General features: G+C 43.2%; 3 protein-coding genes and 1 long non-coding RNA gene across 8 annotated transcripts; 1 reads left to right on the top strand and 3 right to left on the bottom strand.

Annotated features, from left to right (window-relative positions):
* Positions 1 to 17,144: 17,144 nt before the first annotated feature.
* Positions 17,145 to 18,340, bottom strand: LOC140851948 (uncharacterized). Its single transcript, XR_012134777.1, has 2 exons — positions 17,570 to 18,340; positions 17,145 to 17,455 (listed from the first exon to the last, which is right to left on the bottom strand). It is a non-coding gene; the product is annotated as an uncharacterized lncRNA (long non-coding RNA).
* Positions 18,341 to 18,520: 180 nt separating this feature from the next.
* On the top strand, positions 18,521 to 20,199 carry LOC105039092 (1-aminocyclopropane-1-carboxylate oxidase 3). Its single transcript, XM_010915092.3, has 4 exons — positions 18,521 to 18,726; positions 18,891 to 19,117; positions 19,231 to 19,564; positions 19,653 to 20,199. Exons 1-4 carry the CDS (start codon positions 18,622 to 18,624, stop codon positions 19,941 to 19,943), a joined length of 957 nt encoding a protein of 318 aa, XP_010913394.1. The 5' UTR covers positions 18,521 to 18,621; the 3' UTR covers positions 19,944 to 20,199.
* Positions 20,200 to 30,375: 10,176 nt separating this feature from the next.
* Positions 30,376 to 33,160, bottom strand: LOC105039091 (glucan endo-1,3-beta-glucosidase 12). The gene is made up of 3 exons (XM_010915091.4): positions 32,958 to 33,160; positions 31,488 to 32,840; positions 30,376 to 30,851 (listed from the first exon to the last, which is right to left on the bottom strand). The coding sequence occupies exons 1-3, from the start codon at positions 33,043 to 33,045 to the stop codon at positions 30,817 to 30,819; spliced, it is 1,476 nt and encodes a 491-aa protein (XP_010913393.2). The 5' UTR covers positions 33,046 to 33,160; the 3' UTR covers positions 30,376 to 30,816.
* Positions 33,161 to 37,745: 4,585 nt separating this feature from the next.
* On the bottom strand, positions 37,746 to 44,795 carry LOC105039090 (uncharacterized). 5 transcript variants are annotated; one of them, XR_003799878.2, is made up of 12 exons: positions 44,242 to 44,794; positions 44,064 to 44,126; positions 42,754 to 42,895; positions 42,375 to 42,668; positions 42,109 to 42,262; positions 41,062 to 42,036; positions 40,714 to 40,952; positions 40,559 to 40,632; positions 39,588 to 39,696; positions 39,364 to 39,423; positions 38,084 to 38,112; positions 37,746 to 37,988 (listed from the first exon to the last, which is right to left on the bottom strand). XR_003799878.2 is itself a non-coding variant. In XM_019848476.3 (11 exons), exons 2-11 carry the CDS (start codon positions 44,114 to 44,116, stop codon positions 37,940 to 37,942), a joined length of 2,118 nt encoding a protein of 705 aa, XP_019704035.1. In that variant the 5' UTR covers positions 44,117 to 44,138; positions 44,242 to 44,794; the 3' UTR covers positions 37,746 to 37,939. The 5 variants fall into 5 exon arrangements, 4 of the variants coding, with proteins under 4 accessions (XP_019704035.1, XP_010913390.1, XP_073100432.1 ...); XM_019848476.3 differs by lacking the exon at positions 39,364 to 39,423 and having other exon boundaries at positions 44,064 to 44,138; XM_010915088.4 differs by lacking the exon at positions 39,364 to 39,423.
* Between the last annotated feature and the right edge of the window lie 26,886 nt (positions 44,796 to 71,681).

The following is a 71,681-nucleotide window of genomic DNA, read 5'->3' as shown; positions in this document are numbered from 1 at the left end:
TTTTTCAAAATATTTTAAATAATTAAAATGAAAATGATTATCTTAAGTTGGATCAAGTGGGTGAATATTGAAATTTATTCGATTAAGCCTCATCCGGATATAGCCCACACTAACATGCATTGGGATTTATTTTAGTTGATTTAGTTTGATATAGACTATGAAACGATAAGCCTTCAATAAAGTGATAAGGATATACTTAATGGTTATTATGATAAAGTTAAACTTCACATAATGTTTATAGATAATGTCTATTTCAATTTTTATAACTGATTCAGATATTATCTCTAATAGATGCCTAAATCTAGATAAATAAAATAAAAATATATCATATACTATAAATCTATAACATTGCATTGATCATCTTGTCAACTTAAGAACTCTATGGCATGCTACAAGCATGAACCTTACCAGAATGACTAGCATATAAAATTGTATTTTTGGAAAAAAAAGATACCTTGAAGTATATTAGAAAAAGATATTCCTACGGGCTTCGTCCCCAACTCACCCGAGAGATTATGAGCTTCTACTATTGGGAATACCTAGAATTGAGATTAGAAAACCAAGATGCTGCTTGATAACAATGAGGAGCACATCTAGTTCGGTTTATTGTAGTTACACATAGGATGATTCGAAAGATGACGAATGGCATCAATGGCTTCTTCTTCAAATTCTATTATTCTATAATGTTCTAACAATATTTTCTCCAAAGAGAGAAAAGAACTTTCTTGAGAGTTACACAATCATTCCACCATAAGCATTAACATTGGAAACTTCTTGGTGAATAGTTTGCTCTGTACTCACCACGAAACTGTGTATCCTGTCCTATCCTTTGTAACTGTTGCGGCCAATCCCCTCGTCGCCTGGTCGTCGGGAGCGAGCGCCTGCAAAAGAAGTCCGCACTGACCGGAGGTGGCTCCGGCGGGGACCCTCCGACGGTCAAGTCAGAGAGAAGATTAGGCAACAGTAGAAAAGAATCAAGAAGCTCAGTGAGAGAGAGAGAGCGAGAGCTAGAGAGGAAGAGTTCAGGGGTTTCGAAAAGAACCTTCTCCAGCACTGTTGCCTTCTCCATTTTATAGTAGGGCGCGGCATGGCGCTGTCATTAATGACGCAGACAATGAGAGAATTATCAAATCGTCGAAGACTGTCAGAGCCATCGTGAGGCTGTCAAATCACCGTGGGGCTGTCAAATCACTAGGGTTGACCCATGCCTTAGGTGGGGTAATGCCCCAGGGCGGCGATGCCACACGTCGCTGTCAGGACGGACAGTCTCCAGCAGTCGTACGGTATTTGAAGGAGTCGACCGACTGTATGTCGGTGCCTGGTTGAGGAATGTCGGGTGAAAACCCAGGGACCCTCCGATGGTCAGTCGGGCACGTTGCGGGAGTCGGATATCGGGCTCCACAGTTCGGCCAGTCGGGAGCGGAGAGGGTCTGCCCGACCGACGTATACTCGATCGGTCAGTGTCGGCAGTCATCGGTCGGCAGAGTCGGGTGCTGGTCAGACGGGACCGACGGTGAGTCGGCATTAGGGGGATCAGTCGGTATATCCCAACAGTTGCCCCCCCACTCCTGAGTCGGATGGTGTGCTGGCCAGCGTCTTTGCGTGGGCGGCAGCATCGGGCGAAAGGAGTGGATATCCATCATATTGTGTCCCGACTCTGGCGACCGTACCGTTGGTTGGTCCGGTGTCAGGCATCTTATGAGTGTCAGGCGACTCATCGGTATCAGACGTCCCATCGGTGTCAGGCGACTCGTCGGTGTCAAACGTTCCGTCGGTGTCAGGCATCCCGTTGGTGTCAGACGTCCTATCGATGTCAGGCATCCCACCGGGAATAGAAACCGCCATTTTCGCCATCTATTCGGGAACGCGAACTGCCACGACTCTTCCGCCACATGGCGGGGAACCGTTGGGCCAAACTCGTTCAAGCGGATAGAGTCGACGTGGCCTGATCTGAGGCAGGTGTATTGAACCGTCGAGCCGAAGGAAGGCCCAGATGTCGCCACGCATCACGATCTGGGAGATCCTCGCTAGTCGTGCCTTCATCTCGGCCGTCGGGGGACACTATATATACAGGGTCACTTGCATCCGGATTTTTACTTTCCAAACTTACTGTCGAGACTCTGGTTGAGCGGTCCCTTGCCTCAGGTAACCGTCCCCATTGTCCTTTGTTCTCTTCCTCGCTTCCTCGTAGTCCTCCTCTTTCTTTCTCTTTTATTCTTTGACCTCTGTTCCGGCGTAATGGCTAGAACATCTCCTCGAGGAAGTCGGTCGGGGAACCCGACTGACGATTCTCGATCGACCTTGAAGGTGGAGGTCTCTTCACTTTCGGGGTCGAACGTTGATCGGCTCCGGGAGCAGTACTACATCCCGGAGCAATTTTAGCTGTTCGCCCCTAGAGCCAATGGTTGGGTTAACAGCTCGCCTGAGGGCCAGGTGGCCTTCTACGTCGAGGACCTCCGGACCAGTCTTCGCTTCCCGATTTCGGAGTTCGTCCGGAACGTGCTGGACTACTATGGGCTATGTCCGACGCAACTTGCACCGAACTCAGTCCGACTGGTAGTCAGCTTTGCCCTGTTGTGTCGGCTTTTGCCGACCAACCTTCGGATTTCACTCTTTCGAGTTTTTTTTGTTCTCTGACCCCATTCTAAAGCCCAAGGGTGGTGGTACTTCAATCCTCGGAAGGGTCTCTCCTTCATTATCGGTCTTTCATCATCGATTCATGGATGGAAGAACCAGTTCTTCTTTGTCTCTTCTTCCATTCCTTGGGGGTTTCCTACCCATTGGGGGGACCCCCGAACCCAACCAAACGAGAACAGTCGGGTGGAGGCCGGAGATCGGGAAGACTTCCACCGTCTGAAGGACATCTTGATGCCGAAGCAGAAGGAGCTCGTCACCGAGCAGGCCCTGTACGATGCCAGTCTCAGCTCGATGCCCCACCTAGGTCTGTGTCTTTGCTGTTGTTGTATTTTTTTTTTGATATTGATCGTCTATTGTCGTTGCAGATATGCCGCCAAGGATAAGGTTGACGACAGCCGACATCCGACAGCATACGACACGCAAGAGGCCGGCGCAAGGGGTCGAACCATCGCGGCCTCCCAAGAGGACTCAGGTAGCTCCGTCGAGCGAGCCGGCTGGGGCAGAGGCGGGGCCTGGCTCCGAACGGGCGTCGGATCGGGAGCCCGTCATTGCACTGTCGGTGCCGACGGTGCCTGTTGAAGTCCCATTCGAGGGACCATCGGCCGAGGGAGCAGCCTCGCCCGAGGGATGGGCGGCCGAGGAATCGGTCGAGGGTGTGCCGGCTGCTCAGCCGGTAGAAGAGATTCGGGAAGAGGCGTGCGAGCCTGAACAACCTGCGTCGGCGACTACCGCACCTTCGGGAGGGACCCAGTCGGGCTCGAGCATGCCCTCCTTTTCCGACGTCAGGGCCTGGGTGTTCGCGCGGGGGAAGGCCCCGATGGCATCCGACGATGATAGGAGGTCGGCCGGGGGCGGAGCGTCGACCGACTCCCTGTTTCCCGAAGGGACATCGGCCCTGGCCAACCATGACTTGGCCAGGAGGCTATGCCCGGTGCTCATCCTTCCGACCGACGTCGAGGCCATGAAGAATCAGTGGGTATCCGACATGCTATCCTCCTTCTACCCGACTATGATCCGGGTAAGTCTTCCTCCTTTCCGTTTTCGTTATCATTTTTCGTAAGTTCGGTCTTCTGACGGTCGGCTTCATTTTTTGCAGCTGATTTATAATATATTCGAGCTGGAGGCCAGATATTGAAGATTCGACGATCTGCGCGCGGCCTGGAAGGATAAGGCCATGGCTGTCGAGGCCGATAAGGTCATACTAGTCGACCAGCTGCAGCAGTCGGTCGATCGGGAGGCTCGGCTTGAGAGGGAGATCTCCCACCTCACCGAGGAGGTCTCCCGACTCACAGGCGCTCTGGCCGCTTCGGGGATCGAGCTACAGTCGGCCCGGGATGACGCCAAGCGGAAGTCCCGCACCGTTTGTCGGCTGCGTCATGAGCGGGATGACTTCGCCAAGGAGCTCAAGGCCGAACGCGAGCAGCTCCGAATATGCCTAGGAAACCTCGCTAAGGCTGAAGAGAACCTGTCCACCGCTCAGGCCGACGCGGACATCGCAAGGGCGGAGGCGGAGTCGGTGAAGGAAGCCATGGGTCAGGCTGTGGAGGACTTCCGCGACTCCGAGGAGTACCGGGAGGAACTTCTGGAGAGCGGCTTCCTCTCGTACCCAATGGGGTACGAGGATGCTCGGGAAGCCGTCCAGAGCTTGTATCCGGAGCTCGACCTCAGTAGCATTGTGCCGCCAGAGTTGGAGGCCCAAGTTGTGGAGGAGATGGCTGACCCATCGTCGGAAGATTGCACTGCCGTGGTAGAGGCCGACGTAGATCAGTCTACCGAAGGCCAGGCGGCTCCGACTCCCGAAGCGGCCCCGACTCCTGAAGCCCGAGTGGATGCACCGACCGCCCCCAATCTTCGCTCGATGGAGGAAGTCGACTCTGGGGATTAGTCGGTCTTTTGTTTTTACTTTTGTTCGGTATACTTGTAATTGGGTTTCGGCCTAATTTTGTAAACTTAGCTCGAGCATCAATAAAATCAAAATCTTTTTAACTTTGACTCTTCTTCTTCTTTCTTTTTTTTTTTGTCTCTATGTATCCTAGGACGTGTCTGGTGTGATTCGTCGAAATGTTTTTGAACGCATAAGTCATGAGCCTGACGTATTAGTTAGGACGTTCGGTAGGATCCTAGGTAACGATCCGGAATAGTCGGTAGTGCACGCCGTGGCAAAGGCAGAGCAAACTCCGACTTTAGATCAGCCTCCCGACTGTTGTATGACCCGACAGTCGAGAGCTTGAGTCGAACGCTCGTCGCTCGGACGTGAGTCGGGCGTGTTCGTCGAGTCGACGGTCGACCGATCTCTGGACATAGCTTGATGGCCAGATCATTCTGTAGGATCCGATTGTCGAATGTTGTCTGATGCGTTCAGTCGGATGGCGTGTGACGCATTCAGTCGGATGGCGCGTGACGCATTCAGTCGAAAAAATGATGACAAGTCGAGTTTCCATTATCCAGACCTAGGTCGGGTACATACATCGCATCGTGTGATAAACGATGGTAAGTCGAATATCCTTCGATCGGTCGTGACCTGATCGGTAAGTTGTGAACACGACATTGGTCGCGTTGGTGCTTTGCCTTTCTTGGCCGGGGCCAAGTCGGCAAGTTAGTTGGTCGTTCCACCCGAGAGTTTGACTGTAGAAGAAGTGTGACTCCCATCGTTATGGATACATCGGTCCTCGTAAGTATCCGATGCATCGTTGGCGATCGGGCCGTTGATTTCTGATGGAACGTCGGGCCCAAGTCGGGGCGTCGGGGCTCATACTTCTGGCGAGCGCCGACCCTCAGTCGAAGAGTCGAGATTTCAGACTCCAAAATTTTGAAACTGAATTCGTATTCCGAATGAGGGGATACAAAGTTCACTGGTAGTACAACCTCAGATTGTCGGCATTCCAAGTCTGGGGGATGGCCGTTCCTTCTAGGGTCTCCAGTCAGTAAACTCTCGGCCCGTAGGTGTCCGCTACCTTGTAAGGTCCTTCCCAGTTCGGAGCTAACTTTTCCTGGTCTAGAGGCTTCGAGACTTCTGCCTTTCTTAGGACTAGGTCCTCAGGCCTGAAAAATTTCGGTTTGACTTTGGCGTTGTAGTATCGGGCTACTCTCTGTCGATAAAAAGCCATACGAAGTTGAGCCTCGCATCAGAGTTCGGGTAGGAGGTCCAGGTCGGCCCTCTGACACTCGGAGTTATCCGGCTCTTGATACTGCTCGACTTTAGTCGATGGTAGCTCGATCTCGAGCGGTATTATTGCCTCTGTCCCATAGGCTAAGTTGAAAGGAGATTCTCCGATTGGAACACGGGGTGTCGTTCGGTACGCCTATAGGACGGAATTCAACTCCTCGACCCAGAGGCTTTTGGCTTCATTCAGTCAGGTTTTAAGTCCATGCAGAATGGTCCGGTTGGTCACCTCAACTTCACCATTGGACTGTGGGTGCCCGACCGAGGTCAGTCGTGTGTGATATGGAATCTCGCATAGAAGTCTCTAAAGTCCTGGTTGTCGAATTATCGTCCATTGTCGGTGATAATGGTGTGCGGCAATCCGAACCTGAAGATGATGGACCTCTGGACGAAGTCTTCCATCTTCTGCTCGGTGATTTGTGTCAGAGGTTCAGCTTTCACCTACTTAGTGAAGTAGTCGATTGCGATGACTATGAACTTCCTCTAGCCAGATGCCGGAGGGAAAGGACCGAGTATGTCGATCCCCCATTGGGCGAAGGGCCACGGGGCGATAATAGGGGTGATTTGGTTGGCTGGTCGGTGTTGTATGTTGGCATACCTCTGGCACGGCTCACACCTCCGAACCAGTTCAGCTGCATCCTTCCTCATAGTAGGCCAGTAGTAACCCTGCCGTAGGACTTTGTAGGCCAAGGATTTGCCCTCCAAATGATTTTTGCAGATCTCTTCGTGTACTTCTCTGAGCACATAGTCCGCGTTGGTTGATCCCAAGCATCTGAGCAAGGAGAGGGAGAACGACCTTTTATAGAGTCGGCCATCCATTATCACGTATTGGGAGGCCGACCATTAGAGCCGTTTGGCCTCTGCGGGGTCTTCAAGGCTAATTTCGTCGGTCAGGTACCGAACAATCGGATCCATCCAGCTTGGTTCGGCAGCTAATTGTAGCACCTCCTCGACCCTGTCGATGCTCGGTTGCTCGAGATTCTCCACAAATGTCCGACCCAAGGCGTCGTAAGCTGAAGTCGCAAGTCTGGAGAGTGTATCGGCCCGAGCGTTCTCCGACCTAGGGATGTGGGAGATCTTGAAATATTTGAGGCATGCCACGAGATCTTTCACCTTCTGGAGATACTTTGCCATAGTCGGGTCTCGCACCTCGAATTCGCCCTTGACCTGCCCCACGATCAGCTGGGAGTCGGAGAAGACTAGGAGGCTGTCGATCCCAAGCTCTTTCGCCATCCTCAAGCCAACGAGGAGCGCCTCATACTCGACTTGATTGTTGGAGGCTTTAAAGTCGAATCGGAGGGCGTACTCAGTGACTACCCCCTCCGAGTTGGTGAGCAGGAACTCGGCCCCGCTCCCTCCAGCATTGGAAGCTCCATCGATGTGCAGTGCCCAGGTAGATCCGGGATCAGGCTCCGAGATTGCAACTTCTCCGAGGTTCCCGCCTTCCGACCCTTGGTCGGTTGTCGGGCACTCCGCAATAAAGTCGGCCTGGACCTGGGCCTTCAAGGCAGATCACGGTCGGTACTAAATGTCGAACTCGCTAAGCCTCATTGCCTATTTCGCCAGTCATCCCGATGTATCGGGGCAGTGCAATATCGCCCTCAGGGGCTGGTCGGTGAGGACCACGATGGCGTGCGCTTGAAAATACGGACGGAGTCATTGTGCAGACACGATCAGGGCGAATATCATCTTCTCCGTCTTTGAGTATCGAGCTTCAGCACCATGGAGCACTTTGCTGGTGTAGTATATAGGTTGATGGATTTGGCTCTCGTTCTCTCGGACGAGCACCGAGCTAACCGCTTCAGGAGAAGTGGCCAAATAGAGGTACAGCATCTCTCTGACTTCCGACTTCGCACGCAGTGGAGAGGAGGCTAGGTACCTTTTCAGGTCCTCAAAGGCCTGCCAGCACTCATCTGACCAAGAGAAGTCCTTCACCTGTCTCAGGGTTTTGAAGAACGGGAGGCATCTTTCAGCCGACCGAGAGATGAATCGGCTGAGTGCGATGATTCTTCTGTTCCGCTGCTGGACCTCCTTCTTGGTGTCCGGGTGCTGTATGTCGATGATTGCCTTTATTTTCTCAAGGTTAGCCTCAATTCCTCATTGAGAAATGAGGAACCCGAGAAACTTTCTCGAAGTCACCCCGAAGGCGCACTTAGTCGGATTCAACTTCATCTAGTGTTGTCGCAGAGTGCGAAAAGTTTTCTCGAGATCTCGAACGTGATCTGTAGTCTGCGCACTCTTTACCAGCATATCGTCCACATACACCTCCATATTGCACCCGATTTGGTCTTTGAAGATCTTATTGACGAGTCGCTGGTAAGTGCTCCAGCGTTCTTCAGCCCAAAGGGCATTACTCTGTAGCAGTAGAGGCCCTTGACGGTCACGAAGGCTGTGTGCTCCTCGTCTTCGGGCACCATCCGGATCTGATTGTATCCGGCAAAAGCATCCATAAAGCTGAGCAGTCGATGGCCGGATGTCGCATCTACCAGCTGGTCGATTTTCGAGAGTGGAAAGCTGTCCTTCGAGCAGGCACGGTTTAGGTCGGTATAGTCGATGCAAATCCTCCAGCTCCCGTTGGCTTTTTTCACCATGACGACGTTGGCGAGCCAATCGGGGTATGTAGTTTCTCTAACGAAACCCGCCTCGAGTAGCTTGTCCACTTCTTTGTTGATGGTCTTCTGTCTTTCAGGAGTAAAAGACCGCTTCTTCTGCCTCACCGGCCTCATTGCTGGGTCGATGTTGAGTCGGTATGTCATCGTCTCCGGGGGGATGCCCGACATATCCGCTGCTGACCAAGCGAATACGTTGGCATTGGCCTTCAGCAACTCCACTAGCTGTCGTCGCTCGGGGTCGGGTAATTGAGACCCGACCCAGATCACTCGTTCGGGATTCTCCGTTATCGGGATGGGAACAAGCTGTTCGGCCGGATCACCCCGTTCTTCCCCTTCCCGTTGGTCCAACTTGTCGACCGTCAGGGAGCCCTTTAATTCGTTGCTTTGAGCAGAGATCTGGAAGCATCGGCGAGCGAGCTGTTGATTTCCGCACATCTCCCCGACTCCATTTTTGGTCGGGAACCGAACTAGCAGATGATACGTCGAGACTATCGCCCTGAGGGCGTTTAGTCCAGGCCTTCCAAGTATGGCGTTGTAGGCCGAAAGTACTTGGACGACCGCAAAGGTCAAGTGGACTATGCTTTGTCGTGGTTTGGTTCTAGCCGTCACGGGCAAAGTAACTTCCCCCTCCACTGTGACAGCATCTCCAGCAAAGCCTATCAGGGGTGTAGAGACTCTCTTGAGCCGGTCGGCCGACAGTCGCATTCGGGAGAAGGTTGAGTAAAATAAAATATTCGTCGAACTTCCATTATCTACAAAGATCCTTCTTACATCATAATTTGCTATTATTTTCGAGACAACAACAGCGTCGTCATGGGGAGTTTGGATACCCCGATCATCTTCATCTGTAAAAGTAATTACATCGTCTTCGCGCAGCTTCTTCATCGGCTCCCCTCCAGCAGTCGTCCCCGGGCCCAGTCGTTTGGAGATCATGTTGATGACCTCGGCCGTAGGCTGGTTATTCGTTGCTTCTTCAGTCGGCTGGGGTCATCGGTCGATGACGGGTCGAGTCAGCGGGTTTCTTCGAAATTTGCCGAGATATCCTCGACGTATGAGGGCCTCGATCTCATCCTTGAGTTGGATGCAGTGTTCGGTGTTGTGACCATGACCCTGATGGAATCGACAGTACTTTCGTCGGTCGAGGCCCTTTGCCTTCAAAGGCGGAGGCCGTCGCAGATATTTTTCTCCTTTGATCTCCATCAAAATCTGTGCACGAGGAGCAAAGAGCGGAGTATAGGAGTCATACCTGGGACGCGTCAGCCTCGGACTCCGCCGTCGAGGCGACCTCTGGCTCCGTCGCTGGGGTGAGACCTGTTTGTCGGTCGGGGGCCTGCTAGGCTCGACAGGGGCCCGACCCTTCCTTCGCTTCTCCTTCGGGCCTTTGACCTCAGTCAGGCACCGAACGGAAGCTCCTTCGTCCGCGCGCATGTACTTGTATGCGCGCTCCAATAGTTCGGCGTATGTCCGGGGAAGGGTCTTGTCCAAAGAGTAGGTAAATCGGGACCCCTTTAGTCCCCTCTTCATAGATGAGATGGCCATTTCTTCGCTGAGGTCCCGGACCTCGAGCGTGGCCGCGTTGAATCGCGTCACGAAGTGTCGGAACGTCTCATTTTCTTCCTGTTTGAGGAAAAAAGGCTGTCCGAGGTTCGTGACAGCTTCTGGCTGGTGCTGAAGTGGGCCACAAAAGAATGCTCAAGCTGTCCAAAGGAGTGGATACTTCCTGGGCGAAGATCGGAGTACCAGGTCCTGGTAGCTTTGCGAAGTGTGGCGGGGAAGCCGATGCAAAGAAGGGCATCGGTCGCCTCTTGGATCGTCATGAGGGCCTTGTAGCTCTCCAGGTGGTCAATTGGGTCAGTGGAGCCGTCATACGGCTCCACATTGGGCATCTTGAACCGACTAGGAATCGGCTCGTCGAGGATGAGTCGGGAGAGAGGTTGGGCGGTCTGGAAGTCGACGTCGTTCGAGGACTTCTGTCCGTCTACCTGCAGCTGGGCAAGCCGAAGGTCGATTTCTTCGAACCTGCATTCGTAGTCGTCGGCCCGTCGGTGCTGAGAGACCCCAGAGGTGGAGTCTCTAGATGAATCTGAGAGGGAGGCAGACGGTGTTCACGGCCGTTTCTCCTTCCTTGCTCGTTCCAACTGGGAAGGAGTCGGCTGTCGAGACCGATGGGTATCAAGCCGCGGCCGCCTCTCCTCCTCTCGGTGGGAGTGCTGTAACAGCTGCTCCCGAGGAGGAGATGGAGACCGACGCGGGCGCCGGCGACTGCTCCTGGAGGGCATCGGGTGTGCCGCCGGTTGCTCCGCCGGCGAGTGCGGCAACCGGGTTGGTTGTTGTTGAAGGCTCTTGATCGCGTCCATCAATACGGTCATCTGCCGCACGATCGCCGCGATCTGCACCTCCGTGATCACCACAGGATGCGGAGAGCTAGGTTCCGCCATGGAGGGTGGAGGAGAGACCTCTTTCCGACGGAAAGAGTGCCTCGCCGATTTGGTGGCCCTCGACCGCTGAGCTCTAGTTCTTATCATCTCGAAAGGATGTTTCGAGTTCTGTGGGGGTCGTAATCCCTGTCGATGCCCCTATCTGGCGCGCCACTGTTGTGCGCACGTGTCAAGCAGGTCGTCGGAGACTGCACGCTCCGCCTCACGAAGTATTGTCCGCTTCGGCTAGGTCCGGACGGAGAGCGTGCCCCGTGGTCCCCACCGGGGGTTGTCCCTGGAGCCCCTGATCGGGCCCCACTGAGGGTTGTACCTCTCCGGCCCAGCATCACGCAGACGGCCTCACGGTTTTGTCCTTCGTCATATGGACAAAAAGTGCCTCGTGAGGGAAGGTGTGCTCGTATCCCTCTTAAGCACATGCACACATCAGAGTTGCCCGATGTGGGACTATTAAGGGAGGTCCCCCCACAGCCTGCCCACAACATGCCCCCCACTCTGGAGTGTGCATGTGCGGACAGGGGGCGGGTGCCCCCTACCTGGCACGCCACTGTTGTGCGCACGTGTCAAGCAGGTCGTCGGAGACCGCACGCTCCGCCCCACGAAGTATTGTCCGCTTCGGCTAGGTCCGGACGGGGAGCGTGCCCCGTGGTCTCCATCGGGGGTTGTCCCTAGAGCCCCTGATCGGGCTCCACCGGGGATTATACCTCCCCAGCCCAGCGTCACGCAGACGGCCTCACGGTTTTGTCCTTTTCCCTATGGGCAAAAGGCACCTCGTGAGGGAAGGTGTGCTCGTATCCCTCTTAAGCACATGCACATGCCAGAATTGTCCGATGTGGGACTATTAAGAAAGGTCCCCCCACAACCTGCCCACAACAGTAACTATCCCCATCTTTTCATCTCAATATAGTTCACGTACGGATGGCAAGTTTCTTTTGCCTCCCTTAGTCATTTGAGAAAAAAAAAAAAACTTCTTGATGATGATTAATTTTCACCGAACAAAAATGCTGACTCAGGTTGCCAGACGTTTGTGCAATTTAATTTTAACTAAATTTTAGTGTAAAAAAGTTACAAAGAGAAGCTGCAAAAAACAATAGTAAAGGAAAATGAATAAAGCGAAGGAAATTAAGCAGGGTCGACTCGAAGATGAAATCGTCGGAGAAGGGAAGAGATCCTTGAAGAGAGTGAACTTGTAGTGTGTAACTAATAAGAAAGCTCAGCCCACTCCAGTCTCTGACAAATAAAAAAGCTCAGTCCACTCTACGAAAGCTGTCAAGGCCTTCTTCAGTACTTGGTTGATGCTACTCCGTTTTCTCAAAAAAAAATTCTGTTAGTTCTCTCTTGCCATTTTCTTCCAAAACAAAAATGATTCTCTCTTGCCATACGTTCCAATAGATTGCCATTATCAGTCGATCCCAACCATCTCGAAGGCCTTGCCTAACCCTTTTTTTTCACCAAGTTCTCCTCGCAACATTGGAGAAGGTGGGTGACCCTTGATACCTTGACACGTCGATCTTGATAGCAAACCACGGACTCTTACTAAATGAGCAGACACTGAGCAAGTTGCTGCAACCGTCCATCCATTATTCCGTAGAACATCTGTGGTATCAAGTCTGTTTCTCAATCGCTGACCAAAGTAGTGATCTTCTCCGGTGCCTGTTGTTTTCTACAAAGCTCTTTAAAATGGGCATCACCCTCCACCGTTATTAATGATGAGGTGGTACATGTGTATTACTTAAAATTTCTGACGATCGATCTGCTGTTAGCTTCCATAGTAGTGTACCTTCACATCCGCAACAATTACAATCAGTTAGCAGCTAACTTCAGCTTGTTGGATGTACTTTGGTATACGTATACGTCAACCTAGCTACTAAAACTGTCATAACTTGTTTTGCGACTAGACACTCTTAAGACATGTTGTGAGAACCAAGATTTCGATCATGCTGTAAGAACTCAGTTATTTTTTAGTTATGCAAACAAACTAGTTGTAACTGCAATTATTATTGTATTAATATAACATGTAATTTCAATTAAATGAAAATGACAAGTAGAATAGGCCTAGACTCTGTGTAGTTATACACAGCCAAGCGCACCCGCCACCTATCAGACCCAAGGCTATTTGCATGCAAAATATGATACATTTGGAGAATATTTAGCAGGAGACTCATGATCGAAAGTTGGACAAATTTTCTAATCTCTCTCGCACTTCAACTGACAACGATCCTAAAAACTTGCTGATCTCTTCTGTCACTTCTCTCCGATTCCTGGGTTAGCGGGCCATAAACATTGTCCTTCCGTCTCACTAATTCTAACGCAAATAACACTTTGCAGAAAAGATACCAACACATGACCCCACCTTCAGTTTCTCCTGAGTGCACGTTACAGAGATGCACCTTGAACAACGATTTGTCCCATACTTATTAGGTATCATTTATCATTCACCTTTAATTTTCCTTGCGTTATGTTCCTCAACAAAAGAAAATTAAGAAATAAAAACTAAATGAACAATTATCCTGGCAATATTTCTTCACCTACCTTCATGTGTTCTTCGTCAACCTCTTTGACCGCATCACCATGCATGAGAACTTGATAGCTCGTCACGGGTGGTACCATACTGACACAACTCTCAAGGAAAAGTCACAAACTTCATGTAGGTGTTGTAAAGGACAACGCGGAAAGGCTTTCACCAGATGCATGATGGCTGGTACCCTGATGCAGCCGGTGAAGTATGGCGGGTGGGGTTGTTGGCACACAGAGGCGCGGTGGGAAGCAAACCCACGTGGACAGCAAGCCACTAAATAATCGAGGGATGGCCTCGGGTACGTGGTGGGGGACCGGCTCCGACTGTTCCCTTGTCCTCCAATCCCTCGAAGCATCCCGCGAATAATTGGCCCTAGCAACATGACGTCATGGCTTACACTCGTTTGACTGTCCGTAAATTCCTCTCCCCTTCCTTCCTGGAACTTTATTGCACGGACCAGGTCCAAGCGCACCCGGGCAAATCGCGGAGCATTTTCACGGTGGGTAGCGCGCAATCGGAACTGGTCCAAGGGGTATAATATGGCGTGCTATCCACCGTGGCATTTGGCGTGGTCCATTGGACGTCGTCCAACTACTGATAGCTTCCCCTGGAGGAGGGATTTTATCTTTGGCGCGAAAGAAGGATTCACCGTCCTTCGCACGACTCCACCATTAGATCTCTCACCGCACAGATCTCAAAAAACTTCAAGTTCTATCATTTATTTGTATATAAAAATCTTAGAGTGGTCGACGGATGATCCAACAGTGGATTCATGTGTACAACCCAAGCTAGCCGCTCCCCCGAGCCAAAAAGAGCCCACAAAATTAATGTTTTTTTTGAAAGGAAGCCAGAGTGGTAGAATCTGAAGTGTGGACGTCATTTTAAATAAGATCGGTTAAAAATTCTAATTTTGAAGAATGTGGGTTGTATCTATCATACAAAAGAATGATTGATTTTATTCGGTATCTTGAATTTTGTTTTGTACAATTTTCAATGCATAATATTTGTTTCATTACCGATGCTAATGGATGAAAAGGAGAGGTTGGAGGCTTTAGAAGCTGTAGAAAATATGATCAATAGCTGATGTTTCAAAAAAAAATCAACCATTTTTTCACACAAAAGATACAACCTAAACCTATTCTAGAATGCCTTAAATCTATACTCTTTTTTTTTTTTCTTTAAAGCTGACGCAGGGGTTGGCAAGTTTCAAAGTGAAATCCTTTCAGGAGGTTTACCTGGGAGGATTCCTATGGTCATATGTCGACCTTTTGGAACGTGGAACGCCCCAGATTTCCATTAGTAGGCTCCACTTTGAGCATTCCTGACAGGTGCAACTAATGTAGCCCTGAAGTCCAGATGACGATATACGTAGTCAATCATATTATATTTATTTTATAAATATTTTTTTTAATTTATTATTTATTTTATTATTTAATTTCTACATACGAATATATATATTTATAGATTGATTTGATAAATTTAATTTATCCAAAAAAGAGTAGTTGAAATGCTTCTCCAATGTTCGCATTAGTGGCAAGTTATTGCAGTTGTTTTTCTCCTTTTCTCTTGTTATTTTAGTCTATAAAAATTACAGAATCAAAAAAAAAATAAATTTATTATGATATTTAAAAAATACTGTAAGATATTATGTATACTTTGCACGTGCATAAAATACTAAAAAAATAAAAATAGATAAATTCTAGAGATATTTGAATAATTTATATAAACATCGTATAACCATCTATTTTTTGATGGACGTCCAAAAATATATATAGTATCTAAAAATATATATAATATCTTACGATATTTTTTTTAAATACCGTAGAAGATTGTATTTCAAAAAAAAAAAAAACTCCTGCATGCATTCTAAATACGTGAACTCTCTATCCTCGGCGGGATGTGAACTGGAGAGTTCCTAGAATTTGCGCAGCCCAAGCCATCATCTGCCTCCCAATGTCTACATTAATTATCACACCACAACACATACTTTGCAAATGCGTAGTCAGCCGCAAGATGCTGGTAAGCACGGACTAAGTTGGTCCCTGCCAAAAAGTTGGATTGGATTGCTGCACCGAGATATTCTACTTTTTAAGCACCCAGCCATCTCTCCCCGGCATCTAGATCTATCAGAATATATCTCAAACTTTGCTTACTCCAAGCTTCCAGTTGGAGCAATTAACTTTGGCTGCTCGACATCATATATATATTCGTGAAGGTGACATCAACCCCACGGGAATAAGACAGCCACCTGCATTGCACCCTATACTAATAATTTTCTACCCAACATGAAGATCCTGGCAAACAAAGAGATGAGATTCGCCAACTTGAAGAAAATGACCGTGTGAATTACAAAATGTTAATGAGGACGAGAGACGTAGATATATTATAAGTGGATGAGACTTGCCGACTTCGATGGATCAAATATTGTATGCAGCGCCGACATTCCATCAAGATTAACATAATTGTACCTAATTTCTAGCAATTTGTTGTTCCCTAAATGCAGCATGCCATCATTGCCGTAGCAGTAATTTTCCTTGCTTTTTATTATATCGTCAACGGCTAAAGGGAGTGGTGGGATTGGATGGATAATGGAGACGAGTTAAAGATGGCGATCAACATGAGTGGTGTCTACCACTAAGCCGACTGGGGGTGCGGACGCTTCAAGGAAGCGACGCCCACGGCACTACATGTGAGGGGACATGATCTAAAGTAAGGTCAAAGAGGAGGAATTCGACAACTAGATCTGCACCTGAACCGGCCGGCTTGTTCCCACAGGTTTCATGGAGAAAGCAAGTGCTCTTTTTTCGTGAGGTTCGTCGAAGTGACTCCGTCCAACCGTCCAAGGCCCTTTGGGTGGTATGTCAAGACTTAAAGTTTGTAGCACCAATCTCATTGTAGCTCAAATGCCATCATGTTGCTTTTATTTATTCCCCTTTGTTCTTTCTTTAATTAATTAGAAGCACTAACTGCTAGTGATCTAATATTAACATTTTCTTTGGACAAATTGGGCGTGCATCCCTCTCTTTGGTTCCCGATCTCGATGTGAAAGAAAGTAAATATGACTAAGGAGAAAAAGGAGAGAAAGGATCTCTCTTGTACGGTAGCCAATTCGAAGGGGGCGAGTTCGTGGGTAGCTTTGGGAAGCGACTCATGAACCACATCTGTGCAACTAGGATCCATCTCTCTTCTCCTGTACTGTTTTGACTACTAGGTTTCATCGTCTCATCTCGGATCCATGGTCGATTAGATAAAAATCATGGAGAATGTAGAGATCGAGCGATCCTCACTGGAGACTCCGGGCTCTTCAATCAAATCCAAATTAGGCCAATCATTTTTAGATCAGAATCAGATTGACCATCTCCAGATCAGCCAGATATCAAACAAAACAAGATATATGACTCTAATCATTTATTATTTTCTTTACTGTTCTTTCAAAGTTTGATCTGACTTAAATATCGAAGGACCTAATCAGACTGACAAGCTTTTTCATTTTTTTTGTACGCAGGTCTGCAACTTTAAGACCCATCATTACAGATCGAACAGTGCCCTCCACATCTTCAGATCCCTGATGAGATCCATTAAGCAAGATCGAATTTTGACAGCAACAACTACCATACCATATTAATCAGAAAATAAAGTAAGTCAGCATCGGACTAGAATGATTGGTTCTTCCTTTACAGTCTTCCGTGATCAGGATAATGTTCGTGATTAGATGAGCCTCACTGACATATATGATGAGAGGCAAATCTAGTCAGAGTCATTGTGCAAATCATGGAGAATGGTTAGCCCTCTTTGAATTAGAGAGGATCTGAACTTATATAAATTAATAATGTATCGGATATAACAACTTGAACTTTGAAAATAGAGTGGGTGTTTATGAATCTTTGAAAAAGATTTGCATGAATAGCCAACTCACTAAATGAGCTATATGACTATTAATTTCTTAATTTTTGACCGCAAACCTGTTCGCTCCGAAGACTGAACATTTTGACAGAATTCCCAGCCGCATCATCAGCCTTGAATTGCGCTGGTTCCTGCTCCAATTCAGTCCATATGTAACAATATTGTCTTCCCTCCTCTTTTTTCTGGTCTTCATGCATTACTCGGCAAAATAAAAAGAAAAAAACTGGAGTTAGAAATGTGATGCATAAAGGTATTATCATGAGTAGGAACACCGCATAATTCAAGGATGAAGTTTACCTACCGCTATACCAGCGTCAGGCTTGGTAGGTCCCTACCAAACACATCCAACCAATTACGGAACTCGATTCCCTTCGTCCAGCATGAGCATGGCTTTTGCCTTCAGGTTTCATTTCATCCCTGGGCAGTTGACAGTGACGTTCACCGGGACCATCTACAGCTGTAAGCACCACACTTACGCTCTGTTTTTCCTCTTTAGCCAATGGCTTCACCAATGGATGTCTTTCCTTTATGAAAATTTTGACACTTGAAAAAAAAAAAAAGGAAACATCTTAAATGTTACTGAAGCTATGGCACCAAGGCCGCATGTGATGTCCTGGTGTGTGGCCCATTTTCGAAGTAGTGGTGGTGGTGTTCCAAATAAAAACTGGGAAGATATTATTTGGTTCCATGGAGGTGTTCTGTTTGCTTTTTCCCTCTATGTATGAATAAGAAATAGTTAGACTGAGCTTCCAGCCAAACTTTCATCTCCTCTTGGATGTTTTTCTATTGAAGATCCAGGGATTCTAATAATAAGAAACATCTTTAGTGGGGAAAGCGAGGCTATTCCCAGTATGTCAAGTGGCATATAATTATATGCACAATGTCCATGCATGTGAGGTTATTTCAGAAGATGGGGCCATTTTGGACTTTCACATATAAAAGGAATGGGCATTCGTAGCGCTACCACAGAACAGTATTCGTTCGCCCGCCAGTTCCCGTCAAAAGAAGCTAGGACTGGAGGAAGCAGCCAATCCGGTCACCACCCGTGACTTAGAACGAAGAGAGAGTGGGAGAAACGAAAGGAGAAACCAGTGAGTGAAGAAAGGCTTGATGCGCTAGCAACGGCCAGTTAAAGGTGGTGGGGTACGTGCTGGTTTCTACCGTGGAGATTGGATTCAATACGTCTTCCTGATGGGCATCCGATCCGATCCGAACCGATCCGGAGTCATTGGCGCCTATAAATACCTCCCCCCTCAGCAACCGCACACTGCACTGCAGATGGAAAGATAAAAAGATTGGTGTGTGTGTGTGTGTGTGTGTGTGCGCGTGTTTCTGTGTGAGAAAGAGAGAGAGATGGAGGTTTTCCCAGTTATCGACATGGAGAAGTTAGAGGGGAATGACAGGGGAGCAGCAATGGAGATCCTACGTGATGCTTGCGAGAACTGGGGCTTCTTTGAGGTGCTTAATAAAATAGCGCTACAAGCTTAACTTTTTCCAATGAATGTTCATCATGAGGACCACAACAACTAATTTTGGCATCTCGATATCATCATTAATATTAACCATATTTTTTTAGCATTCAACCTGACCCCGCAGTGGAATTTACCGTTATTTGGGTGCAGATATTGAACCATGGTATCTCCCACGAGCTCATGGATGAGGTAGAAAGGCTGAATAAAGGGCACTACAGGAAACGCAGGGAGCAGAGGTTCAAAGAGTTTGCCAGCAAAGCACTGGAAGATGCGAGTAGTTCCGATGCCAACGACATGGACTGGGAGAGCACGTTCTTCGTCAGCCACCTCCCTGAGACCAACCTCTACGAAATCCCTGATCTTGATGATCAGTACAGGTATATACGTGACCATTTGAAACATTGTGAACATGCCACCTATTACATTAATTAGCTTCAGCTATAGCTGTTGTTTGCATTGGCTAAGTATCATGTGGTGATGCAAATTGTAGGAAAAAAATGAGGGAGTTTGCCTTGGACTTGGAGAAATTGGCGGAAAGGCTGCTGGATCTGCTGTGTGAGAACCTGGGGCTGGAGAAAGGTTACCTCAAGAAGGCCTTCTGTGGGTCCAAAGGACCAACCTTTGGCACCAAAGTAAGCAGCTATCCGCCCTGCCCTCGCCCGGACCTGATCAACGGCCTTCGGGCCCACACCGATGCTGGTGGCATCATCCTCTTGTTCCAAGATGATCAGGTGAGCGGCCTCCAGCTGCTCAAGGATGGCCAATGGGTGGACGTGCCTCCCATGCGTCACTCCATCGTTGTCAACATAGGGGACCAGCTCGAGGTGTGCAACATCTACTAATAAAAATATATATAGGCATATACAGCTTTGATGGAGATAATGATCAAAAAAAAGGTTTTGGTTGGTACAGGTGATCACCAATGGAAAATACAAGAGTGTGATGCACAGGGTGGTGGCCCAGACCGATGGGAACAGGATGTCCATCGCTTCGTTCTATAACCCAGGAAGCGACGCGGTCATCTTCCCGGCCCCTGCTTTAGTAGAGAAGGAAGCTGCAGAGAAGAAGAACGAGGTCTATCCCAGGTTTGTGTTCGAGGATTACATGAAGCTCTACGTTGGGCAGAAGTTCCAGGCCAAGGAGCCCAGGTTTGAAGCCTTCAAGGCTGTGGAGACAGTAAGCGCACAGCCGATTGCTACATGATATCATAGGAGCTAGGATGCTGTTGAGGATGTCATTTAAGAATTTACGTACTGGTGTGCATGTATGGCATACATAATTTGTTGTTCTAGGAGAGTATATATGTTGGTCAAATCACAGGATGGAAGCTAGCTTGTGTAACGTTCCAGGGGGACAATTGTTGTGGGTCTGGGGTAAGAATAGAATAGAGTTGGTTGCGTCTTGAATATTTTATTTCTGATTTTCATGAATGTATTTATATATATTTAGTTTAATTTAATGCATCCGATCTCTATCAAAAAAAAAATTTCTTGTGTCTGGTTTGTCAAGGACGAGTCAAAAGTCAACAATATCTGTGTACAATCTCTCAGAATTTAGTGTTAACGGTTGACTGTTTGAGTCAAGCATGGCGTTTTATTTTTTAGTGCTGAATAATAATATATTAGCAGCATTGGCAACTTTCGGAGAGGAGTCGTGGTAAAGTCAAGCCCGTGAAAATTATGCCTTCGATAGACATCTGCTTGTTACTTAATTGTGTTTGTTTAGCGGACTCTTGACAAACCATGTGTTGTTAAAAAGATCAAAATGGAATGCCACATCATATTGAAAGTAGAGTTAGTTGATTCTAGTACATATTCTACAATCTACGGATGTATGCAACTTCTCTGGTGATATTTTATTCCCTTCTGATCAGTAGATACAGGGTATCCTGATGTAAGAATATGCATGGTTGATGTAAAGACTAATCAATGAGAGCTAAATTTGATACGGTCTGATGCCTGGCCATCTAGAACTTGAATAATCACTTGTAGGATTGTATAGCCGCCGTGCTTCTACGAGCAGATTGAACGTTTGATACAAGAATAATCCAGGCTTGGTTCAAATTTTGAAGCCTTTGGACCTCACCTAAACTTTCGGTTAAAAATGATTGGAACCAGATTTGATCCCGGCCGTGGGATCCACAAGGTACCCGATGGATGTCAGGATAGGTTTTGGGTATATGATGTTTGTGGTGCAGGAAGAAATCAGTCCTGGGTTGGCCGATTGACACCTCATTTCACCTGTCCTTCTTTTGTATCTTTGTTTAGCCAATGCAAGTCCAACATCATGCAAGCAATTACTTGATAGTATATTGCCACCCAAAAATTCATCCTCTATCCCTTGTTCTTTAAGGAAGAACCAAGGTTTTACCAAAAAAAAAAAAACAGAGAAAAAGGAAGAACCAAGGTGACGTAAACAAGTTCAGCAAAGTAACCAGAAACGTGACTGCTTTTCATAAAAAGATTTTTGGGGGCGAGACAAAATCTGAATATCACGTGAAATCAATGGAAAGTATTTTGACTAACCAACAGGTAAGCCTATCATTCTTCCTTCTTTTCCTTTTTAATATTTTGATTTCAATGTCCAGAAGATTGTGAGAGAAAAAAAAGGGATTCACGAATCTATGGACCATGGAGCGTATCTCAGTGCCCCAGTAAAGTAGGAAAGAAAAATGTATGATAATGCTAGTAAATATTTATGTCACCACGAAAAAGATACTCTTTTTAATCCAGGTTCTCTCTAAATAATTTTGCTTGCCCCTGACTCTTTTTGACTGGAGGCCACCACTCTCTCTCTGTCTGAGGCCATATGGCTCGGTTTTTGGGCGGTGGCATCACGCTGGGTACTCAAACCGACACGGCACCAGTTTTTGAAGGGGTCTTGGCCTTGCACAGGTGCTGGGTTATGGGTGGGTTGGGTCCTACACAGGACCGGTCCTGGGACAGGTCAAATTGGGTGACCGTCTCAAGCTCCAGATCTAGATCTTGTATTGATGTTCCAATAGAATGCAAGGATGATTTTTTACAATATTATAATAAGAAAAATAATTAAATATATTAATGATGAGTTTTATATACTGTTTAACGAATATATCTATAGAAAATTATTGCACGTAGATTAATTTTTCAATGATAATTAATATTTAAAATATATTAATTTTTAATAGAAAAAATCTTATTTTTTTATTTAGCCCTAGCTCTAACAAATGTCAGGACCGGTCCTGGTCCTACATGTCTGACTATTCCATGGTTACATAACCAAAATATAGAAACTGTGTTTTGTGCACAAATTAACACAAATCCAAGAGCACGATTTCTTAATTCATGTTGACATGAGCATAGAACACAGTTTATGATAATCTTCTGAATATGTAAATTATGCATGATCCGTATATGAAACGCTTCTTCTCCAAGAAGATCTAAGAGCTCATAATCAGATCACTTAGTCCGATGCGTGTTAAATTCCCTTTTCCTTAAATCCATGCCTTTGTGTCCAGATGTTAGCAAACGTTTCATTCCTTCTCTCTTTTCAACTTGGCATGATGTGGACTTTGGCTTGTTGTTGCCCTTAGCCTTGTCGTGGGTAGAGCCATCCGTGGTGCGACTTTGGGTTCAACTTTTCAAATGATGTATTCTATTTTTAAAACATAATCATATCGAGTTTGAGCACAATTCAAAAATTATTTTTAGCAACCCAGACAACTTTCTCGATAGAAGGATGCAGAAATTGACTCGACACACGGTGTTTCACGCTAGCCTCGTGATGGGATGTGTTTCTTTGCGTTCTTCGTACCTGATATTCGGATGGGACACTTCGAAAGACACGCATCTACCAATTAAAAAAGAGAGCACGTAACAACTCTATTAGGGTATCTCGCTAACTAGGCACGTACGTGACGCACTGGATAAATTATCATGAAACTTCCAAAAGCATGAAATGTTGGACAAGAGTGGTTAGCATAAGACGTGAGCTATTTGGCCAACAAGATTCGAGTTCATGGATTGGCAAGCACCTCCTTGGTTCATGCCTTGGTCTAAGACGTCAGCTATTTGGCCAACAAGATTCGAGTTAATGGATTGGCAAGCATATCTCGTTGGCTTATGTCCTCATCATAAAAGTTTGTTTATATCTGAAATGCCAAAAAGATGCCTTTCCCGCTATTATTCTAAATATTTAACTCACAATCTTACATCATGGTTGCTAATTAGTAAAAATTTCTTCGATCCAAACTTGTGTAGGTAGAGAAATCGGCATCAAACTCCCCCGAGCGCTTTTTAACTAATCCTAAAGAGCATCTTACTGCCAAGTAGATGATATCAAACTATATAAAAAAAAAAATTTCTGCTTAAGAGTCTGTTTGGATCAAGGGGCAAAAAACATTCTATGGTTACTGATTCAATTTATGAATCTAATAGAATTTTCAATTTATTCATCTAAACAAACTCTTGAAAATTAGTAAATGACTATTCTTCTATGCTTCGACTTCCATTCACAATCAATCTAATGACAAAAGCTAATCCAGACCTCCGCAATGTTGATATTTCTGACTTTCCTGCTTGCTCGGAAGAACATTTTGTCGCCTCCACTTTGAGTCCTGCGCTACCAATGCGTGATTGCTTGATTTATTTGTTGACTCAAGTTTACGTTCGTAGAGCCAGACAGTTCTGTTGTCTCTTGCCTTGTACAGTACTTTACAGGACAGCTGATGCCCACGAGTCCGAAGAAGCACTCGCCTCTTACTTAAAAAAAAAAAAAAAAAAAAACATTCGCCTTGATTTTTTTTTTTTTTTTGATACAAACAGGTACTACTATTCTAGTGTGAATACATCTTAAAAAATTAAAAAATAAAATATCCTGCAAGATATGCCTGCATGTCTTTCAGTCATCGATGTGCTCAACTATGTAGGAAGCGAACCCATCGGCGGCGCTGTTTCCTTTCCAAAAGTCATACTGAACAGGCATGATAGTAAAGTCTCATAGAAAAATCCATATGTCTCAAAGAAGTGGATGGGCCTCCAACTACTTCGTATCACATCGAATTCAGTAGATGGCAGTGGAAGAATCACCTTCAATGAAAATCCTCTCCATCCGAAGTTCCTACTTAGCACAGATAATGTCTACCCAAACAACATAAAACTCAACTTTCGAGATAGAAGGCTCGAAGATATGTAAGCCCCTCGCCTCTAGAAGCCTGATTTTCGAATCCTAGATGATAAAACCAGCACCACCTCTGGCCCTTGCTCTCGCTAATGCTGCTGTCAAAGTTAACCTTGACAAACTCTGAAAAAAAAATAATAAAACTCGTCAGATCACTGCAGGAGCAGTATGGGAGCCTCAAGATTCAGAGGCAACAAGGATTAGACTAGTAGTGTCAAATCGGCTATACGCAGTAGCCAAGCAAAAGGCTCTCTCTACCATCCAGTGAGTAAAGACCACCTCTGCTTTGAAGACCAAGCTATTCCTGACAAACCAAATCTAATAGATGACATATGTCATCCAACCACCCTAGGTACAAGTTGACCCCTCAGCAATGCTCCAACGGATCACATCCAAAAAGAGGTCCAACCAAGGGCCACTGTTCTCCTCCCATGGCTGACTACTCGTCCTTTTCCAAATCAACCTCGCCCACAAAGACATTGCAGGAAAGCACGCTCAGTAGTCTCATCCTCCAACCTACAGACTGGGCAGAAAATCAGAATCTCCATACCCCTATCCTTGAGAAGCATACATGTTGGAAGCTGATCCTAAGCAACCTTCCAGACAAAAAACCTCATCCTGAGATAAGCAGCCACTCTTCAGATCCAAGCTGCCTCGATTCTCTTGCACACCACAGGCCTGCACATCTCAGACATGTATCTCGTGAGGATCTTAGGGCCACATGACCGATCCCACACTCTTAAATCTTGACTGCGGTGGATAGGAATCAGGATAAAGAGGATCCGATCAACAAGCGCACCATCGAAGAGACGATACATGTTCTGTATTCTCCAGGCCTTACCATCGGCATTGATTAGGTCACAGACTCGAGCCTGGACGTTCAACTCCATGCTGACGTAAGTCGGCCAACGGGTGAGAGATAAGCTAAAAATTCAAGCATCCTGGGTCATAAACACTGACTCTCCTTCATCAATCAACCATCTTACCTGGGCAAGAGCTACAGGCACCCTGGCACAGATCTCCTTCCAGATGAAGGAGTATCTACATCGAGCCATGTTAACGGATCCCTGATCCCATGCCCCATACTGGGCCCTCATCATCCTGCTCCATAAGCAGTCCGATTGTATTAGGAATCTAGTAGCATGTCTAGCAATCATAACCTCTCTCCTAATGAAAAAAACTAAATCTTCAGACCCCTATCCCTCACAAGTCGGTAGACCACCTCTCAGGATAACAAATAGAGCCCCCGACTATCAAGTCTCGAGCCTAATAGGAAGTTTCAGAATAGCTACTCCATTATCTGAAGATAAGAACTTGGCACAACCATATTCGCTAAGAGATAGATCGGAATGGTGCTCAAAACCGATTTCACAAGAGTTGTTCTACTTATCATAGAGAAAGCATTGGCTTGCCAGCCCTTGAGATGATCCTGGACACACTGCTCCATAGGTCTATAGTCAGCCCTTTGAAGATGCTGATCTGTAATAAGAACCTCTAGATAGATCAAGGCCCGGGTCTGCTCCTGGATCCCCAAACGGTCCTCAAAAGTTTGCTTCATCTAGACCTCCGTCTTAGGGCTGAAGATGATAGTAGACTTCTACATATTCACACACTTACCCGAAGCCTGACAATATGCTTCGACAATGGATGCGAAGCACGTCGCATTTTGAATCAAAGCTTAGCCGATTAGAAGATTGTCGTCTGCAAAGAGGAGGTACAAGAGAGACTATACCGTAAGGATAGGCCAGTAAGATATCAGCTCTGATCCCTGAACCACCGTCCTCAATGTTCGAGACAGCATTAGCACATAAAATGAATAAGTAGGAAGAGAGATGACAATCTTGGCGAAGTCCGACCATCGAGTGAAAAGACTTCGTCGGGGCACCATTGATCAGCATGGCAAAACTCAAAGTCTCCACGTAGTTTATGATTCAACTAATCTACCTATTCTGGTAGTCAAACTCCGGAAATGCCATCGTAGGAAATGTCAGCTCATCCAATCATAAGTCCGCTCCATATCCAGCTTGATTGCATGAGGCTGTGACGAGCGGGAGCATGTCGCAGATCATGCATGAACTCTTAAGCCAATAAGATATTATCGATGATGTAATGGCCAATGACAAAGGCATCATACTCTGGATTGATCAAGCATCGCACCATCAGTTTCAACCATTCGACCAAGACCCTGGCATACACCTTGTAGAGTGTATTGCAGAGACTGATCGGTCTGAAGTATCCTATATTAGATGCATCAGGGCGCTTCGCCATGAGGATGATTAAAGTCATCTTCCACTCCTCAAGGAGATCTCTGAAGTCGAAAACCATCTACACCATCTCCATCACCTCTCCCCTAATAATAGACCAATACCGATGGAAGAAGAGAGGGGGAAAACTATCCGCCTCAGGGTTTTGTCCTCCCCAAGAGATCATAGAACCCTTCACACCTCCTAAACAGACACTAAACGAGTTGGGATCTCATTCTCCTAATCGGAGACATGGGTTATGGGCTGGGACCCCTGAAGTGGGACATCCTTGCCTAAAGGCACCGTCCATCTTGATCTAAAGAACTAAAAGGTCTACCCCCTAATCTCCTCACTGCCATCCACCAAAGTGCCATCACTCTTTCTTAACTACCTAATGTGGTTGCTAGATCTCCATATCATAATGGACTGGTGAAAGAACCTAGTATTCCAACGTCTTTCTTGATCTACTGAATCTTGGACTTTTATCTCCACATCGTCTCCTGCTATCTCAGCAAGAAATGGTGCATCGAGATCTTATGATGAAGCTCCTTTAAATCAGGCTCCAAGAGGCCCCCTTCAGGTCCTCTCTCATCTGTAACTTTGGAATATTCGCCCCCACTCCTTCGATCTATCTGAAGATGTTACCAAGCTCCAGCTGGTTCCATCGAAGAAGTCTGCATCTGGCCAACCCCAGTCTTCAAGTCATCCGATATCTCATATCTCTGTGAATCAACATCCTTTAAACCTTCCTAATTAGATCCCATGATCTTAGATAGAAGGTCCAGAACTTTTTAAACCTGAACGAGCTTCTGAATAAGTACGGTCTGTCAATAGTAATGAGAATCGAATAGTGATTCTACGCTCACCTTGATCTAAAAGAACCATAAATAACTAAACGTCGCCATCCAGTTGAGGCTTGTCTTATGATTTAGTGACCCTAAGGGAGTTTAATTCGATAAAAGTTGAAGGACTCTCTCTTGGTTTGAAATTATCTTTGGGGCCTTATGGGCTGCATCCTTGGGAAAAATGCAGAATGGTCAAGACTTTTCGTCACGCTATTTGACAGGACAAGAGGGACTGGCACACCTCTAGCATGTTTCTGCTCGTCTTCTGTTCAATTTTGAAATAAGAGAAGGTCGTCAAAGAGAATGAATCACAAGCTTTTGTTGGCGCTGAAACTTAAAATTCTAGTGGAATGGGGGTGAAGGAGAAGGCTGAGGTGTTTGTAGGGGAGACTATGGAGAATTAGAGTCTGATGCATTGGTCGCAGAGAAATGGTAATGGTTATGGCCGCGTCCTCTCTTCCATGTCATCAGCTTGGAAAAGGTTTTGAGGAGAAGAGAGAGAAGGAAGATGGATGATATTGGTCAAACAGCAAGTGAAACTAACTTTAAGATTTTCTAGGTATTTGAAAGTGAAGAAGATTGATTGTTGTTGCCATTTGGAATCAGCCCGACCAAGACACCGAGCTAGCTAGATTACTGGAGTGCTTAGATGGTTCAATGGCTTCTGCACTTGGATGGTGATAGCATTGACGGTGGCCATTTCCAAGATGATGTTGAATGGTAAAGAGCATGCTTGGACCTTTACTTTGACATCATATTCGATCTAAAATAGCAAAGATGAGAAATTTTCTTGTTGAAAAGTATCTAATAGGAGATCCTCTGATGATGCTTAAGATGGACAAATTCTAAAAGATACAAAAGAGGTATTATGAGAGCGGTGAAGTAGTAGTGTAAGGAAATAAAAAAACGCTTAAGAGTACTTATCTCGAGAATCTCTCGGGAGTTATTTATATAGGCAAGAGTCAGTATCATCATCGGTGAAATCAGACGCACAGACCAATAGTTTTTGGTAATTGATCGTGCATTCTGAATATTATATTACATGTAGGCGTTCTGGCATGGTCACTCATCTTGCTCCATACATCTTGCTCATTCATTATGCATTCATGGAAACCATTCACAAGTACAGTGGAATTGTCACCAGTTAAGAGAAGAGTTTGAAATTTGAGGGATTCTCCACATGCCTCGGGTTGGCTACATGGTAGTCTTTGATTGGTTAGTCAAAGGCTTAACGTTGTTCTCTCATTGATCAGTTTGCCTCAGCTATGGTCAGTTCCGAAATGTAGCATTTGCTTGATTATTTCTAATATGCATCTTTTGTGACTAGTAGAAGAAAAATTATATTATCAAATTCTCTTATTTATGAATATATCATGAATATGTGCATAACCGGCGTATTCTTTTTATTATAACAAAAATGGCCATTAGCAGTATTTTTAAATACTGCTATGAGCTAGAAAGAATGCTACAAACATTTTTAATGGCATATTTATGGCATTTTTTTATGTATCATCTTAAGATGATGTTGGTAATTAATTATTGACATTTTTAACAAAAAATTGATAAAAATTTTTATTTTAGTGGCACATGTAAGTGCCTTTAAAATATTAATGTCAGTATTTTTTATATATTGATAAAAATTATCAAAAAATAAATAATATATCCTAGAATTACAATGAAGGAAGGGTTCAAACAAATGATTTCTTGTTTAAATGGTAAGCTTTTAACCACTAACCACTAATCTATAACTTATATTATTAATATATAAATATAATTTATTTAACTTATTAACATACATTCATATCATCAATAAGTGATCCTAAGAATATATATGTATAATAACATATTTTATGAGATTGGTATGACTAAATCAAATCCTATATAAAAATTAATAATTTAAGATTTAGCGGTAATTTTTTAAAATTTTTTAAATTATGATATTATTTATCGGCATATTAGTTAAATATCATAATAGTAATTCTGATTTTCTGAACTTTAAGTAATATGCCGTAAAATATAAATTTATAGTGATATTTATAATAAAGTACCTCTAATTAAAAAATATTTATTGAAAGATAGCGGCATGTTTATCAAAATATAGCAAAAAATTAGATTTTAGTGGTATATAATAAGAAATATCACAAGCAATTTACTGTCAAAAATCATTTTTATTATGGTATTTGTATCTTTTTGATGGATGGCATACGTTCATTTGAGACGTTTATGAAAAAATAAAGGGCCTTCTTGGAATCCCTTCTCATATATTAGTGTCCTATTATAGAATTCTGTTCCTTTAATCCATCTGCTTACCATCCCATGTTGCTACTCACATAAATTCAGTGTTGGATGGTGTTGCTACTCAAAACCCAGTCAGACAGTAGACTGCCCTACTTGATGGAGCTGGAGGAGTGTAACTTGGAATTGAAGTGGATCCGCAATCATAGAAAACAGTTAGCAGTTTATTGGATGTATTCTGTGGAGATCAAAATGTTTAAGTTAGATAAAATTTCAAGAGAAAATAGAAAATATGAAAGAGAGAGAGAGAGAAAAGTATTGTGTGAGGTTTCCTCTTTTGTATTTGAGAATCCCTTGTGTTTGGTATTCATGGAGACCAATATGAGAATCTTTGTGATTGAGATTACAAGATTATCAAACAAGCAATTTAAATACTTTATAAAAATATATCTTATCAAATATGTCATGATTTGAGTACTTGCTTTATCATGTTAGTCGGTCATGACATATCTTTTTAGACGGATTGAGATCAGATCAAGTTGTGATCGTTTATTGATCATTTGAAGAGCTGATTGGTCAGTAATTTTGCTAATATATATATATATATATATATATATCATTGTCGAATCTGTTTGATTCAACAGACTGAGCCGCCGGACAAAAATTTTAGGAGCTATGTCAGATAGAGAGCATTGGCATTCACTTGATGCTCCTCTTTTAGTTCTTTTGCATCTTGTTTTAACTCTGCATCCCTCACTCGACTTCAATTACTTGATGATAATCGTGGGAGGGGCATCTAGCCCTCTGATTCCCAAAAAAAAAAAATCTAAAGGCTGCCGGCACTATGAAACTCTAGCAGACATGATTTATGCGATTACGGGAAGATTCCGAGTAATTAACTGATAATATCGTTAACACCCATGTAAATACCGAACAGACTGACAATAAAGTGCTCGATCAGATAGCACGGGTGGTTGGTAATACCTAATTAATAAATCTTCACATAAGCTCAACCAAGCTCGTTATGCAAGCCACGAATTATTCAGCCATTTTCATGTACCCAATGCCGAGATCAGTTACCACAATTCGTCGAGGCGACGGTGTCCAACCTCGCAACAAAGACATTCAGATCCAAGTTCCCAACAACATAGTTGATTATAAAATGACATGCACTTTTGAGAAGACATGACCAGTACTCCACCACTAATGCATTACAGCCAGATCCAACTATAAAATACCAACAGTCATAAGAGCTCCCATGGGTAGAACTTCTGCTTGTACACAAGCTATCCACCACTAAAGTTCAGTTCGTTAGCAAATGAATGATAAAAGGCGACAAGAGTCAAACAACTGCTACACTGGTTCACATGCTACCTATCTGCCACAAAGTAATAGAGTCACATTACAAAAAAAAAATAAAAAAAAATAAAAAAAATAATATACATATATATATATATATATTCAGAATCCAAGCTGCCCCTGATGACCTCCAACCACCACCCAGCAGCAGTCAGCCGCGGCAGCAGAGATTCTTATCATTCCTGACCATCTCGCTCCTCTACCTGTGATCTCCGCTTCTCTGGCCTCCTTTGTTATTCAAGGTCCAGCAGGGAGAGTACACTTCCCAAACTCTGCAATGATTAACAAACAAATGTGTCACTCGTTAGTAATTATAAAGCTATATCAAGGCGCATCCAACGTGCTGCGTCAAATGTAAACAGGTTTATCGATTATCCAATATGTACTTTTAAATCTATACCTCCACTGGTCCACCACTAACTAGTAATCACCATGAATGGGCTAAAGCATCCTATGCCGGGTTAAAAGAAAAGCTTTAGAGGGGAAGACGAACGGAGATTTCGAGATTCGTACCAACCCCTGATTCAGGGGCCGGACCAGGGAAGAAAAAGCAACGCAAACCGCGCCAATTCCTCTCCCCAATGTACTGCACAACGCGACACAGAAATAGCTAAGACGCATGGCATCGTGCCGTGGGACAACGCACTGTCTCGTGACCGTACATACCGCACTGGCTGGCACTAGCAGCGTCAACAGCGACGGAAGACTGCAGAAGTACACAGACCTTTGCTCGAGAACCTTTGCTACCAAACGAGCTCTACCTTGATTAATCATATTGATCTAAGCGATATCGTAACGATCCAACGGTCAGGAACAATCATCTGATCTAAAACTTCCCAAGCTTGCGAGCTAGCTAACAGAGGATGAAGGGAAGGGAAGGGAAAGGAAGGGAAGGGAAAACTACTCACTGGGGGGCTGGGAGACGACGTAGGCCGCGCCCTCGAACACGCAGGTGCCGACCCCTCGGCCTTTCTTCTGGAAGTAGGAGTTGAAGGCGTATGAGGCGTGGGCCTCCAACGTGTTGGGCTCGTAGCAATCTGCCCCGCGTTGGATCGGCCTGCAGTCCGCCCCTCCCTCCCCGCACGCGTAGTCCAGTGCCGCCTGCAGCCTCTGTCTTCCTACCATTCCGTTCGCCACGCACCACTTCTCTCCCGTCGAGCTCGCCGATACTCTCCCACTCCCCGTCGACGTCGACGGTGACGGGGACGAGGAGCCGTCACCTCCGCCCTTCGCTCTTCCCCTGTCCTCTTGCCACCTTAGACCACCACCACCGCCGCCGCTTAAAGTGAACTCGATGTCGTACACCTTCTCCTCGTTCGGGTAGAAGAGGCCGTAGTTCTTCTCGGAGGTGGGCCCCGGCTTCTGGTCCTCGTTGAAGAGAGCGAACAGGTAGACGTCCAGGTCCGCCTGCGGCCGCTGCGGCGTCCCGGCGTTCCCTGACAGCACACGCCGCACCAGATTGCCGTTGTAAGCCGCCGCGTTCGCCGCCCCTGCCCCTGTCTCGTTCGCGTCCCCCTTCGACGGCCACCCAGTCTCGGAGATCACGACTTTAACATCGTCGTACTTGAGGGCTGACATTGCCGCGAACACGGCGTCGATCTGGGCGTCCAACAGGCTGTAGTACTTGAGCCCGCTCCCAGAGTCGAGCACCCCCGGGTTGGGGCGGAAGAGGGCGTAGTCCAGGGATATGACGTCTGTATTGGCCTCGTAGGCGAAGAATGGGTAAGCGTTGACCATGAGGTAGGAGCCGGTCTGGCGGAGGAGTTCCAGCATGGGCTTCATCACCGGTTCGGCCAGGTCGGACCGGAATGAGCCGGCCGATGAGGGATAGGAGTTCTGGAGCGCGGTCAGAGCTAGGGGGGACGAGACCTTGACGTCGCCGTCGAGTCCGAGGCGGGCGAGGGCGGCGTGGACATTCTGCATGGCCGGGACGAGCGCGGCAGTCAGGTTGCGGGGGTCGACGAAGACCTCATTCCCCACGGCGATGGCCCGGATCCGAGTGGCGGGATGGTAGGCGGCCACGTTGCGCTGGACCCAGGCAAGGGCAAAGCCCTGGCGAGAGGCGGTGGTGGCTAACTGCTCGTTGGGTAGTGAGACCACCACCCGGATGCCGGTACCTGCGAGGGCGCGGAGGACGGTGGGGTCGACGTCGTAGAGCTTGACCTGCTCGATGCCCTGGGCCTTGAGGAGCTGCACCACCTTCGCCGCTGGCGGGAGATTATTCGCCACACGTCCATAGTTCACTCCTATGGCTCCGGCCTCTGCGCTCCCAAAAGTTAGAGAAGAAGCAAAACAAACACATTAATATGTATGTTGTAAGTATATGGCACAATGAGGGTAAAAGAAAGAGAGAAACTAAGTTGGGTTTTTAAACTCACCGGAGGAGGGGAAGAAGGGGGTGACAGAGAAGAAGAGGAGGAGGAAACAAACGCTAAGAGGCCCCATGCTCTGCGACAAACAGAGCATGTGGGAGGAGAATGGGGAGAAAAAGGGTCTCTTTTTCTAAGGAGGGAGAAGGTTTGGGGGCTGAGTTTGGAAAGAAAGGGAATGAATGGCTCCGCGGAGGAGATGGGGAGGGACGAGGCTTTAAGCTGGTCCTTCTTTTGTTTCCTCCGGCGGGAGTGTGGTGGGGCCCACCCACGTAGGGGGTGGAGCTGGGTAGTGGGCCCGACATGGGTACGGTATAGATCTGCTGGTCTTGGCCTGACAACAGTGAGTGGTGCCGAATGCTGATAACGGAGGATGACTTGAATGGCAAATGTAGGACGGGTATTGTTAATTTCTTTTTGGATACGTGGCGACAAATCGATGGGGATCAAGTGACTTTGTGAGCACAGGGCCTGGGACCGGATCGGCATCCCGGCCTGACACACCCTGCGCGCCGAGCGAGGCGGGACCCCACCAAGTCGACCGTTTACGGAGCTGGCTCGTGCGAAAGAACGGTCACGAGATTTAATTAAACAACAACTGGGAATTGGGAGGGAAGAGACTACTAGAAAGCGGAGATGGTTGATAATAAGGAACGGGCACGGACCGCTATTATTGTTTTGGGAAATTTGGTGGGGACTGCATGGTTGGTAACAGAGCATCTCTGTCGTCGTCTGAGTAATTAATCAATTATTGCTTACGCTGCGTGATCCACGTCAGCCACGAAGGCAGCCAATCACCCAGGCGCATTGGCGTGGGCTCCGTCCATCACGAGCTCACCACAGCTTAGAGGTACGTTTGACATGGGATGATCCATCCAAAAAGCAAGAATAGCGTGAATGGAAACGATGAGTTTACCGCATTTGATTGAATATAATAATTTTATATAAAAATAATTTTAAATTATTTTTATTTTTCAAATCATCCCTGAACCTAACAAAGAAATATCCATATTTGAGATTAAAAATACAAGATTATTTCCGAACAGTAATTTTAAATTCAAATATAAAGGTAAAAATATTTTTCAATTTAATAAAAAATTAATATATTAATATAATATTAATATATATTATTAATTATAATATTATCATATTATGATTTAATGATAATTTTAAATTAGAGTAGAAATATATTGTTATATTTTATATTTATGTAATAAAAATATTTAATATATTACTTTTATTTCTTTATTTTTTTAATCAAAATAAATATTCACATTAATAAATAATATATTATAAATATAAGTAAAAATATTAATTTTATAATAATAATTAATATATTTTTATGGAATTAATAATTTATAGGACTAATAAATATATTTTTATAGAATTTATTAATTCTTAATATATTAATAAGATTATTAATATTTTATTAATAATATATTATATATGATTAATAAATATATTTTTGTGAAATATATTATGAATAGTTTTGGTATTATGTAACTAGTTATCTTTGATTCTCCTGAAATATCAAATAAATTATTTATAAATATTAAAAAATATTTAATCATTAGATTATGATCAATCAAATATAATGATCTCATATTATAATATTCTTGTTTAGATCACCAAACATTATCTTAGTGATTAGTTGGTAGCGTGCATGGCTACGTTAGTGCACGCAGGGCACCCTTGGATTTTTCCATCACTTGAGCCGTAATATCCGCCTAGTGGAGCAACGCAGCCTAACTTAACGGTCCCCTCCCAACGTCCACGGTCATTAGCGAGGAGCTTTATCAGCATTTTTTTTTTTTTTTTTTTGGGTACAACGAGATTTAGCGGCATTTAGTGGACCGTTAACGATGAGATAAACTTATACGCCATCGTCCACTGGATGCTCAGATGCATTTAGTGATCAAGAAAGCTTGGTGACAAGCACGATGCCATCCTCTGAAATCCGAAGTCTTTCGTCTCAAAAGTAGGTATCTAACAACTACCTATTTGAAAAGTCTTCTATATTGCAATAATTGGAGCAGTAGACGAGCATGGATCCTCTATGGTGCATGGGATGCATCACAAAATACTGTACAGTCTTTGTGGATCATCAGAAGATAAATAACCATCAAATAAGAGACTCCATTCATCTCCCGACATACAACCCGCTAGACCCTTGCAGCTCTCTAAATATCAATCAATAATCGGTGGGCATCCACATATCTATTATGATCACCCACCTCACCACCATGCTGGAATCTCCCTCCAAGATGGAGTTGGGCGAAGGACATTAGCTGCATATCTAGTCCCTTCCCATGCGCCTCTCAATTTAGCCAAATAATGGTAATGTCATATGAATGGCATCTCCCGGGCGCCAAGAAAGATGAGATCTGACCTTGGATCACGAATCTTGATCTACCAATGTAGCCTCCCTCAGAAACATTGCCATTGAAGTTGATATTAAGTAACCAAGGGGTGGGGGCTCCAATATGAAGAAGATCCTTTGAGAGCACAAAACTTGCTCGCAAGGAGTCTCAAATTTTCCTATCTCCCTCAACATCTCCGATCGTGACTTAACAAAGGATTTCTAAAGCTTACATTGAGTCTTGGTGAAAAGATGTTTCTGCTCAAATATCCTTCCATTTTAGCTCAGTCAGATGTCATAAGCAATGTAAGCTGCCTCCATGGCCTTTCTTTCTCTAAAGATCTCTTCAGAAACCATTCTTTAAAGAACTCCATAAATGCTTCAATAGAAGTGGTAATCAGTTGAGGCATGCTAAACATCCACTGCCCTAGGGCACTGAAATAACATGTGAGGTACAGTCTCCTCAATCTCTGGGTAATCATCACGAAAAGGGGAGAAGTGGGGAGACTAATTTCCCATCTCACTGAAATTGAATGGCAAGAAATTCGGGGACATATTACCTTCCATAGGAACAAGGCAACTCTGGAAAAACTCTAGGTTTCCACACCCAAGTACTATCCCTAAGCTTTGATGGCATTGGTCAAAAGAGCTTATAGAGATCCCCGATTTTTGCTCTCGATGATGATGTAGGTCCCTTAATGAACCTATGAGGAGTATCAAAGGCAGGGATGACACAAGTCATCACCTTATCAGCCAAACTATCATCTAAGAGTCTAGATATCATGTTGAGGTCCCACGTCTTCTGACTCTCTGTCCAAAGGTCCTTGATAGATAAATCTTTCACCAACTCCACATTGATAGTGGTAGGCATGAGGCATAAAAGAGTGGAGAACAGCCAAGGATCTCTCAGCAGCCTGATAGAAACAAATTGAAGTTTCTAAAAGGGTAAATATACATATTTTTAAATCTTAAAAATTAAATACATGTAGAGGACTATTAATAAGAATAAAGTACAAATAAAAAAAGATATTCATCATCCTCGTGCCAGTTAGAGATGCGTCATTTAAATTTAGGCAATTCATGGGCGCTGCATGCATGGCCAGTGTAGGCACAAACATACTTCATAAATATTAGTAGTACATTATACTAGCAAGTTGCACACATCAAGTTAAATAATGTCGAGGGTTGGTGCGGTGGTTGTTCCGTCTAATTTTACAAAACTCGGTGGCTCTTTTACACATCGCTATAACATGTGACTGGTACATGTGCGTTGGCCTAATGTTCTTTGGTTGGTGGGCACCAATAAACTGACGTTCTTCTTGTTATCCTTAAAAAATTTTATATACATAGTTTCTGTCCTTGATTGACTTAATTCCACTGGGGATTCCATGCGGTTTGCCGGCAGGCACCTGGCTCTCTCCTCCCCTTCTCAGGTTATTTCCGGTGGAGATGAAACGTGGTTAGACACCGACCATCGAAGTAATAAAAGTAAAAGCAGAAAGAAACATGCTAGGTGCACCAAACCTGTCAACCACCACCCACATCTCCGTGAGATATGGAAACCAATGGCGACAGCCAAACGTGTTTGCTATTTAAATAAGAAAATGAAACAAAAAGGAGTAGCGGCTGATTTATATCTATAATGTACGTAAGAAAGATAGACAACAATGCAAGATATCGTAATTTAGAATAATGCTGATTTAAAACAAAGGATAATGGTAAATGCCCACATTTGCTATTGCATTATGTGACAGCAAGAACAGGTCATGTCTGCATCCGGAAACGAAACTTGTTCACGGAGAAATGTCAGATAATTGGTTCTACCTTAGTTGATTAGTTGACATAATTAGTTTATCCGCTTTCAAAGGAATTCAAAGATCAACATGGATATAAACAGCCACAATGCATTCATAATCACAATATCAATTTCCACTAAATTAAAACAGAGAGAAGGTTTTGCGCAAATGAGATTTGAGGATCGCCATCCCACCAACTGCACGCATCCGGACGCCAAGCAGTCAACTCTAAATTTTTTAGCACTGTCTGAATCTGGCCAAACGTCATGGACAGATGCCAAAATAGGCTATCGAAAGAAAGCTTTCATCGAGAAGTAATCAAACAAAATGTAAATCTGAATCACATGTTGCTCCATGCTATTTAATTTTCTTTACGTGTTGCCGAGAAATCACAGGGGGTAAGGCAGCTAAAGAGAGATGAATGCCCGAGTGGTAAGGGATACTGGCCTCAAGACAAGGGATCTCTTACCTCAACCCCAACCAAGACTTCTTTTTGGATCCCCGCGTGCTATCACTTCCATTCAAACCGCCCCAGTAATGAGTACAAAGAGCATAAACTGCAGTTCTTGCAGCTTGACCGGACTAAATAATATGCAAAGTTTCCCAGCTGCTCTGTGCTCTGTCACACTTCTCCATGCAGGATGATTGAAAAGTACAGAATTATATATAATAATAACATTATACAACCTGTGATGGCTACCGCATACCCACTCAAACATATGTACAGAAGGGCGTCTGTATATTTCTAGGGAAGAAAAGAATGAAAGAATGCAGTGTTGCCGTTGTCTAACCATGGCCTTCTGTGTCATATATTTCACTAGTCAATCGCCAACTTTTCACCTCCTGCTTCGCCTCCGGAGTTTCTCTTGGAAATGCAAGGTATGCCTGCCATTGAAGAAGAAATTTTCAGTAACGACTACTATAATGTCTGGTTGCCTCTGGTTTTCAAGTCGATGAAACCAGATAATCAGGAAACTTACTTCGGTATGGATCCTCCGCATTCTTCCAACTGCACCAAAGAACACAAAATGAGGGGAAAATGAGGCATGAAGCACAAACGAGACATGCAATTTTGTATATTCTCAACTTACGAGTAAAAGGATAAAGGAACCAAAAGAAATATGACAACTACAGTTGCTAACAAAAACATTACAAAAATGACAGCAATGGCTAATTGGGCTCCATTGGGGTGGCTAAGTTTTTCTCATTTTTTCATAGCCCATGCATATTACTGCTAAAGGTTATCTTAGCTTCAAAGATAGACGTGAAAGAGATGGAAGGTAGGTGAAGGTAATTTAGAAATCCCATAATCTGCCTGGTTGTAGAATTAGCCAGAACAAGCACTCACTATTGTAAGAAATGCTTAAAGAGACCTCAATCACGGATCCATAACTATAGTTCTGGACTATATCATACAATCAATGATGGTTCTTATTACCAACTACAACACAAAATGCAGCTCATGAATGGTAGTGATCTACACTGTTAGCAGGACTCCAGGAATCTAGAGGTGGCATCGTTGGGACAAAAACAAGGAGAGTTTCAAAAATTGTGCATAAATGATAAACCTCATGCTGAAAAAAAAATTCTTTACTGTTCATGTCTTTATTCGATATTTGAAATCAAAATTTCTGGACATCAACCAAAGATAAGCATGCGCCAAAAGAGTGATTTCTTCAGGTTTTCTTGATATGATGAAGGTGGACAGTGTCCATGAAGGAGTGGCTTGACCTAGTACCAACCCTCCATGGTTTACCAAAACTTTGAAAGTGTCCAGACCAAGAGGTTGGTGGGAAGGCTTGATATAGCAAACTGCTTTATCTGTTTGGCACATGATAAGCCACCATCTGAAAGAAAACCTAATACCTAATGATATATATATAGGCTATAGTCTCCATTTAATAGGCATCAACGAGACATTCTTTTGTGGAAGGACCAATCATTAAAGTTATCAGCCACAACTTTCAGAAAGCAGATCAGTTGCTTTCAGATGATGGATAAATTTAAGTGATATTAAAATCAATAGTAAAAGATTAAGCTCACAAGTAAATTATAAATATAAGGAAAATTGCTGGAAAAACAGTCCTCTGAACATTGATATTGAGGTCAGGAAAATTAACCTAAATGTTAGGCCACTGCACAGCATGAATCAGATAATGCCCTTCTTTCACATTCAAGATGAGTCCCTTTTTTGAAAAACAATGCTTGAATTCAATAGGTGTCCTAAATAGCGCTCTTGATATTTGCTAAACTAACCTACCTCAGGGAAAAGCTGTTACAGTTATTCCAATTCACATCCATCTTTTTGCAGCAGCAGAAACTGATCGATAGAAGAAAATAAGTATGTCTTTCCAAAATGGATAAGATAGATCTATAAGACTAAAATGGAAATACTCATGGTAAACAGCCAAAGATAAAAACAAAAGTTTTTATTATTCTTGCAGAAATTCACACCTACTAACTAAAATATCTGAAGGAACTTACAGGAGCCTGTTTTTTATGTTTCAGCCTGCCTTCACCAGAACATGAATGTGCTGAACTACCGACAGCACGAGATATGCGTACAAGGAACTCCCTTATATAATTGTAAATGCTGTACACCAAAGGCCAATTATAAAGAACAGCAATGAATGTCATCTTGTAATCAAATATGCATTATATTGGAAAATGAACTACAGTAAATGTTGCAATCCCTAAAATTTACAGTAAGTAATGCCGAAATGCATTAACAAAGGAAATTACCCAAAATCAATCAAAAAAATGTTTATTACTTAGAGAAGAGAATTGGAACTTTCAGGTAGTTTTCACTGTAATTACCCTGAAGAAGTGAGGAATACAAGTTTAATGACACATAGGCTTCTTTGTTGTTTGGACCAGGGTGGTACCCGAGAATTTTTCCGAAGAAATGGAGGTGGTGAATGGGATTATCAGGGAAGGATGTACCTGATGGTGCTCTGAATTAGCTAACTCATGGTTGTATTTATTAAGTTTCTTATTTGATTGTAGTTTGCAGGTTCTGGTTATCTTTCCCATCTTTCATTGTTTATTTCAACTTCCCAATTAAATAGATTGGTTCGTATTTTTTAAATCTTTCCCAAAAACATGCAAAGCCCAATAAGCACATATATGCAGGAATGCAAATGCATTAAGCTTTTCCCTCAAGAAGCAAAAAAAAAAAAAAAAGAAAAATTCTTTTGAAGCAATTAAGGATAAAATTAACATATATAAAAACACCACTATAAACATTAATCAAATATGGATAAATTCAAATGTTACTATACAAATAGACATTCACGTGAACATACCCATTTGTTGAAGATCTCTGTTCAATCTTGAACAGAAAGCCTCATCTCATTTATACAAATATTATGCTCAGATCGCAAATTAAGATTAAGATACTTATCATAACTACTTTTTTAAAAAATATTTTTTGAAAAGCCTGTGGGATTGCATACCTCAGGCGGTGTCTATTGCAGGTCGCGCAGAAGGCAACAAAGCCATAAAGAATGCTTCGAAGTGCTCGAAAAATCTGAAGGACAAAAGTAATAAGTATTTCTGATGTATCAAACATGGATGGTCATAGGCATATCAGTACCACAAGTCCTCTAACCTGAGAAAAAAGGTCATTCCAAAGGGATCGCCACATAGAAGCTTCATAAGCATCCACAGTAGCTTCAGATGCAGATGCTAATTGAAATATGGAACTAATAGATGACCAACTTTCTCTGATGAGATGGTAAATGTTAATGAAAAGCGTCGCTACAGAACTTGCTATTGCAAGAACCAAGCGGAAAGGAGCTGTCAAAGTTCCCCAAAGGACCCAAATTACTGGGTATATAACATAAGTTGCTGCAACAAAAGACCCCAACATTCCACAATATATGAGATTTAATGAAAAAGCTCTAAGAGGAAATAATTAAATCTTATCAAAGAAGATGTAAGATAGCTAGATTCATACCAACAGTCCATGCAGTACTGAAGACAAGCCAGAAAGGCCAAACTATAATCTGCAGAATCTCCACAATGATGCTGCATGATGATCCCACTACAATCCAAGTTATAGAACCTAGCCACTCAACTGTGGCAAGACATATATTCCAGATAGGAAGAATTATTTCCGCAAGCTCCATAATGGGACCAGCAATTGGCCTAGTCAAAATTGAAAGTAGAGACTTAGTGGCACGCATGACCATAAGGAACCATGATACAGCTTTCTCAAAGTTATGAAGAAAAAGCATGGTTCCCAAATACTTAATTCTTGAAACCATTTCCCAAGTTTCTATCCAGTCAAAAAAGGGCCCAAACAAGCGTGATGCAGTTGCCTTTAATACTGGAACATTCTTATACAAGTCATAAAATCCTATAAGGACAGTGACAATGGAAATCAGGACATATAAGGCTCTTGCCAGAGGGCACATCCATGGACGATAAATTTGGCAAAATACTGGGTATGACTGAAGGAAAATGACCCAGGAAGGAAGACCATATTCTAACAATGTGAGCAGCCTCAAGTCAGACATAATTATTTTCTTCAGCTTAAATGGGAGATCATGATCATTAAATCTGAACAAAATGAGAACATCTCTGTAAGTGGTAGCCTCAAAAGATGAACCTGTGCACTCACTGTCACTGCTAGGGGAAGATGAGGATCGTGAAATTCTTGGTGAGCTCATAGTTTCACTGTATTCTCCCTCAGAAACTTCATCAAACTCCCTTCCCATTTTTGATTTCATTATCTTTCTTCTCTTGCAAGGCCCATAAGCTGGAGGTGGTGTATAAATTGAGCTTACAGTATCTTCAATTTCCTCGGAAGAATGAACAGAGTCAGAATTATCAAAAAAATGTTTGTCCACATCATCTTCCTCATCACTCACATTCCCACTAGCCCCAACAGGGTTTGAAATATCTTCCTGAGCATCATAAAATACATCTCCTGTAAAGGTAATTCTATTGTTAGTGATAGAAAAAAATGATAAGATATATAAGGTAATTGAGTTCTATATACCTCTAGTAGAGACACCGTCAAGATGCTCTTGCAAGAGAGAACGCTCATGGTAGGTCCCAGAAAACCATGAAGAAATGCAGCTTGATGCTTGTTCAATGCTATCAAATTCCCATCTTTTCATTAACTTAACCTCCAATGCCATTGATGTATCAGTCTGTAAGTAATATGACAGTTAAAAAGTTGACTGTCTATTAGAATTCAATATGACTACCATTGGATTCGCAGATAAGGTAACTGGTAAATTGAACCCAAAGATGTGGTGATACCTGAAGTTCATTTACATAGTTTATACCACGGACATGAGCCCATTCTACTTCGAAAACAATAAAACCATACAAGGTGTGATGCAACTCCTTATTCAGCAGAAAAGAATCTTTTAGTTTCTTTACCGGAATCAATGCCTTCTTCTGATACAATGCAGCATCAATCACAGAGAACCATCTATATAGTGTCTTTTGCTTAATGGGATTGGACATAGAGCTATTTGTGAAATCTAGCCCTTTCCCGATATCCCTTCTCTCTTTCCTAGCTCTAGTATTTGCAAAAGGAGACAACCTAGACTGAAACAAGAGAAACAAAGGTTCAGTAATCTATAATGCCACTTTAAAAATCAAAGCACAGAAAAAAGGTGGTTTTCAGCATAACCTTGGTAACCATCAATTGCCATAGGCGAGCAGGTCGTGTGTCCTGGCCAATCAACCATGGCCGGTTGTCAACTAGGATAAAGATCTTATTACTTTTAGTGGCCAGAAAAAGAGTCAGACGTGAAAGATAAGACTGTAAATCCCTGCAAAATACAGCAAAACGCAGTCAGTAAATCTCTCCAACCCCCACCTTCATGATGCCATGAGCTTATGCTTATAATTAAAAACCTGCTAGTTCAAGGCCTCTTGGACCCACTTAACAGAAATATCTGGTGGAGCACATGGGTCTAAAACTGCTAAACAACCCCCTTATGCATAAATAGGCTTTTAGTCTAATCAGGAAAAGGCCCCTGCAAATATCAACACATGGAAGTCAAGCACTCCTTATGGGACAGGGAGACCATCGCAAATCAGCTTTTCCTTAACATGTTATAATATCCTTGTAATCAAAGAGACAGACGGGGTATCCATGTGGGCGAAGCTTGGTTCAAGTATAGATTCAATGTGAGAGTTGGAGACCACGACTAAGACAACATCATATTGTTTATATCAAAGACAAGGTGAAGCCCTAATCTCTAATTTATCATGCTTACTTGGCTAGAAAACTGCAGACGTGCTCTAATTTCTGACAAATGTCATTCGAAATATAAAAAACACTGGAAAAACATCAAGGAAATAACTACAGAATAGCAATAGACGATCCAATAGTCTCACAATTTTGAGTAGATCAAGCTTTGTTACTGCAAATAAAAGTGGTGCTTGTCAGATCTAGAGATGGTAAATCGCAAAAATGCTAAGATCACGATTCTCGAGGTCAGTAAGATTATGAGAAACAAGTCAATAATGCAAATCTTTATGAACAAGATTAGATACATCACTCTTCAATAGCAAGTGAACAACGCCGATATTATACCTTAAAAACCTATTCAAAAAATAAGTGCATCATCCGTTTAGAATTGTAGCAGAAACAATATCTGTGATGAAAGTGAAAATATATTACTCTACCCTTAGGCTCTGATTCCACGAGAAGCAACTAGGCGGAAGAACAGTAGACGTGCCATATCTTCTGCTTGTCTCCCGTGAGTTACAATTATATAGATCTCGTAAAGGAAAAATCTTGCTGGCATTACAAGCTAATTTTAAAGATTTACTGGATAACGATTGATGATTCATTGCAAGAATACAAGCAAAATCAGATCGAAAACAGGGGAGTGCATGGAATAGTCCGATAAACAACAAACGGAGACAATCATAATCTCCCTTTGAAACTAGAAATTATCGTACCCTCAGCAGAAGATAAATTCTACTTACCCAATCTGCAAACTTGTGAGTGGAAAAAAATGGCGGTCCTCGGCGGTTCCCATCTCGACCGATCTGTAACCAAGACTCCCAGAAACACAAAAAATGCAAAGCCTTAATAAAGAGGGAGGAGACTTTAATTCAAATCCATAGTCTAAACAAGAGCAAGTATTGGAAAGAGATCTAAAACCTGGAGCCGTGTCAAAGGAATTCCATGGTCGACAACCTGGGGGGAAGAGAAGGAGACCGACTAGAAATCCAATTCCTCCGGAATTCATAACATAACAACGAGCACACCGAGGAGACGAAGGAAAGCAATAAAAACGGGTAGGAGAGAGCGATCGGAAAAGGAGACAATTAATTAATCCTTCTTTCTCTTTCTCTCTCCGTATTACTCCCCCTTAACTGATCACAATAAATAGCATTACTTCGCTTGCAAGGCGTGTCGCGGCGATGCCTCTCGTCCTCCACACGTCCCCAGGGGACGCCGTCACGCTGTCCATCCGCCAGACTCCGCGCGGCGCCGCACCCCTCTCCTCATTCTCGGGCCCCACGTGATCCGCGCCTCCGCCGCGGCCACTGCCGGCGGCGCTATAGCTCCGGTCGTAGGTGCTCGCCGGCCGTCGGGCGACACGCGCGGGAACGAAAGCGGCGGGGGAGCAAGCGGACACGCCGGACTCGCCGAACAGCGGAGATCATTTCATCCACGCGACGACGAAACAAACGCCGGTGGATAAATAGGAAATAAAAGAACTCCATTTGGAGAGAAATTAGAGAGGTTGGTGGACGGAGTCGTCTCTCTCTGACACGAAGACGCAACCTGACGTCAAATCGTTTCTTTTATTTAAAAGAGCAAACAGCTTTTTTTCTCTCATCCACACTCGCCACGTAAGACTTTTCCGAATAAACTCCAGATTTGGTTGATGGAAATGGCTTTTGATGTTATAAGTACTGTAGGGACGGTTGTCCTTATCTTCGACGCCTTTAGGAAACGGCGGAGCCGGGTTTCGGGGGGGAAGGCCCTACGTCCTAACAGAATAACGTGGATTATTCTGAAGCTTGGCTCCAAGCCATTACAAAATGGTCTGTATGAATGTGCCGAGATATAGGCATGCAAATATATCCAAGATCCCGAGTGGATGAAGGGCCCGGCAAATGTGCTGCAGCCTTTTAGGTTCATGCTCAAATTATTATGGGCACTTTAAAAAAGAGAGAGCAAGAGGGAATTTTATGTTGGGGCCGAATCAGTGGGGATCCTGGAGCGCCCTATTTAACCGATCTATTTTGTTTTTCTTTTCACCCCACCAAAGCCTACTAAACGAGCTCTGAGAACATTTACTGCCTTCACCGGTTTTTGCTTTTATTAAAAAAAGGTGGTTGACTTTAATGATACATTAATAATAATAATAATAATAAGTTTTTGTAAATTAAAATAAATTATTTATCAGTTATTTATATTAGTAATATGTAAGTGTGGAAATGCGTACGCTGTTGAGTGGAAAGAGGCCTCATATTTCTAGATTCGGGAGCAAACCATGCACCGAAGATCTATACTGTATTGTGAAGCTCGAAAGAAGCCAGGCAAATCCGAGTTTCTATTTCGCGGCAGATCTGCAATTGAAATACAGATTCCTCCCTATCATTTTTTCTTTCTTGGTAGAAAATTTCTCCCTATCTAGTTGGAGGTTTCTACAACACAGCACAGCCATCAAGTCAATTGCTTGACTCGCTCTGCTTGCAACTTTATCAGTCTGTGGGAATGAATTTAATAAAGCTCTTAGTTTGTGCGGATCGTTGCCTTTTTTTTTTTTTTGGTTCTCTGCTTTCCATCCTTGGGTGAGGAGTGGGCTTTATTTTTGTTTTCCATGCTTGACTAAGATATGGGCTTCTATCTTTCAAGTCAACCCATCCAGAAACATTCAAGGTAAGCGGGTTTGTGTGAAGGATTATCCTATAGGTGTATTAACCAAGACCTAAATGAATCATGAATAAGTCTTTGGCGCTCCAGCTGATGGTCCATGAGGGACTGGATAAACTTTTAAAGTCTAGTGTCACATTCTTACCATATTAATAATCATGCATTGAATCATAGATTAGGTAAGATATGAAAATTTTCATTCAATTAACAATTAAGAGAAATAATTAAAGAATATACCCTGAAAAAAAAAAAAACTAATACAGATATATGGATTGAGGATTGCAAGTGTGCTAGATCAATAAAGGTAGAATAAATAGATAAGGTAGATCAAGGGAAGTTGATTTGATGCCCTGTTGGAAGAATTTAAATTTCTAATAGGATGCGAATGTTGCAAAGAAAGAATGTGATAAGGGCGAAATAATGACTCATAGGTAAAAGGAACAACTAATAACATTGATTAAATTGAAGAATTTGGTTTAATATCATTAGTCTCCATATTATTTCTCTAAAAAAATAAATAGAAGAATAATTGAGGACATGTTGGTAATTCTCCAAGGTAGAATGAGATCATTATACAAAGATCTGGATGAATTGATAAGGTTTCTGGATGAAGAATCTTCTTAATGCTCTGTCGATATCCTCCAACGTGGAATGGAACATTGCATTAGAGAACCTTGGACCAGATTTAGGGATATAGGATCTTTTTGCAACTCACCATGATTATAACAGCCAACTAGAAGCCATGTCTACTGTCGGGATTGTCATGTATCCATGTGTGTAGAATGTCCTTCGAAATGAAATCTCTTTCCCCTTTTATTATATAAATTGGTAGTTATTTCCAGCAATAACTACTTTTTTTTTTTTTTGTTAGTGGTTTCTTGTCCTGATGACTCTCTTCTTGGTCACTATGGATGGTTGGCTCCAAAAATTACATTCTTTTATCTTGGTAGCTTGTTAATTCCAGCAATTAACTATCCAAATACAGTCTTGTAAAAGTGAAAGTGGCTCAACATGGCTCTTTCCTCTGCCACACATAAATGATGAATTAGATCTTGATTGATCTTATACTTTTGACCATTTACTGCATTTGGGCAATGTAAACAAAGCATGGCATATTTAATTCTTTTAGTGTAAACAAGGACAAAAGATAAAAAGCATGGTGCATTTAAAATCTATCACAAATTTGATTTTGTTAACGCCAACATTCTTTATGCCGCTATTTGCCCTCGACGCTGTTTAAAATGCTACTTTCTAAATCCAAACCATTTTCAGCTTAAAAGAATAACAGTTTAGTTTGAGAACAATGACATTGATAGATAACTAAAGCTGTTACATCACTCTCTCAATGTTCATTTACCGTTATTATAATAGCTTTTGCGAAAGCATCAAGTCTACTGGCAGGAAACAGAGCCGAGAAATTAATGGCTGTTGCCTGAGTATTCATTCCAGGAGGACCAAATCCTCGAGAGGCTGCAATAAAAAAATTAGAATCGGCATGGGTTGAAATCGAAATCTCAGAATAATCAAATTTTTTAAATATTTAATTTGTGACCGAAGTTAAAATTAAAATTAAAATTAAATTTTTTAAAAAAAAATAAAGATTGAATTTTAGATAGATTGGATCATTTTCATTCTATTCCAAAATCGAAATAAGAATAAAATTTCTTCTAACCAAATGATTAGAATAAAAATCATCCATTTTCATTCCATTTCTACCGAATCTCCTCCCAACTAAATAACTTCGAAGGATATTATTTTCTACACTAGAGTCTAAAATATATGCATATATGTGTAAGATTATGATAACAGTAAAAAGAAAAAAAAAATATTTACTCTCCAACATGTGATTCAGGATATGGTTTCAAGATATCATGATCTCCGGGGCGAAACTGTATTTTATTTTACATAAATATATTTTGAAAAAATAAAAGATGGAGCATGTATTAAATTGATTTAACATTAAATATGCGATTCAAAAAATATTATTTTATTTCTCTAAAAAATAATCGAGATATTTGCATCCTTTTCAATAGCATAAAAAAAAAGGCCACGAGTCCAGCAGCATAAATAAAAGTCCTCTTTGAAATTGCCCTTTTCTGTGGTCTCCTGTAGTCCTACACCCGCCTCTCCTTTTCAAACTGCACCTAAAACTTGTGAGTGTGCAAACTAAAAATGACTCCTTTTAGCTATGTCGACATGATTTGACCCTGAATTTAAGTCAGCTCAAAAAACAGCATCAACTTGAATGCGTCACTCAATACCAGACAGAAATAATAAGCTTAAAAGGGGTGCTTTCAGTGTCTCCTTTGGACAAAGCTCATTTCACATTAATGACTCGTATTCTACTGGTTTTGGCCAATTTTACATTTGATGTGCAAAACAGAACCCTTTTAACTTAGTTCTAGAATCATCGCTTATGCTCATGATAGCCTCCAATTCAATATAAGATTAAGAACGAGGAAAATTGGTGGTATCGTGATGATAACAACTGATTAAAAATGAACAGAAAACTTGAATATATGTAGGTAATATCTTGCAGCTAATGTCTGGGAAGAGTAAAGCATTTTCTAGGGTTCCTTTTAACCGAGCTTCTTTTTTCTTTTTCTTTTTCTTTTTTTTTTTTTTATAATGAGCAAACCTGCACTGAAAACCTGTAAGAAGTATTACTGAATTTTGAAGCAGGAAAAAATCCAGGCAAATTCGAGCTGATCTGCAATTGAAATACAGATTCCTTCCTATCCGATAGGAGGTTTCTACAACACAACACAGCCATCAAGTCAATTGCTTGACTCGCTCTTTTTGCAACTTTATCAGCTTTGAAATAATACCTGTGGGAGTGGATTTAATAAAGCTCTTAGTTTGCGCGGATCGTTGCTTCTCTTTTTTTTTTTTTTTTTTTTTTGCTTTTTGCTTTCCGTCCTTGGGTAAGGAATGGGCGTTATTTTTGCTTTCCATCCTGGAGTAAAAAATGGGCTTTTGTATTTCAAGTCAACCCATCCAGCAACAAACAGTCAAGGTAAGCGGGTTTGCGTGAAGGATTATCCTATAGGCGTGTGGCCAAGACCCTAAGCGAATCATAACCAAGTCTTTGGCACCATGGCGCTCCAACTGATGGTTAATAAGGGATTGGATAAACTTTTAAAATCTAGTGTTACATTCCTACCATTTTAATAACCATGCATTGCATCATAATTAGTTAAGACCTGAGTTAAGTGATGAGGAAATTTCATTCCATTAACAATTAAGAGTGTTGCGGCCAATCCCCTCATCGCCTGATCGCCGGAAACGAGCACTTGCAAGAGAAGTCCACACTGATCGGAGATACCTCCGGCGGGGACTCTCCGACGGTCAAGTCAGAGAGGAGACTAGACAACAGTAGAAAAGAATCAGGGGCTCAACGGGAGAGAGAGAGAGAGTCCAGGGGCTTCGAAAGAACCTCCCAACACTGTTGCCCTCCCCGTCTTTATAGTAGAGTGCGGCGTGGTTCCGTCATTAATGGCGCAGACAACCGGAGGAGTTGTCAAATCACCGGAGGCTGTCAGAGTCGCCGCAGCCTGACAAATCGCCGTGGGCTGTCAAATCACTGGGGCTGACCTATGTCCTAGGCAGGACGATGTCCCCAGGGCAGCCACATCGCATGTCCTTGTCAGGATAGCAGACCATAACAGTCGTACGGCATCTGGGGGAGCTAACCGACCATACGTTGGTATTCGACTGCGGGGCGTCGGGTGAAGACCCGGAACACCGTCGGTTAGTCTGGCGCATTGCTGGAGTCGGACGTCAGCTGCCACCCCCGACAGTGAGTCGGTGATTTGGACTCCACCGCTCGACTGGTCGGAGACAGAAGGGGCCTGCCCGACCGACACACCTTCGATCGGATAATGTCGGCAGCTACTGTCGGCAATCGTCAGTCGGCGCGGTCGATAGAGTCGAACGTTGGTCGGATAGATTCGAGGGTGAGTCGACATAAAAGGGATCGGTTGGTATACCCCAACAGTTGCCCCCCCCACTCCTGAGTCGGATGTCGTGCTGGCCAGCGTCTCCGCGTGGGCGACGGCTTCGGGCAAAAGGAGTGGATACCCATCACATCATGCTCCGACTCTGACGACCGTACCAATGAACGGTCCAGCGTCAGACGTCTCATTGGTGTCAGACGTTTTATTGGTGTCAGGCGTCCCATCGGGAACAGAAACCGCCATTTCCACCGTCTCCTTGGGAACGCAAACCGCCGTCGGTCAGTGAATCCTGAGACGCGATTTTTTTGCCATGTGGCAGGGGGCCATTGGGCCAAACCTGTTCAGGCGGATGGAGGCGACGTGGTCTGATCTGGGGCAGGTGCGTCGAATCGTCGAACGGGGGAAGGCCCAAATGCCGTCACGCGTCACGATCCGGGAGACCCTCGCAGGGCGTGCTCTCATCCCGACCGTTGAGGGGCACTATATATATAGGATCACCTGCATCCAAAACTCTATTTTTCGTAGCCCTGTTGCCGAGACTCTGGTCGAGTGGTCCCCCTTGTCTCAGATAGTTGTCCCCGCCTTCCTCCTTGAAAAGTTTTCTCGAAGCCTTTGTCTCTGTCTCCCCATTTTTTCTTCGCTTCCTTGAAATTTTCTTCCTTATCCTTCTTCTTTGGGACCAGCATCATGGCTAGAACCTCTCCTCGAGGAAGTCCGTCGGGAAATCCGACCGACGATTCTCGATCGACCTCGAAGGTGGAGGTTTCTTCACTTTCGGGGTCGAACGTCGATCGGCTCCGGGAGCAGTACAGCATCCCGGAGCAGTTTCGGCTGTTCGCCCCTGGGGCCAACGATCGGGTTAACAACCCGCCCCCAGGCCAGGTGGCTTTCTATGTTGAGGACCTCCGGGCCGATTTTTATTTTTCAGTTTCGGAGTTTATTCGGAACATCTTGAACTATTACGGACTTTGTCCGACGCAACTGACGCCGAACTCAGTCTGGCTGATAGTCAGTTTTGCCTTGTTGTGTCGGCTTTTGCCGACCAATCCTCGTATCTCCCTCTTCCGAGCATTCTTTGTTCTCCGACCCCACCCTAAAGCCCGAGGGTGGTGATTTTTCAACCCTCGAAAGGGTCTTTCCTTCATCACTGGTCTTCCATCGTCAATTCATGGGTGGAAGAATCAATTTTTCTTTATTTCCTCTTCACTTCCCTGGGGGTTTCCTTCTCGCTGGGGCGACCCCCTGACTCGGCCGAACGAGAATAGCCGAGTGGAGGCAGATGATTGGGAGGATTTTCTCCAACTCAAAGATATGTCGGTTTCGAAGCAGAGAGAGCTTGTTACCGAACAAGCTCTTTATGATGCCGGCTTGAGCTTGGTCCCTCGCCTAGGTACAGTTCAGCCTGTTGACTGTTTCTTAGCTTTTCGTCTATCTCCAAATTTGCACTAACTTTTTTGTTGAAATTGCAGGCACGCCACCGAGAATGAGGCTGACTGACGTCGAGATTCGGCAACACACGGTAAGGAAGAGGCCGGCGCTTGGGGCCAGATCCTTGCGGCCGCTCAAGAGGCCCCAGACGTCATCTCTGGCTGCGGCTGTGCAGCCGGAGCCAGTTATCGCATTGTCGGTGCCGGAGGTGCCATCCGAGGTGCATCCCGAGGAGAGGACAGCGGATGGTGCGGTCGAGGAAGCGTCGACCGTTTCGCCGACGGAGGAGGTTCGGGTCGAAGCTCAGGAGCCCGAACGACCTTCGACCGCTCATGTTGCGGCTTCGAGAGGAGCTCAATCGAGTTTGAGCTTTCCGTCATTCTCCGACTTTCGGGCCTGGGCGGCCGGATGAGAGAAGGCTCCAATGGCGCTGGGTGACGACACAAGGTCGGTCGGTCGAGCTACGTCGTCCAACGTCCAGCTTTCCGAAGGAGCATCGGCCCTGGCCAACCATAATTTGGCTAGGAGGTTGTGCCAGACAACCATTCTCCCAGCCGATCGGGAGATCATGAAGAGTCAGACGATGTCCGACATGCTGTCTTCCTTCTTCCCGACCATGATCTAGATGAGCTCATTTTTTTTTCTCCTCTTCATTATTATTTTCCATCAATTCGATTTTCTGATAGCTGGCCCTCTGCCTGCAGCTGATCTAAAATATGTCCGAGTTGGAGGTCGGATACCGAAGATTCGGTGACGTTCTGACAGCCTGGAAGAAGAAGGCAGAGGTCGTCGAGGTCGAGAGGGCGACAATGGTCAAGCAGCTGAAGCAGTCGGTCGACCGCGAGGCCCGGCTTGAAGATGAGATTTCTCGCCTCACCGATGCCCTAGCTACCTCGGGGGCCGAACTTCATTCGGCCCACGAGGAAGCCAAGCATAAAGGTCGTACCGCTCACTGACTGCAGCGCGAGCGGGACGGTCACATCGTCGAACTCGAGGCCGAGCACGAGCAACTTCGGGTAAGCCTGGAGAATCTCGCCAAAGCTGAAGAGAACTTGTCCACCGCCCAAGCCGACGCAGACATAGCGAAGGCGGAGGTGGAGTCGGTGAGGGAGGCTCTAGGTCGGGCGGTGGAGGACTTCCGTGGTTCCGACGAATATCGCGAGGAGCTCCTGGAGAGTGGCTTCGCCTCGTACCGAGTAGGGTACGATGATGCTCGGGAGGTGGTCCGGATCCTGTATCCGGAGCTTGATCTCAGCAGCATCATTCCCTCAGGGTCGGAGGGCCAAGCCACGGAAGAGGTAGCCGACCCATCGTCGGGAGATCATACTGCCGTGGAGGAAGCCATCCCGAAACAGGTCACCGAAGGTGAGGCGGCCCCGACCTCCGATCCTACACCGACCCGAGCGGGCATGCCAATCGCCCCCGAACTTCTCCCGGTAGAAGAAGCTGACTCTGACGAGTAGTCGGAGCATCTTTTGTTTTTGTTTTCACTTAGCGTACTTGTAATCGGGCTTCGGCCCAATTTTGTAAACTCAGTTCATACTTGAATGAAATTGAGAACTTTTCAAATTTTTTCTTTCATGCATCCTGGAATGTATCTTAGAATGTATGTTTCGCTGAAATACCCCCGAGCGCATAAGTCGTAGGCCCGACGTACCTTGTTAGGACGTTCAGTAGGATCCCGGGTAGTTAGTCGAGATAGTCGGTAGCGCGCACCATGGTAAAGGTAGAGCGGGCTCCGATTTTAGTTCAGCATCCTGACTGTCGTACGATCCGACAGTCGAAAGTCTAAGTCGAGCGTCCGTCACCCAGACCTGAGTTGGGTGCGTTCATCGAGTCGGGTGTCGGCCGTCCCCCGGGCATAGCCCTTTGACTCGATCATCTTGTAGAGTTGATAGTCGAATAGTGTTTGACGCATTTGGTGATGACAAGTCGGTCATCCATTGCCCGGCTCTTTGTCGGACATATTCATCGCGTCGTGTGATAAACGGTGGTAAGCCGAATACCCTTCGATCGGTCGTGACCTGGTCGGTTCGTCGCGAACGCGACGTTGTCGCGTTGGCGTTTTGCCTCTCTTGGCCGGAGCCAAGTCGGCAAGTTAGCCAGTCGTCTTGCTCGAGAGTTGATTGTGGAAAGAGCGTGGCTTCAACTTAGGGGGGTTTCATCGCCAACGTCGATCTTTCGCAAACGTAGATGTATCGGTTCTCGTAATAGTCCGATGCATCATCGACAATCGGGCCACAGATTCCCAACGGAGCATTAGGCCCAAGTCGGGGCGTTAGGGGTGAGCGCCGACCCACAACTGGAGAGCCGAGATTCCAGACTCCGGAGCTTTGAAACTGGGTTTGTATTACGAACGAGGGCACACAAAGTTCACTGGTAGTACAATCTCAGGTTATCGACATTCCAAGTCTGGAGAATGGCCATTCCTTCTAGAGTCTCCAGTCGGTAGGCTCCCGGCCTATAGGTGTCCGCTATCTTGTAGGGCCCTTCCCAGTTCGGAGCCAATTTTTCTTGGTCTAGGGACTTCGAAACTTCCACCTTCCTTAAGACCAGATCTTCGGACCTGAAAAACTTCGACTTAACCTTAGCATTATAGTATCGGGCCACTCTTTGTCGGTAGGAAGCCATGCGGAGTTGAGCCTCGTGTCGGAGTTCGGGTAGGAGGTCCAAGTCGGCTCTCCGACACTCGGAGTTGCCTGGTTCGCGGTACTGCTCAACTCTAGTCGAGGGTAGCCTGATCTCGAGTGGAATCATCGCCTCCATCCCATAGGCCAAGCTGAAAGAAGATTCTCCGATCGGGATGCGGGGTGTCGTTCGGTATGCTCATAGGACGGAATTCAATTCCTCAACCCAGAGACCTTTGGCTTCATTCAGTCGGGTCTTCAGTCCATGCAGAATGGTTCGGTTGGTTACTTCGACCTCATCATTGGACTGTGGATGTCCGACCGAGGTTAGCCTGTGCGCGATATGAAATCTCGCACAGAACTCTCGGAAGTCTCGGTTATTGAATTGTTGCCCATTGTTGGTGATAATAGTGTGCGGTAGTCCGAACCTAAAGATGATGGACTTCTGGACAAAGTCTTCCATCTTTCGTTCGATGATTTATGCCAGAGGTTCGGCTTCCCCCACTTAGTGAAGTAGTCGATTGCGACGACTACGAACTTTCTTTGGCCAAACGCCAGAGGGAAAGGACCGAGTATATCGATTCCCCACTGGGCGAAGGGCCACGAGGCGATAATGGGAGTGATTGGGTTGGCGGATCGGTGTTGTATGTTAGCGTACCTCTGACACGGCTCACATCTCCGAACCAACTCAGCCGCATCCTTTCTCATGGTGGGCCAGTAGTAACCCTGCCGTAGGACCTTGTAGGCCAAGGATTTGCCCACCAAGTGACTTCCGCAGATCTCTTCATGCACCTCTCTGAGTGCGTAGTCCGCATCAGTCAGTCCCAGGCACCTCAGCAAGGGAAGGGAGAACGACCTTTTGTAGAGTCGGCCATCCATCATTACATATTGGGAGGCCATCCACCGGAGTCGTTTGGCTTCTGCGGGGTCTTCAAGGCTGGTTCCGTCGGTCAGATACTGAACGATCGGATCCATCTAGCTCAGCTTGGTCGTCAGTTGTAGCACCTCCTTGGCCCTGTCAATGCTCGGTTGCTCGAGACTCTCCACAAGCATCCGGCCCAAAGTGTCATAGGCAGACGTCGCAAGCCTGGAGAGTGCATCGGCCCGAGCATTCTCCGACATGAAAATATGGGAGATCTCGAAATACTTGAGGTGTGCCACGAGATCTCTCACCTTCTGAAAATATTTTGCCATGGTCGGGTCCCACACCTCGAATTCGTCTTTAACTTGTCCTACGATCAGCTGAGAGTCAGAAAATACTCTGAGGCTGTCGATCCCGAGCTCCCTCACTACTCTCAAGCTGGTGAGGAGCGCCTCATACTCGGCTTGATTATTGGAGGCTTTAAAGTCGAATCGGAGGACGTACTCGGTGACCACTCCCTCTGAGTTGGTGAGCAGGAACCCGGCCTCGCTCCCTCGAGCGTTGGAAGCTCCGTCGATGTGCAACACCCAAGTAGACCCGGGGTCAGGTTCAAAGATTGCAGCCTCTTTGGAGCTCCCGTCTTTCGATCCTTGGTCGATTGTCGGACACTCCGCAATAAAGTCGGCCAAGACCTGGGCTTTCAGGATAGATCGTAGGCGATACTGAATGTCGAACTCACTCAGCCTCACCGTCCATTTTGCCAGTCGTCCCGATGTATCGGGGCGATGCAAAATCGCCCTCAGGGGCTGGTTGCATCGCCCTCAGGGGCTGGTCGGTAAGGACCACGACAGCGTGTGCTTGGAAATACGGACGGAGTCGTTGTGCAGACACGATCAAGGCGAATATCATTTTCTCCACCTTTGAGTACCGAGCTTTAGCTTCGTGGAGCAGCTTGCTGGTGTAGTATATGGGTTGGTGAATTCGGCTCTCATTCTCCCGGAGGAGCACCGAGCTAACTGCCTCTGGGGAGGCCGCCAAGTAGAGGTACAACAATTTTCCAACTTCTGGCTTTACAAGCAATGGCGGGGAGGCCAGATATCTTTTTAGATCCTTGAAGGCCTGCCGGCACTCGTCCGGCCAAGAGAAGTCCTTCGCCTTCCTCAGGGTTTTGAAGAACGGGAGGCATCTCTCAGCCGATTGAGAGATGAATCGGCTGAGCGCAATGATCCTTCCGTTAAGCTGCTGTACCTCCTTTTTGGTGTTCGGGTGCCGCATGTTGATGATCGCCTTTATCTTCTTAGGGTTAGCTTCATTTCCTCATTGAGAAATGAGGAACCCGAGGAACTTTTTCGAAGTCACCCCGAAGGTGCACTTAGTCGGATTCAACCTCATCCGATGTCGTCGAAGAGTGCGAAAAGTTTCTTCGAGGTCTTGGACATGATCTGAAGTCTGCACGCTCTTCACCAGCATGTCATCCACGTATACCTCCATGTTGCACCCGATTTGGTCTTTGAAGACCTTACTGACGAGTCGCTGGTAGGTGGCTCCGGTATTTTTCAGTTCGAAGGGCATTATCCTGTAGCCGTAAAGGCCCTTAGCGGTCACGAAGGCTGTGTGCTCCTCGTCTTCGGGTGCCATTCGGATCTGATTGTATCCGGCAAAGGCATCCATGAAGCTGAACAGTCGATGGCCGAACGTCGCGTCTACCAGCTGATCGATTTTCGAGAGTGGGAAGCTATCCTTCGGGCATGCACGATTTAGGTCAGTATAGTCGATGCAGATCCTCCACCTCCCATTGACTTTTTTTACCATGACAACATTGGCGAGCCAATCGGGGTACGTGGTTTCTCTGATGAAGCCCGCCTCGAGTAGCTTGTCCACTTCCTCGTCGATGGCCTTCTGTCTTTCAGGAGCAAAAGATCGCTTTTTCTGCCTCACCAGCCTCATTCTAGGATCGATATTGAGTCGGTGAGTCATTGTCTCTGGGGGGATGCCGGACATATCCGCTGCCGACCAAGCGAATACGTCGGCATTGGCCCTCAACAACTCTATTAGCTGTCGTTGCTCAAGGTCGGGTAATTGGGATCTGACCCAGACCACTCGTTCAGGATTCTCCGCTATCGGGATGGAAACTAGCTGTTCGATCGGTTCGCCCCGTTCTTCCACTCCCCGCTGGTTCAACTCGTCGGCCGTCAGGGAGTCCTTCGCTTCATTACTTCGAGCAGAGATTTGGAAACATCGCCGAGTGAGCTGTTGATCCCCGTGCATCTCTCCGACTCTATTTTTGGTCGAAAACCGAATCAGCAGGTGGTAAGTCGAGACTATTACTCTGAGGACGTTTAGTCCGGATCTTTCAAGTATGGCGTTGTAGGCTGAAGGTACTTGGACGACTGCAAAGGTTAGGTGGACGGTGCTTTGTTGTGGTTCGATTTCAGCTGTCACGAGAAGAGTAACTTCTCCTTCCACCGTGACGGCTTCCCCGGCGAAACCCACCAGGGGCGTGGAGACTCTCTCGAGCCGATCAGCCGACAGTCGCATTCGGGAGAAGGTCGAGTAAAACAAAACATTAGTCAAACTTTCATTATCAACAAAGATCCTTCTTACATCATAATTTGCTATTGTCGCCGAGACAACAACAGCGTCATCATGGGGAGTTTGGATTATCTGAGCATCTTCATCTGTAAAAGTAATTACATCATCTTGGCGCAGCTTCTTCGTCGACTCCTCTCCAGCAGTCGTCTCCCGATCCAGTCGTTTGGAGATCATGTTGATAACCCCGACCGTGGGCTGATTGTTCGCTGCCTCTTCAGTCGGTTGGGGTCGTCGGTCGGTGACGAGTCGAGTCAGCGGTTTCCTTCAAAATTTTTCGAGATACCCTCGGCGTATGAGGACCTCAATTTTATCTTTGAATTGGATGCACTGTTCGGTGTTGTGGCCGTGGCCCCGATGAAATTGGCAGTATTTTCATCGGTCGAGGCCCTTTGCCTTCAAAGGCGGAGGCCGTCGTAGATATTCTTCCCCTTCGATCTCCATCAAAATCTGCGCACGAGGAGCAGAGAGAGGGGTATAGGAGTCATATCTACGATGCATCGGCCTCGGACTCCACCGTCGGGGCGATCTCGGGCCCTGTCATCGAGGTGAGACCTGCTTGTCGGTCGGGGGCCCGCTAGGCTCGGTGGGAGCCCGACCTTTCCTTCATTTCTCCTTCGGTCTCTTGGTCTCGGTCAGGCACCGATCGGAAGCTCATTTGTCTGCGCGCATGTATTTGTACGCGCATTTTAGCAGTTCGGCATATGTTCGGAGGAGGATCTTGTCCAAAAAATATGTAAATCGAGACCCCCTTAGCCCTCTCTTCATGACCGAGATAGTCATGTCTTCATTGAGGTCCCGAACTTCAAGCGTGGCCACGTTGAATCGTGTCACGAAGTATCGGAGCATCTCATTTTCTCCCTGCTTGAGGGAGAAAAAGTTGTCCGAGGTTCGTGACGGCTTTCGATTGGTGCTGAAATGGGCCACGAAAGCATGCTCGAGCTGCCCGAAGGAGTGGATGCTTCCTGAGCGGAGGCCGGAGTACCAGGCTCTGGCAGCTTTGCGAAGTGTGGCGGAGAAGCCGATGCAGAGGAGAGCATCAGTTGCCCCTTTGATCGTCATGAGAGCCTTGTAGCTCTCCAGATGGTCAACTGGGTCAGTGGAGCCGTCGTAAGGCTCCACATGAGGCATCTTGAGCCGACTAGAAATCGGCTCGTCGAGGATAAGTTGGGAGAGAGGTTGGGTAGTCTAGAAGTTGACGTCGTTCGAAGACTTCTGTCCGTCCACCTGGAGCTAGGCAAGCCGACGGTCGATTTCTTCGAACCTACGTTCGTAGTCATCGATCCGTCGGTGTTGGGAGATCCTAGGGATCGAGTCTCCCGACGAATCTGAGAGGAAGGCGGACGGTGTCCGCAGCCGCTTCTCCTTCCTCGCTCGCTCCAGCTGGGAAGGAGAGGGTCACCGAGACCAGTGGGTGTCACGCCGTGGCCGCCTCTCCCCTTCTCGATGGGAGTGCTGGGACGGCTGCTCCTGGGGAGGAGACGGAGTCCGACGCGGGCGTCGACGGCTGCTCCTGGACGGCATCGGGTGCACCGCCGGTTGCTCTGGCAGTGCATGCGGCAACCGGGTTGGTTGTTGTTGAAGGATTTTGACCGCATCCGTCAGCACAGTCATCTGCCGTACGATCGCCATGCCTCCGTGGTCACCACAGGATGCGGAGAGCTGGGTTCCGCCATGGAGGGTGGAGGAGAGGCCTCTTCCCGGCGGGAAGAGTGCCTCGCCTATTCGGTGGCCCTCGATCGCTGAGCCCTGATTCTTTTCATCTCAAAAGAATTTTTCAAACTCTGTGGAGGTCGTGATCTACACTCCCCTTTCCTGGCGCGCCAAACCTGTTGCGGCCAATCTCCTCGTCGCCTGATCGTCGGGAACGAGCACTTGCAAGAGAAGTCCACACTGATCGGAGATGCCTCCGACGGGGACCCTCCGACGGTCAAGTCAGAGAGGAGACTAGGGAACAGTAGAAAAGAATCAGGAGCGCAGCGAGAGAGAGAGAGAGTCCAGGGGCTTCGAAAGAACCTCCCAACACTGTTGTCCTCCCCGTCTTTATAGTAGAGCGCGGCGTGGTCCCGCCGTTAATGGCGCAGACAACCGGGAGAGTTATCAAATCATCGGAGGCTGTCAGAGTCGCCGCAGCCTGACAAGTCACCGTGGGCTGTCAAATCACTGGGGCTGACCTATGTCCTAGGCAGGACGATGTCCCCAGGGCGGCCACGTCGCATGTCCTTGTCAGGACAGCATTCCATAACAGTCGTACGGCGTCTGGGGGAGCTAACCGACCATACGTCGGTATTCGGCTGCGGGGCGTCGGGTGAAGACCCGGGAACACCATCGGCTAGTCTGGCGCATTGCTGGAGTCAGACGTCAGCTGCCACCCCCGACAGTGAGTCGATGATTTGGGCTCCACCGCTCGGCTGGTCGGAGACAGAAGGGGCCTGCCCGACCGACACACCTTCGATCGGATAATGTCGGCAGCTACTGTCGGCAATCGTCGGTCGGTGTGGTCGGTAGAGTCGAGCGTCGGTCGAATAGGTCCGAGGGTGAGCCAGCATAAAAGGAGCCGATCGGTATACCCCAACAAAGAGAAATAGTTAAGGAATATCTCCCGAAAAATACACATACAAATCTATGGATTGAGGATTGCAAGAGTGCTAGATCAATAAAGGTCGATCAAATAGGTAAGATTGATTGAGGAGAGTACATATACTGCCCTGTTAGACCAACTTAAACTTTCTAATAGGATGCGAATATTACAAAGAAAGAAGTAAATCATGTTATAGGAGGAAATAATAGCTTACAGGTAAAAGAAACAACTAATAAGAATGATGAATAGGAGAATAATTGAGTGCATATAGGTAATTCTCCAATGTAGATTTTTTTTTTTTTTTTGGGTATAAATTCTCCAGTGTAGAATGATCACTATACCAGAGACTTGGGTGAATCAATAAGGTTTGAGAATATAGAATCCTCTTAATGCTTTGTTGATATCCTCTAAAATGAAATGGAACATTATTGCACTGGATACCTAGAAGCCATATGGGATAGTCAAAGTGTCCATGCGTGCAGAGTGTCCTTCCAAATGAAACCTCTTTCCCTTTTTATTATATATGCTAATACTGGTACTTATTTTCAGCAATAACTTTTTTTTTTTAGTGGTTTCTTGTCCTGCTAACTCTCTTCTTGGTCACTACTACAGGTGGTTGCCTCCATGAATAACTCACTTTTGTCACGGTAGCTTTTTTAGGAAGTAAATTTCAGCAATTAACTATCCAAATACAGCCTCTTTAGAAAAGTGAGGAGTGGCTAAACGTGGTTCCTTCAAGTGTCGTAATGACTAATTAGATCTTTGATCATTTCCTACATTTGGTCGATGTAAACAAAGCACGGAACATTTGATTTTTCGGAATAAACAAAGACCAAAAAAATAAAAAGGCACAGTATATTTTTGTTACTTCAGTGTCTAAATGTTCATTTACAGTTAATATAATGGCTTTTACAATAGCTACGAGTTTACTGGAAGAAAACTGAACTGTTGCTCGGAGGGACGGTATTCATTCTATAGAATCCAAATCCTCAAGAGGCCTATAAAAGATTCAGAACAGTGGAGATGCACACCTTGTTCATGATCATCCAAGATCCTAAATCCAATAAATATTTGGAGAAATGCTAAGCTCCGATGGCAGATGCTAGGATTTGCTTGAAGCAACATAATTTTTTACGCTTGAGTCTAAATGCATATATATGTGATACTATGATAACAGCAAAACACATTTTACGCTCAAATATGTGATTCAGGATATAATGTCTGGAGGCTATGATTTTTCGAGAGAAATTAATTTTGTTTTATATAAATATATTTAATATATATATATATATATATATATATATATATATATATATATTAAAATAGAGGCTTCTGTATTGATAAAATTTTCAATCCACATATAAATTAGTCGAAGATCACGCGTTGTGCGGAGCCGGATGTATGAAAATAATTTTTCTTGTAGATCTGATCAGATTGAAAAAAAATTATATATAAATGATAATATAATATTCATTCAAATTCTTAAGATTACTTCGTATCCTCAACTACCTATATAAATAGGCTTTAATTATAAGAATATAATAATACTATATATTAATAATATAATTTAACATGAAGAGGTATTAGATTTTAATTATAAAAATATAATAATATCATAAATTAATAATATAATTTAATATGAAGAGTTGCTCCTTTTAGATGGCACAACAAAACTCATTTGAGAAGTTAAGTTGGCAACACTTTAATACTCTTTCATAAAATATTATTATTATAATATATATATATATATATATATATATATATATATATATTATCTCTATCTATCATATGAATGGCATTAAATTTAGCATTTTTGTAGGTTCAAGGCCCATGACACTTCCACCAAACCGTAAAATCTGGATGATTATTAAGTCCATTAATATTTGATAAAAGGTAAAACATAATATCACTTGAAATTATAGTAGGAAATATAGAAACTTCTAGGAAAGAAAGTGGGCCCATCTTAAATACTATAAAATAATTTCGATTCATACTAGCTTAAATACTGTTTCATTAATACTAAAATCATAAATAACATAAGTATTTCTGCTAATGCCATAGTAGAGGAATATAGAGTGGCCCCTCATTTAGCAACTGGCATTATATACGAGAGAATATATAACTCCGAGAAAAGTGGGGAGATCTTAAATATTGTAAAATAATTCTGCAGCTAATTTCTGATTGGGATCTCACATATCGCCTGCCCATAGTCGTCTCCTCCTACAAGTAACCTCATAGAAAATCTTATATTAACCTCAATTTCTGATCGAAATTTAATATATTTTTAGATGATTTCTGATCAAGATTTAAAATATTTTTAAATAAAAAAGATATCCCATGCATTACGCGGGTTACATGTAGTTCTGAATAATAGATGGAGCATGTATTGAATTGATTCAACATTAACCATGTGATTCAGAAAATATTACTTCATTCCTCTAAAAAATAATCAGGATATTTCCATCTTCGTGGAAAACGTGGAGTCCAGCAGCATAAATAAAAGTCCTCTTTGGAGTTGCCCCTTTCTACGGTCTCTCTTTTTCTTTTTTTTTTTTGGCGGGTAAAGTCTATGGTCTCCTTTAGTCCTACACCGGCCTCTCCTTTTCAAACCGCACCTAAAACTTGTGAGTGCGCAAATTAAAAATATAGCTCTTTTAGTTATTTCGGCATGAAGCTACCCTGAATTTAAGCCAGGTCAAAACTACATCAGCTTGAATGTGTTAGTCAATACCAAACAGAATAATAAGCTTAAAGAGGGTGCCGTCAGTGTCTCCCATGAACAAAGCTCATTTCACATTAATGGCTCATCGTATTCCACTGGTTTGGCCAACTTTTCATTTGATGTACAAAAAAGAAACCTTTTTATTAGTTCTAGAATCATTGCTTATGCTCATGATAACCTCAAAATCAACATAAGGTTAAGAACGAGGAAAAAGTTGATGGTATCCTGATGATAACAAGTGATTAAAAATGAACAGAAAACTTGAATATGTGTAGGTAATATCTTGCAGCAAATGCCTGGGAACAGTAAAGCATTTTCTAGGAGTCCTAGTTGCAAGTCCCGGGAAGGGATAAAACTATGCTAGAGATAGGATGCAAGCTACTCTGACAAAGACCAACCTGTCCATGAACCCAATATAAATATGGTGAATTTGCTATACACAGAACAGGGACTCTATGTAACTTGAGAGCCAATATTTAATCACATCTAAATAAATCATAGTACTAAAAGTATGTATCACATCCAACTAAGATATGATATCTCATCCAAGTACAATTTATCCATGAAAATTATGAAAGTGTACCAAAACTGCAGCATTCAGTCAAATTCACATATGAAGAGTACAAGTACTTACTAAACTCAAAAAATTAAAATTTTAAAATCAAATCAATCAAAAAATAATAATTTTCGATCATCATCGATGCTTCCCTGGAAGTAGAAGAACCGTTCGGTTGATATGCTCAATCAAAAGCATGAAAAAGAATGCAGTTCCACTCTTAATTTGACAATTAATGGTAAACTATACTTTGAAAAAAAAAAAAAGAATATGTTTTGTGATTAATGCTATGGGGCTCCTGTTATCTGCACACAAATAATTTGCTTACCGTGTTGCAAGAGGGAATTGGTGCAATTGATGGGATTTGTTGCCCAACACCAGGGGTTGGTTGATTATGGAGTTGCCAAATCAGCAACAATGGTAGGCCTGACGAACCTTTCATGCCTTTCATGTGCACATAATGGGCCCCGAATGTATTTTCTATATTTCATTTACCCGATAGGATAGGTCATTGGGACATTACATGGTTAAAGGATAAAATAAAAAAATGAAGAAAAAAGGAAAAAAAGATAAAAAGTTTAAGAAGTAGCTCAAATAAAGTGGAAGAAAATAGAAAGGATTGGTTTAAGTTCCATGGACTCTATTACTAATCAAAGCTGTTTAATATTGCTAGAGAACTGATAGTGTCCCCCAACTAATTCCCTAGAGAGTTTACAACCTCAAAGACCGTTGGGAAGAGAGACAGATAAGGGGCTCTTATGTTGGGGAGGGCAGTGATGCTAACATCCATTGACATAGAGGTTCATTGGCATCATCACATGTTTTCCTGTTACGACAAGTTACATGACCCAAAATCTAAGACAACTCGTTTTTGTCCACTCAGAAATATCGTTTATATAGAATCTTCGCAAACATTTGTCCTCTTTCTTCTAGCAGAGCAACCTCTGACTCTTGCATTCTCCCCAACTACAAAAGTCATTCTCAAGCTGTATCTCGAGCATCACAAATATTAATATTCATGCATTGCATGTTCAAAATGTAATCCTACTAGCTACATAGATCACCAAGTTGACACGGAGGAGTCAACTCTAGGTTCTCTAGTGTTATAATATGAAAGAGTAACACTTCAAAAAAGAATCCCTCATAATTCTTTATAGTGTTTAGAAGCCAAAATGGTATCTCTGGAATAGGAATACCAATTTTTCAGAATACCTATTCACCACCCCTATTCCAATTTTGTATTTGGCTGGAAGTCTGCCGGGCCCATCGGCAATAAGGTGGTATTATTCTCTAACCTAGAATAAGAAAATATTTTTTCTCATGGTGGACCTAGAATAAGCTATTCCATGGTCCAACATGGAATAGCTTAAACCAAGTAGAAGAGAATAAGGTGCAATTAATGTATTTTTGACTGAAATTGCTAAACTCATGGGCCCCACCACCATTTCATAGTGTGTTTGGGGGAATAAGGTGGAATAAGTCCTTATTCCATCTTATTTCCGGCAACCAAACACTGGTGGAATAAGCCCTTATTCCACCAAACACACTATGAAATGGTGGTGGGGCCCACGAGTTTAGCAATTTCAGTAAAAAATGCATTAATTGTACCTTATTTTCTTCTATCTGATTTGAGCTATTTCATGTTGGATCATGGAATAGCTTATTTTAGATCCATCATGGGAAAAAAAATTTGCCTTATTCTAGATTAGGGAATAACACCACCTTATTCCCAATGAGCCCCGCAGATTTCCAACCAAACACAAAATTGAAACAGAGGTGGTGAATAGGTATTTCTAGAAATTGGTATTCTTATTCTAGAAATACCATTAAGAGTTTAGATTCAACATATATACCTCCTGCAAATAATTTCCATGATGTCTCGAGGAATAACTCTTAATGGCATTGGCACCATCAAAAGTATTTCAGGAATTGTATTAATAGATACAAAACTTAATCTACATAGCATGTGGGAGACTTTTTAACCATTTCTCTATCTCATTTTAACACTAGATGACCTTGAGTTGCTTCCCTCAGGTGAACTTAGCAAGTAATGTACCCAAGATACTTACTTTTAGAACATAAAATACAGGAAACACTAGTAGTTCTAAAGCTCAACGTACAACTGGATAAATTATGATTAAAAATGGTAGCACAAATTGAACTTGCAGTACAAGAAGATACCTTTAACAAAAGTTAAAAAGTACACAAAAGTCTGTGAATGTCATATCCAAGAAAAATGAGAATCAAAGTTATCCTAGATTTTGGGCTGATAGTCCATACGTTGAGATGGTAATGAGTAAAATGAATCCAATGCACGAAGGCCTTGTTTGGTTTCCAAATAATTTTAATCAGCATATTTGAATTACTTTATTCAAATAGGTAACTTGTTCATCGCAAATCTGTGAGAACCATTCAGCTTCTCCCTCTTGAACAGTTTCAACCTGGCTGAACTAAATAAGTACCAAAAAAGTGCTTTTCAATTCTATCGAAATCCCAAAAGATCCCCTCATTTTTGAGGCTTTGTTCAAGAACCAAACAACAAATTGTTTGGCTGAAAAAAAAAACCGAATAAAGCTGAAAAACTGGACTTTATTCACATTTTATTCAGGACCAAACAGGACCTATATATCACCTGAAAATCGAATAACCTACATACTGAGGATTAAACACTAGATTATACAAGTCTGACTGGGTGTCTTGTACCAGACTAGCAGGGAAGTACCTGCATACAGACCCCTCACCAGGTTTTGATAACAAAGGGATGGACTGTACTGTTTTGGTGCAGGGTGTCCTGGTCGTGTATTAGTACGGATATGCAAAACCAATACTTAAAACCTTGCTACATACAAATGTAGGCATTTGTTGCCGCCACAGATGGAAAAATGGAAGGTAAATTTGGTTTTTGATTTGAAAGTATATTATTTATCCAAATTTAAATAATAAATATTTGATGAAGGTTTAATTGTTGGCTCCCTAAGATGTGATGATGGAAGATCAGACAATTGCAACCTAATAAACCTAAATGATAATAACATAAGTTTTTGCATACGAAATGAATGAATATTCATGGTACACTTCCAATGTAACACGATGCTCAAGGTCATTCTAGAGCCTCACATGTGAAGTCCAATGGTGTAATCCAAGGGCCATGATAGCTGAGAACCAGGTAATGCCCTCATATCTAACAATATCAAGGCCCACACTGGAACCAGTCAATCTACTCAAGAATACATTGGAGCCCAGTAAATGACATACAGATAGATACCCAACACCAAGTCCATCAACATCACGCCAGTGCATCAATCAAACATCAACCAAGTAACAACAGAGGCAACATTGAGATGGTGATGATTCCAGTCCAACTCAGATCAGGATTCAGGAGCGCATTCAACATTTTGATCCATTGCCTTCCCAATCCTATCAGGATTCAGGAGACAACTTGCTCATGTCAACAAAGATGACAGCAACTATGTCCCATGGCATTCTTCTTTCTTAAGAACAGTGTACCGAAGCTAAAGCTTGAATTCTTTGAAGATATTGCATAATTCATCAACTCTATGATTTTGACATCAGCATGACTTTGCATCAGCGTCTTCTAACTTTTTATCTAATAGCAATTTTTTATAATCTTCGCTGCATAAAGTTGCCGTTGACAGATTTTTTTTCATCTCATAGAGCAGTTTCAACACAAGCACAACAAGTTGCTTGAATATTCATTGACCATATTGGATTTGATGAAATGTCACTACCACAAGATATCTCAATCAAAGTTCAGCAAACTTAAAGTCACATATATTTGTCAGCAAAAAAGAAATACTACGTGCCCAATAATCGACTGCTCCGACGGTCACCATTCACTGAAAATGTGGCAGCAGTCACCATTCATTGAAAATGTGGCAGCAGTCAATTATTGGATACACATTAATTCCCACGTTAACCAAAATCGATTACGACCCTGTCATTATCGTGATATACCATGATAGTATTTAAGTTTACCAAATACATAGGTAACTTTCAAGCAACTTGTCTTGAAAACATTGAAACTAGTCTGCAAGATTACCAAAATCATTTTGATGTGATTCGAGCTAGCCAGGACATTAGAAACTTGCTATGAAATTAAGTTCACTAGATGGTGTTTTAAGGATTGCAATGCGCAGTGGGTTATCTGTGACGTCATACAAAGGTAAATGTCTTCAGTCTGGCAGATATAAAGATACGTGGAATGCCTAATCATCAGTAGTGGAAAGAAGTAGTAGATGATCGAATAATGATTTTAATCACAGATGATGTGGTTCCTGGAGCATATTTCAGTTTATCAAGCAATAACCAGTGAGCCATGCTTCATAAAATATCTTCATCAAAGAAGATTCAAAGCTTCAAGATCATGACTGGGAATGATTTCTTGCCAAACGTTGTACCAAGTGGGAAAGTCATCATCTCCGTCATATACATCAACAGATATGTTACATTTTCATATAAGTAATTTTAGTTTAACAAAAATCATTAAGAATAACAGACTTGAACTTATTTTAAATGGATTTAATTGTGTGAGAATTTCGTATTAAGCAAGTTATGGGTTTTTATTATGAAATTCTAGAAAACCCCAGAATAAATGTTTCGGCACTCACCTTAGGATTTCCAGCAGAAATCCCTCTAAAGGGCCTTCAAAAACTACTATTTAAGCAGTCCAAATCTTACGGCAGCATCAAAAATCAAGAACTTATGAATGCATACAAGAATGACATGACATCGACTGTGCAATATATGAGCTTCAAGTAAGTATTGCATGACATGTCAAGAACTTTGGGTTACAAACCCATACGGATAGAGTCTTACAAAATCGGAAAGAAAAGGAGCAATTCAACAACTAATATTGCAAATACTAGACACAACATAAATCTAATTAAAAGAGAAAAGAGAAAGTCGCTGAAAACATTAAAGAAAAGTTGGGTCATTATAATTCTCATGTATGTGCCAGAGGAGATTATTGAACATGCAAAATTTCTGAGATGATGTTAAATAATATTTTACACCTAAAATTCATAAAAGAACTTTGAGATCAAAGCAATGTCAAAGTCAAAAAAAAAGAAGAGATAATCTTTATCAACATGTCATCGACCTAAAGGTTAAAATCATTGAAGCAAACCAAATAGAGCAATCAAAGACCAACATTTATACTGAAAAAATTTACAAGGAAAGAAAAAATATTTTTTGAAGAAATGAAAATGGATTACTTCTCACGAAAAATGTACCCCTTCAAATCCCTCCCTTACTGCCGGCAGCGGAAAAGAGCGAATAATAGGATCGTGAGCCTTCGATAAGGCTTGCGTACTTTGGACGAGTAAAAAATGCCGATTTGTGGACACAGCGGAATGGGCAAAGATATTCATTGTAATAGTGATATCACGTCAAAATTATTATAATTCAATAAAAATTTAAAAATTGATGATTAATAAAAAAATATTATTTATAAAAGTCAATAAAATATATGATATTTGATGAATATAGATATATTTATTAGATTACGACAAATTTGATATGATATTACTATTGCAATGAATATTTTCTCATGGTTCACACAATGATTACTTGATAGATGGACGTTATCTTATCAATGACTTGTTTGGTTCATAGAATCAATTTTTTAAAAAATTAATTTTTAAAAATATAATTTTTATGTATTTGATTGATAATAAAAAATTAATCTTTTTATAATGACTTATATTTGATTGAGCATCTATTTTTTTAAAAAAATTATATAAAATAACTATTATATCTTTAATAAATATAAGATTGTATCTTTTTACTCACAAACTTTATATAAATACTAATATTATATTATATTAATATTAATATAATAATATTATATTATAATATAAAATTAAATTATAATAATTTATTATATTAATATAATACTAATATATAAATATATTAATATTATATTAATATAATAAATTATTAATATAGATATAAATATAATATTAAATATAACATTATATTAATATAATATTAATATATTAATGAAAATATTATATTAATATTAATAAAAATCTTATATTAGTAGAAAGATCAAAATAATATTAATATATTATAAATATTATAATATATATTAAAATAAATATTATATTATTAATATAAAAATTAAGATAATATTATATTAATTTTATATTAATTTTATAAAGAGGAGAAAATAGAGATCTTGGCATATGTCATTTTTTCGTATTTCATCTTAACCATCCATCAATATTTTATAAAATTTTAGCTATAGATCTTAAAAAAATATTTTTGTAAAGAAAATATGATCATTAATTTCTATCCCATGGAAAGTCCAAAACCACCTCTCCTATGGATTTCTATGAAAAATTCTTAGTGCAATAAGTACAGTACAGCAAAATTGATGTGAAGTGCACCGCCTAATCATATTGGACTATATAGCGTAATAATAATGAGACAGATATTTAATGCTGTACAGTTTTTTTTTCAAATTTTTTCTAACAAAAATATCTTTTCCTCTATGGAACAAAAAAAAAGTATTATTATTTTTTGATACCTTATATGATTTTCTATGAATATATATGACTTCTAAACAATATATATGATATTTTAAATAATATATATAGCTTTCTGATGCCTTATATGACTTTCTATAAATATATATGATATCTTGAATAATATATATGATTTTCTATGAATATATATGATATTTTGAATAATATATATGATTTTCTGATATCTTATATGACTTCCTATTAATACATATAATATCCTAAATAATATACATAATTTCTTATGAATATTTATGATATCTTGAAGTCATATAAGGTATCAAGAAATCATATATATTATTCAGGATATCATATAAAGACATAAAAAATTATATATATTATTCACGATATCGTATATATTTATAAAAAGTCATACAAGAAATCAAGAATTAATAATACTATTCTTTCTTTATTCTGCGGAGGAAAAACACATTTTCATCAAAAAAAATTTGAAAAAAAAACTGCATAGCATTAAATATTTATCCCATTATTAATTATACTATGTGGACCGACTGCTATAGGGCACTCCTTGTCAATTTTAATGCACTGCGTATAGTGCACAAAGAACTACACGGATTTTTATTTTTCATAAAATATGAGAAATATTTTCATATGGGAAGAGTTTTTTTCATTCTCTCTCTTCTTAAAACTCCAACCAAACAAGAGGATTCTTCTTCACTTTTCAGAAATTACCCCCTCCCCCCTTCACTTTCGGCAAACCAAACGAGTCCTTAGGCATGTATAAGCAAACCGACAAAATGATAAAATCGATCGATCTCAATCATTAATTTTGGATTCAATTTGATTTCGATTTTAATTTTAAAAAATCTAATTTAAACCAAAAGGATCCATGAATATATATACATAAACTACCATAAGTTCACTTATATTTTATTCAAGCCCCATTGATTTATTGATTCTATATTTAGTCCTTAAACTTAATCCCATTAACTTCTTATTTAGTCTATCGCATAAGCTATCCATTTAGCATGATTACGAAAAATAAAATAAAATAGATAGCAGTCTATTTAGCCTATTTCATAAGCTACCAATTTGACATAAGCCCAATAGCCTATTGATAAATTAAATTAATTTTTTCAGCTCGATGTGAACCAGTTTTTCTATATGGTCAGTTCAATTTCGATTTTAGAAAATTGGTTCCAGCTGATTTTCCTACGTTGCAGCTTCCATACTACATCAAGTCTTCCTTAAGAATAGCTTATCTTAGAATTTCTTTCCTATGTGCTCGCTTCCCCACCCTAGCCCTCTTTGCTTTGCCTCAGATGGCAGAGCTACTGCACAATATTCCAGTGCTTGATGGGTTGAACCATGAAAATTGATTCTAAATCAATCCGAACCAAATCGTGCGCACTTCTATCATCAATCATGAATAACTGATTTCCCTAGATAGACAATGATTAGGGGTCCTTCGCTTTAGATCCATGCCCCCCTACACGACCCTAATAGGTATCAAATCTTGAATGAAAGTATCAAGATGTTAAAGTCTTTGCTTATCACAATTAACTTAGGATTAGGATTGAATTTTGCCTTCACGATGATTTGGGATATTAAGGATATTAAAAGTCTATTTGGATGGTTGGACCCCAAATCCTATAAGAATCATGGGTTTGGATCAATACAACAACCGAATGAGGCCGAGCTAGATTTGTTTTTGAAAATATCTAGAGAACCATTGCAGTGGAACTGCCCAAATCCTTTAGGGAGAAAAAAAGACCTCTCCCTATGGCATTTGAGCCGACCCACTATAATGATTATATGGGTATTTATAAAAATAGATTAGATTAGACCTCATTATGTGACTATATTGGCTCAAATCTATGATTTT

This window comes from Elaeis guineensis, chromosome 1 (genome assembly GCF_000442705.2).
Source record: "Elaeis guineensis isolate ETL-2024a chromosome 1, EG11, whole genome shotgun sequence".
Classification (NCBI taxonomy): Eukaryota; Viridiplantae; Streptophyta; class Magnoliopsida; order Arecales; family Arecaceae; genus Elaeis; species Elaeis guineensis.
Note: the sequence above shows the minus strand (reverse complement) of the source record. Positions and strands in the feature narration are given on the sequence as shown.

Coding starts and splice junctions, on each gene's coding strand:
- LOC105039092 (XM_010915092.3), top strand. CDS start 18,622: ATGGAGGTTTTCCCAGTTATCGACATGGAGAAGTTAGAGGGGAATGAC. Junction 18,727..18,890: donor AGAACTGGGGCTTCTTTGAG/GTGCTTAATAAA, acceptor ATTTGGGTGCAG/ATATTGAACCATGGTATCTC. Junction 19,118..19,230: donor GATCTTGATGATCAGTACAG/GTATATACGTGA, acceptor TGCAAATTGTAG/GAAAAAAATGAGGGAGTTTG.
- LOC105039091 (XM_010915091.4), bottom strand. CDS start 33,045: ATGCTCTGTTTGTCGCAGAGCATGGGGCCTCTTAGCGTTTGTTTCCTC. Junction 32,841..32,957: donor CCCCTTCTTCCCCTCCTCCG/GTGAGTTTAAAA, acceptor TTGGGAGCGCAG/AGGCCGGAGCCATAGGAGTG. Junction 30,852..31,487: donor CGTCGTCTCCCAGCCCCCCA/GTGAGTAGTTTT, acceptor TAATCATTGCAG/AGTTTGGGAAGTGTACTCTC.
- LOC105039090 (XM_019848476.3), bottom strand. CDS start 44,116: ATGGGAACCGCCGAGGACCGCCATTTTTTTCCACTCACAAGTTTGCAG. Junction 42,896..44,063: donor CTCACAAGTTTGCAGATTGG/GTAAGTAGAATT, acceptor TGTATTTTGCAG/GGATTTACAGTCTTATCTTT. Junction 40,953..41,061: donor CAGTACTGCATGGACTGTTG/GTATGAATCTAG, acceptor CTTTTGTTGCAG/CAACTTATGTTATATACCCA.